Source organism: Delphinapterus leucas, chromosome 1 (genome assembly GCF_059928025.1).
Source record: "Delphinapterus leucas isolate spDelLeu-1000000601 "Yukka" chromosome 1, BTC_Dleu_Yukka2, whole genome shotgun sequence".
Lineage (NCBI taxonomy): Eukaryota > Metazoa > Chordata > Mammalia > Artiodactyla > Monodontidae > Delphinapterus > Delphinapterus leucas.
Genome location: NC_143129.1, coordinates 180,820,255 through 180,890,560, shown reverse-complemented (window position 1 = coordinate 180,890,560; position 70,306 = coordinate 180,820,255). Strand labels below are relative to the sequence as shown.

The following is a 70,306-nucleotide window of genomic DNA, read 5'->3' as shown; positions in this document are numbered from 1 at the left end:
TACCAACAAGAGTTGGTGAGATATCTCACCGTCTAGGACAGGTGAGAGTTATAGATGCTAAAAAGGGCCACCTGATGGAAGCCATGGCCTTTGGTAGAAAAAGTCAGTTATTGGCAAACTACAGCCCAACAGAGAGAGAGCCAGGGGAGTCTCTCACCTCCTGCTGCTGTCTCCCATTGGCTGAACCTAACTGGAAGCCAGTGTTGGGAGTCCTTTGGAATAGTCCATGGAAATTAGCCTCCCAAGGCAGAGAGCAGGGTGAGAAAAGGAACGGTGGATTTAGAGGGCAAATGGGGAATAGCCATCAAACCCTATCTCAGCCCCACATACACACACAGCATGGTCCTTTCTCCACATAGCAGTCAGAGTGATCTGTTCACTATAGCAAACGAGAGGGCAGAGCAGAGCAGCAAGATGGATGGAACCTGGGTCTGTGAAACACTAAATGGAGCACATCTGCCTGTCAACAAGGAAGCCTCATCTTGGTTACATAAGCGAGAAACAAACCTCTACTATGTTTGAGTTAAAAATATTTGGAGTCTATTTGTTACAACAGTTTAGTCCATGTAACTGATACTTCTGTAAAACAAGGGTCACAGAAGTGTCATCTCCATAGGGTAGTTGGGAGAATTAAATAAGATATAATTGCTTAGAGCAATGCTTGGCATATTAAGTTCTCAAGCAATGCTAACAGTTATTATTTAATATTTGAAATGAATACAGAATCATGCTATTAATGATTTTTTTAAATGCCTTGTTATAAGGTTTAGGGGATTTTTCTAGAGAATGGATGAACTGTGGAAGGTCTGTGTATAAATGGGAATGGAGAATTATAGCCTCCCCCCACCAAGAAGCTCCTGGCTCCCTTGACCTCCAGGCAAAGAACCCAGGAGAAAAAAGAGTTTGTCCCACCCCCTCTCCTGAGCAAAGCACCCACACTGGGATCACACTGTGGTAGCCAGTCTCCAAAGATGGCCCTAAGGGACCATGCCTCCCAACATCTACCCCCCTGGGTGTCCCCTCCCACACTGAATCTGGGCTGGCCCATGACTCAACTTAGGGTAAGGTGCGCCCGCTCCAGGTTAATGCCTTAATAAGGACCAGCACCCTCCACTTTGGGGAGCCCTAAGTCGTGATAAGTAGCTTGGTTATCCTGTGGGATAGACCACGTGGAGGGGTCACCTGGAAAGGGAGAGACCCTGAGACTCTGGAGGGACGGAGAGAGAGGCCCAATCGCCCCGGTGACCCAGGTGAGCCCAGCCTTCCCAGTGGCCCCACAAAAATACCGGATTTATGCATGAGCCACGCGGAAGCTCTCCAGCCCAGTGGAGCCCCGGATGGTGGCCACTCCCGCTGACATCACACAAAGCAGAAGATTCACCTCGCTGAGCCCAGTCAACCCTCAGAAGCAAGTGATAATAACATGGTGGTTGTTTTAAGCCATTAAGTTCTGGGCGTTTTGCTACGTGGCAGCAGGTAACCAAACAGCCACCCAAACCATGTGAGCAGCATTTGCTGCCTTGAATTTCCAGCTCCCCCAGCTGCTCTAATTGCAGGGAAAACCAAGGGTGATGTTGCAACCGGAGGCTCGGGCTGGGGTGGAATTCTCCAGGCGCTCTTTGGTGGAGGTGGGGGGAGCCTGGATCCTGCCCCCTCGCCTGCCCGGGAGGCTGAGCTCCTCTGCTTGTCGCCATTCCTCTTCTTGATTGGCACTTTAATGAGGGCAGAAGGGGCTGACCCCCTGCCAGGGGGCCAGTTCATGCCCCGTTTATCTCACAGCTCCGGGCAGACTAGAACAACACTGCAGGCGAGCAGCCGGCCAGGAGCCCCGCCCTCGGTGATGGATTGAGTGACCGCGGCGAGTTGGCAGCTGAAGTGCGTGGTGGCTGCACCGTCCTGTCAGCGTGCCACAAAGGAGCCCGGCCTGGCCCGCCCGCTCTTCCCGGGGCCAGGGAAGAGTGACAGCAGCTCCCAGGGGGCCAGTTCCCTCCGCCCACCTCCCCCAGCGCCAACGCCAAGTTCCAAAGGATAGGCCTGGAGATGGAGCCCAGTCCTGGGGTCCGGGGGAGGGGGGCAGTGCATGGGGGTGGGGTGGGGAATTCTGGGCTTGCAGGATTGTGTAAAACTGGTGGAAAAATCTTCTTCCTCTCCGGCTCCTGGCTTCAGCGTCCAAGACTGGGCTGGGTTCTCAGCAAACACCCCTCCTCCTGGCTGTTTCATGGATGGGCTCCGGAGTCCGGCAACCTGTGGGGGATCCCACCTGGGCCTTTTGTCTAGCTGTGCAACCTTGAATGAGTTTGACAACCTCTCTGAGCCTTAGAGCTCTCATCCGTAAGAGGCTAATACTGCTTCTGTCTCCATCACCACCAGGTTCTTGTGAGGATGACATGAGATCTGCTGGCAGAGCCTCCCTGCTAGAAGGCAGGGTCCTATGAGAAAGGACTCAGTTTACCTGGTTATCTCTGACCACCTTCCTGGTACCCAGGCCGGTGCTGAATGACAGGCTGAGAGCAGCCACTGATGGCAAAGTCCCCCGCCCCCCAGCTGCTGTCAGGAACCGTCACCAGGGGCCATACAATTGGTACCATGCCCTGCGGGTAGGGATGAACCCATTTTACGCATGGAGGAACTGAGGCTCAGTGAGGTAAATCTGCTCAGGGTCCCACAGAGAGTAGAGACAGATCATGGATTCCAACCCAGAGTTGTCTGGCTCCAAAGTCTGTGGAGACGTCCCTAAGGCCCCGAGTTATGGGCTGGAATTCCCCAGCAAGGATGTGTGGGGAGCCAGTGACAGCCCCTGGGCTCTTGCAGAGCGGTTCACAAGACACACTGCAGATGGTGAGGTGTCCAAGGGGGCGGTCATGCTCATCGTCCTGGGACCACAGAATGAACCTGAGGTCTGAGCTGTTCCCTACACCTCAAGGGGAGCAGGGACTACCCAGGGAAATGCAGCCCCTCCAGCTCAGGGGAGTCACAGTGGTCTGGTCTTAGCCAGGGTCCCTGGGTCTGGGGTCCTCCCACCAAGCCCGTGCCCAGGACAGGACAGTCATGGGAGCCCCTGCTGCTTGGTCCTTAGAGCTGGGTAGGGGAGAGGACAGAGCTGGACGGAAGGCTCTTCAGATCCCAGTGAGCCCTGGAAGGGGAGGAAGGGGCCTTCCCGGGCCTCCCTGGAGGGGAAAGAACCGGCCTCCATTTGGAACAAACTTCACCTCCCTGTGAACTCCCAAAGGCGGGAGGCCAAGCCAAGGTCAGAGAAAGTAGCAGGGCGACGGTGGGGCCATATGGCCCTCCCGGCTCTCTGCCTTGCATCCCCCCAAAATGGGTGTCTGCTCCTCGGCTCTCCTGACACCTCTCCCACCCATCAGATAAGAGATGAGCAGCCCAGGTGGGGCAGGAGCAGATGGGGCCCTGAGGGTGGGCTGAACCAAGAGAGGGGTTCCCTAAACACTGACCCAGCAGACTGCGAGGGACCCTGCCTTTCAGCCCAGCTCTGGACCTGGCTGAGTGGGGGCTTGAAACTGCTGTTCTCTTTATCACCCTCCATCTCTGTGGGGTTATTTGGTTAAGGATGATGAGGGGCCATCTCTGCTCACCTGGGTGTCCCCAGTCCCTAGCAGACCGCCTGGCACACAGTAGATGCTCATAAATACTCTTTAACTAGATGCTGTTTGGCCAGTGTGCATCTCCCAATAGACGGTGGGCTCCACTGGGGCAGGGACGTGTCTGTTTCACTCACCATTATATCCCCAAACTCAAGAGTCTTGCACATAGAAGGCTGCAGAGTCAGTAAGTAAATAAATGAATTTGCTGCAAAAGAAGAGAGAAAGCGAAAACAGCAGCCACAACAAAATCAAGAAAACCGACCTAGATTGGGGCAAGAGCCCCTCAGAATGAGGAGATTCTGAGGGCTTTCATTTCAAAGGAATTATGGCACATGCTTCAATGAGTCCAGTCCATGGGGAACCATGACATCAGGAAAGCTGACTGAGCCCAAGACAAAATCAGCTGAATTACTCTGACTGGTAAACCTCCAGACCCACTTTGTTTCTGCCCACTTTGTTTCAGACAGTGCTGGGGGGAAAGGGGGCTCAAATGCCACCCAGAACACCTCTGGGGAAGGAACAGATGTCAAAACCCAGCAACTTTCCAATAGTCTAAATTTTGTGAACAAAGTAAAGTGTCAGGAAACATGAGGTTAAGGAAGAATGGCTGCAATATATAAAGAGTTCATTAACATAAACGAGAAAAACATCGAGTCCAATATATGTGAGCAAAGCACATGGAAATATCATTCACATACAAAGAAACCGGAGTCAAGTAGTTGGCATTCATTACCCTGTGGTAAGCGCTGCCTTAAGAGCTTTACACTGTAAAAGAATACAGCAAGGGGGCTTCCCTGGTGGCGCAGTGGTTGAGAGTCCGCCTGCCGATGCAGGGGACGCGGGTTCGTGCCCCGGTCCGGGAAGATCCCACATGCCGCGGAGCGGCTGGGCCCGTGAGCCATGGCCGCTGAGCCTGCGCATCCGGAGCCTGTGCTCCGCAACGGGAGAGGCCACAACAGTGAGAGGCCTGCGTACCGCAAAAAGAAAAAAAAAAAAAAAAGAATCCAGCAAGAAAATCCAACCAACAAATGTGAAGCTTGGTGACTGTGACATGCTCCCAATTTTTTCTGTATTATCTATGAACTTCGGTAATCCTTTTGTTTGTCCCAAGAAGACTCAAGCATTCCTGTTTTAATTAAATCTCTTCAACCAAGCAGGTTTCTGCAGGATATAATTCTTGCTTTCAGGTGTGAAAGTCTGGAAACAATCTATATATTCACAACCCTGACGTCTGTGTCTGGGATAAAATTAATTTATTCCTGAGTCGCCTGGGCTCTGCAGGTAATGTAATTACAGGCACATCTTGTTTGGTTGAGCTTTGTTTTATTGCCCTTCTGCAGACATTGAGGTTCTTACAAATTGAAGGTTTGTGGCGACCCTGTGTTGCCAGGTGACGGTTAGCATTCTTACCAATAGAATGTTTTTATTTAGTTTCTTGTTCTGTTTTGTTTTTCATTGGAATATAGTTGATGTACAATGTTGTGTTACTTTCTGCTCTACAGCAAAGTGAATCAGTTATGTATATGTATATCACCTCTTTTAGATTCTTTTCCCATATAGGTCATTACAGAGTACTGACTAGAGAATAAAATGTTTTTAAAATTAAGGTGTGTACATTGTTTTTTTAGACATAGTGCTATTACACATGGTATAGACTACAGTATAGTATAAACCTAACTTTTATATCCACTGGGAAACCAAAAAATTCATGTGACTCACTTTATGGTGATATTCACTTTATTTTGGTGGTCTGGAACTGAGCCCAAGATATCTCTGAGGTGTGCCTGTACTATTGTATATTCAAGTTACCTTTAAAAGACTCATTTAGGGAAGTTCTGAGAAATACTGGAAATATGAAAATGGATTGTAAGCTCTTGGGGCAAAGACCATGCTTTGATTTGGGTACTTTGAAAGTGCTGCCTGTGCTCAAGTTCGCATAAATATGTAAATAAAAATAAAGTGAGTGGCTGAATTAGAAAAAAATAAAGATCACAATAATGCCATGAGGAGGTGGTATTATCCCGTTTATATCTGACAGTCTGGGGCTCTGAGGTTAGTCAATTAACTGGCCAAGCTCCCCTGCTCTGAAGCACCGTGTTGGAAAGGTTTATCATCACTGATAATCCAAGAAGAGCAGATTTAAAAAAAAAAAGAAGAGCAGATTAAGGCAGCACCAAGAGGCTATATTTACTAAGTTAGCAAAAAAAGTGTTTTTAAGGCCACACCCAGCCTTGGCAAGCATACAGAGAAGTTCATATCTTTCCTCTGCTGCAGGTGGCATTGCAAACTGGTGTCACCCTTTTGAAAAGCAGTGTGATGACACCCAGAAAAAATGCCACAAGACTATTTATGTTCTTGGTCTATGTAACCTCTATTGGAATTCTTCCCAAGGAAAAGGTTTTGAAGATGCAGAAGCCACAGCTGCTAAAATATTCATGGTTGCATTGTTGACAATGGCGAAAAATTGGACACAACTTATATGTCCATTAGAAAAAGAACTTACCAAAAATATGGGAGAGCCACATGAAGGAATAGTATAAAGCCATTAAAATGAACTTTAAAGTGAGAATTTCGAAGATTATGTGGAAATCCAAAAAACATCTATTAAAGTGCTAAGTAAAAATTGTAAATCGTAAACATAATTTAAAAAACTGTGGCGATATACAAATTTGTCTGTGCTGGGTCCTGAGGACCATTTGTAAGCAAGAAAATAGTACTTGTTAGGCAGTTGGTAAGTGCCCAATACATATACTTTTTCATCTTTTTCTTTCTTGTCACGACACCATCTTTTTAATAATACTAAATAAATATTTAAAACAATGAGCCCATGGATGGACCATCTGCTCTGGGAAGCCCCTGGCCCAGGAACTGTGGGAAAGGCAGGAAGCAGAAAGGTCATCAGGCCCCAGGGAAATCCCACTGTTTGGCGGGCCTGGCCTGAAAGGGAACCTGTTTCTTTGGGGGGCAGGATGCTGATGGCCACAACTGTCCATTTTTAAATAGTCAGCTCTCTTTGAAGGATCACATGAGCGTTTGCCCTCATTCATTCATTCATTCATTCACTGACTCATTTACTCATTCAGCATAGCTGAACGGGGCATGTCCCCTGGGACAGATCCAGCTGTCATGGGGCTGTCAAGGGAAGGCAGCCCTGATGTAGGGAGATGTCTACTGAGACCTAAATGCCTTTTAACATTATTTTAGGACTTCCCTCGTGGTGCAGTGGTTAAGAATCCGCCTGCCAATGCAGGAGACACGGGTTTGAGCCCTGGTCCGGGAAGGTCCCACATGCCGCGGAGCCACTAAGCCCATGCGCCACAACTACTGAGCCCATGTACCACGACTACTGAAGCCTGTGTGCCTACAGCCCGTGCTCCGCAACAAGAGAAGCCACTGCAATGAGTAGCCTGCGCACCGTAATGAAGAGTAGCCCCCGCTTGCCGCAGCAACTAGAGAAAACCTGTGCGCAGCAACAAAGAGCTAACGCAGCCAAAAATAAATAAATAAACTAATTAATTAAAAACCCCATTATTTTAATTTTTAAAAAGAATGAATATGGAAACACAGGAAACATTAGGAGACAAAAGTAGGATTCCCTGAAATGGGTGTGTGTGTGGGGTCTCTTTGTAGGATAGACACATTTTCATCCTTTTCACCCTGGGTCCAGTTATCTGGCCCAAGTCCCGTGGCCCTGGTCTAGGATTATGGGGTGATGTCCATGGGGTCCACCCCCAGCAGTTCCCTGTCCACAAGCTGCCAGGCTCCCAATCCATCCCAGAAGGATCAGGTAGGAAGGAATGACTCTATCCCTGAGCAGAGCCCCTCTCTTAGGACTGCAACTCAAGGGGACCAGCTTCTCTACATGACTGGGACCGAAACTGGATATATCTGCTTAATGGGAAAGATAGTTCTGGGTCCAACAGTGGAGCAGGCAGCGTCTGCGGAGAGATGCCCTTCCTACAGACGTCTCCGGCCTTCAGCCCTGAATGCTTGCCCAGTGGGGAGACGAAGATTACAGGCAGCAGGGACCAAAGCACTCAGGTCTCCATTTCCTCCATGGGGCATGGGCAGCATTCAACCGTCTGTGGCGGCGAGAAGGAGGGCCAAGTGCTTGAGCTTTCCCGCTGAGCCGCAAGTTCACCTCTTCCCCTCCACCCGCTCCCGGAGGATGCTTCCTTCTCAGGCAGCTGTATGCTTAGACTCTTCCTCAGTCTTTGGGAAGGTGAGTGTTGAGTTCCCATTTTACAGTGACCTAAACTGAGGCTTCGGGGACCGGCCCCTCTGCCGTGGGTAGGACCACACAGTGGGCCTGTCGGCAAGACAGGCCCAGGGAGGATAATCCACCAGGAGGGCCAAGGGCAAGTGTAAGGTTATGGCCTTGGCCTGGGCTCTGACGCTGTCCCTCGGCCCTGTGCTGCGGGCGCCCAGCTCTCCACCTCACCCCACGCTGCCCCCTTTACGAGGTGGTCCCCTCCTTATATCATTCTGACCTCAGCTCAGATGTCACCTCTTCCTTCAGGCCGTCCTGACCAGCCCAGTCAGTCTGATATTTGCCCAGTGGTTGGTCTGTGTACCTGCCTGTCTGTCCATCCACCTGCGGCCATCTCTCTGTCTCACCTGCCAGCCCCTCCCACACTAGCTCTGCCCTGCGATGGTGGGCCCCCCGCCTGGCTCACTCTCTCTGTGTCCCCGGCGCCAGGCCCAGTGCCCAGCACTCAGCAGGCATTCAGTCCCGACATGCCACGGACAGAGTGAACAGCAGGCCACTTCCAGAGCCACGTCCCGACTGGGCGGCCTGCCCTTCACCTCCTGGCCCCGCGCCCCCGTGCTGTCGGGCCGTGAATTTCCTCTGGGCACCCACCATCTGTGTGTCCAGGCTGGGCAGCCACTGGTGAATGGGACAGTGGGAGGAGATGGCTGGGTGACTGGGCCTTGGGTGCCCCCCCAGCTCTTCTGAAGACCCCTTTCCTGTGACCTTGCCGGGGGTCCGCCCGACCGCCGTGCCCTCCTCTGCACACGCTTTGCAGCCTGATAGCCCGAGGCCGTTTCTCTCCTCAGGCCTGGCTCCGAAAAGGCTCCGGTGAATTGCTGTTGCTTGGGGGGGACCCCTCAAGCCCACTTTGCCGGAGGGAGGGCCTCTCCCTTTGCTCCCTGAAGATGGAGCTGGTCTCCGGAGGGGCGGCTCATGCTGGAAACAAGCAAAGAGAAGGCGGGCTGGGTAGAGGGTCCCTAAACCTCCAGGTAGGACAGCCGCCCGCTCTCCCAGAACCACATGCCCCCTGCCTTGGTGAGGACGCTGGGCAAGGGGAGGAGAAGGTGGGTGGTCTGTCTTTCCTGCCCAAGTCTGACCTTCAAGCTGGTCGGAGCCCTGGGGTTTCTAAATGGATCTCGGCAGCGCCTCAAAGGGCCTGCGGCCCGGAGCCTGTCCTGGGCTTTCTCCCTCCTCACCCTCTCACCTGGGGTGGCAGTAGTGGTGGCTGGGGAAGAGGCAGGTGACAACCCCCCCCCCCCCCCGAGAGGTGACAGCCTCAGGGCGGGAGCTGCCGCCACCTGAGAGTGGGCGAGGAGCAGGTTAGCTGGGTGAAAAGTTCACCGTGAGGGGAGCTGTCTGTTTCCCTCGCTTAATTTATCCACTATTTGGCTAACCTTGCGCTGAACCCAGGCCCTGAGACCCCTCTCCTCTCTCCCCCGCCTCTCCACTGGGCTTCCGAGCCCCGCCACCAGACCTCCCGCCCCGCGCCCAGAGGCGGGGGCCACGCTGGCCTTGAAGAGGCCTCGGGCCCTCGGGGCGACCCGGGGGAGAGGCTGGCGGCCCGGCCAGGTGGTTATTTATGACCTGAACCTTCCCATCCTTAGTAACCAAAATAAAGTCCGGTTGCTGGCAAGGTCCAGGCCCCCAAACGCCAGACATGGGTTGAGGGAGGGCTCAGAAGACACCCCAGCCCTCCCGCCTCCTCCAAACACACAACTGCTCCGGAGACAGTGACCTTTCCTTGGGGGGCCATCTGTCATCCTGGCCTGGGGCAGAAGCCGGATGCATGGACCAGCCGGTCGCAGAGGGGAGGCCAGCCTCCTTCTCTGGCCTGGGGATGGCCCCTGGTCCCAGCCTTCCGCCTGTCCTGGCCATCCTGTAGACCCTCCCTCATCCCAGCCTCCTTCTTCTGTGGGGTGGGGATGTGAGGGGGAGGAAATAAAGAGGGAGAAAAGTGCAGCGGCGAGGAAAGGCCAGGAAGGGAGTGGGGAGGGGACAGGGCAGCCATCATGACAGTGACAGCCACCCCCGGTGCTGCACAAGAGTGATCTCCTGAAATCCACGTGGCAGCCTCACTCGTGGCTGAGAAGATGGGGCTGGGTTGGGTTCCAAGTGGTTCATGACAGAGCGAGGATTCCAGCATGGGTCGCTCTGACCCCAAGGCCGGGCTCTCAGCCACCGTACTCTCCCGTTCTTACTTTTCATACTTTCATTAAAATCCCTTTTTAGCAACTATAAAAGTAACACGTGTCACAGCAGCGGGTGGAAACACAAAGATGCATAAAGAATGAATTGTCCCATCGTCTCCCACTCCTCTCTCCCCACATCTCAGGGGTCTGTCCTCTGCTTTCTCCGCAGCGTGTACAGGCGCACACAGGTGTTCTAGGCACAGGCGCACGTGGACGCGTGGGATGTGAGCGGACGGGGAGCCTCTGTTCTGTGCGATGACTGCGGCATCCCACGTCCGCACCACTCTGCAGCTATCGTACTAACGGTTCAGCGTGCGGGCAGCCCCCAGCCTGTCCGTCCCGTCTCCAGTGATGCCTCAGATGGCCCACTTCTCTACACCTGCCCCCTCCTGCTCTGGTTCACCTCCAGCTCTCAGCCCAATTACTGAACCGCTCCCCGCTTCTGCCCACGTCCCCCCCACAGTGAGTTTTCTCTGGGTCCAGAATGATCTTTCTAAAATTCAATTCTGCTCACGGCGGTGCCCCGCTTTAACGCCTTCTCCCTCGGGAGAAGTTCCCAGATCTTTACCGTGGCCCATCGTGTCCTCTCTGATTTGGCTTCCCTGACTCTCCGGAGCCCTCGTGGCCCCTCGCCCGTGCACCCCTCACTCCAGCCGCTGCTCATTCCCCTCAGCTCTTCCTCAGCTGCATCTTCCCTCTCCACTCCTCCTGTGGGAGCCTCGCCTGGGTCTCAGCTTACATGTCAGCTCTCTGGACGCCATCCCAACCCTGTCTAACACGTCATGACTCGAGCCAGGCTCCTCTCCCCGATGGGCTGAAAGCTCAGTGAGGACAAGTTGTGTCTGTTAAGTTCACTGCCACCCGCCAGTGGCTGACCCAGGGCGGCCTTTCAGAGCTATTTGTTGGTAGCTGAGTGACAGCAAATGAACAGGGGCAAACCATGCACCCATTCTAACGTTTCCTGAATCCCTTCATTCCAGGACCACCCTACCCCGGCTCCCAGAGAGCACTACTGGCCCCAAATGGCCTCTTGCTGCTGCTGGACAGGGGCTCCTGCCACCACGCGGGGGCAAAACCTTTGTAAGCAGCCTCAGCCTCCCTCTCCCGGGGTGGGGAGTGACGGCGCCAGGCAGAGGCAGGGCGGGACGGCGTCAACCCCAGAGATCTCCCTTCCAGACCTCAGGCGGCCCCACGAAGGACTGCCAGACAGGACTGGTCACCTGCCAAGCAACAAGCCAGCCAAAGGCCCACCGGGCCACCCGCTGATTGCAAGTCAGAGGGGCCAGCAGTCAGGCGCGGGGCCGCCAACGGCCTGTCACCACACGGGCCAACTGTCCGTCAGGAGAGGCCCAAGTCCCACCCTGGGAGCTCAGGACTGCCCATCAGAGCATGGCCAACTGCCACTCCAAAAGGCCCAGGGGCAAGTCAGAGAGTCCACTAATGGTCATTCTGGTGACAGTTGTTTTTGCTACCCAGTATCCTTTCTTGCTTCTCCTGGCCAGGGCGTCCCATTGGACCTTTGGGGAACCACCCGTCTCCAATTCTCAGCCCATGTGTTTCAAAGGGCTAGATTCCCTCACTGGCTGCAAAGATCAATCACATGACTCAGGACTGGCCAATCAGAGCATTGCATTCCTCTTGCCACTGTGATTGGTTCATGTGACTCAAATCAAGCCAAGCAGAACCAATCAGAGCTAACTCTGGATGACTAGAAAGACACAGTCTCTCTTTTTTCCTTCTGCCTTTGAACGTGGGATGGTGTGAGGCTGCCGCTGAGGAGCCAGCTTATCATCACTAGGACAAGATGTCTGAGAATGAAGCCAGCCTAGAGGATGTGGAATTGGAGGACAGAGAAACTGGTTCCTGAACCAGGTCCTGGAAACACTGCTTGCACCCCTGGATCCAGCCATACCTGAAACTGATTATCATTTGGCTTTCCACTTATTTGAACCAGTAAATTCTCTCTTTTACCTAAGCAAGGATCATTGTGGGTGGGACCAATAGTCACGCAGGGATTCTGCCGGTATTCCACGCTGGTCAGGGTACCAGCCCTTGTCTGAAGCTCAGGGCAGTTCTAGGGCAACTCCTGGCTGAAAGCCACAGACAAACGGGCTCCATGTTTGCTTTCCCTGCTCCTGGCTGCTGAGGCGTGCGCATGCCACGTTGACTCCCCCAGACAGATGTTCCTCCAGCCTTTGACCCAAGCAAGTGATGCGGAGAAGTGGGGTGGGGTATTTCTCTTCAGCGGCTGCAGCAGCAGGGACTCTCCAGGGCCATCAGGGTGGCCCAGGGTCCAGACCTTCCTGTGGCAGGATCTGGGGGCTGCGGGCCATTTGTATCCCTTGGCAGCTGCCCAGTTTTCAAGCCCAGTTTTTGGTCTGCCGGGCCACTCTGAGCTCCCAACAGCCTCTCTAGAAATTCTGCAGGTAGAGTCCACGTCCGTTGCTGAAGCCACCGATCCCTTGTGCTCTCGGGGAGGGGCTGGGGACTGGGGGAAACATGGAGGGGAGCGGCTCTGAGCTCGTAGACTCCAGCCCGGTTCACCACTGTTCATGCCCAGAGCTGACACTTCGTGAACAGTTAGCGTCCCTCAAAGCACCTGGCAGAGTGCTGGGAACATTTTACGAGCTCAGAAATTGGTGAAGGGGAGCAGTTTGCTCATGGGCGCCAGTTTTGTGCCTTGGGGGCTAGAGAGCATGTGTCTGAGGAAGGGCTGGGGCACTGAAGTAGTGGACACTCCCTCCCTCCCAGGCCCATGGTCAAAGAGGGCAGGGCTGACCCCAGCGAGCTCTGCAAGGGAACCCACCTTGAACACGTCTGATCACCAGAGGGCCTCAGCTGCCCGCCTAGGCTGGTCCGGCTGGGCCCACCTGCAACCCGGGGGCAAGCAGCTGGGCCAAGAGGTGTTGGAATCTGGCAGCGACATGGATGTGGATCGGCCAGGAAGAGTCCCGGCGGCCTGGCTGCATAGCGATGAATAATGGCAAGTATTGTACTCCACTCTCTTTACACACAGCCATCCCTTGGTATCCACGGGGGGCGGTTCCAGGACCCCCAGTGGATACCAAATTCTTGATGCTCAAGTCCCATGTATGAAATGCTGTAGTATTTGCATAAAACCTACGCACGTCCTCCGTCCTCCTGTATGCTTTAAATCATCTCTAGATTACTTATAATACCTGATACAATGCAAGTGCTATGTAAATAGTTGTAAATATAATGTAAATACTATGTAAATAGTTGCTGGGCCAGCAAATCCAAGTTTTGCTTTTTGGAACTTTCTGGAATTTAAAAAAATATATTTTTGATCCATGGTTGGTTGACTCAGCGGATTTGGAACCCATGGGTATGGAGGGCCAACTGTTCTAGGCTTCTTATTCAAGAAGCTGTGAAACCCAGGGGCTAAGCACAAGGGCTTTGCAGCTAGACTCTGGGGTTCAAATCCCAGCTCTGCCACTTACTAGCAGTGCCATAAGCCTCAGGTGGATGGATGACTGCATCTCTCTCTGCCTCCATTTCCTGTATTGAAAGGTCTTAATTATTAAATATATATGAAGCACTGAGGGTCTATTATGTACCAGGCACAATTAACTTATTACTTTTATTATAAAATATATATAACATAATATAAATGTATTAATTTATAATACGCTTGGTAGTTATTAATTTACTTGGTACTTAATTATAATTTACTTGGTATTTATTAATACCAAGCACACATGCATTAATTATTATGTGTTTTACTCCCTTGATTTTCACAAACAACTCAATAGAGGACAGGGCTATTGGTCCCATCCTACAGACGAGGAAACTGAAGTTCAGGGAGGTTAAGTTACCTGCTCAAGGTCTTGGAATCTCAGCCCGAGGAGCTGAGATCCAAAGTCCAGCCTCTCCCCTTCACTGCATGCTCCATGGCTCTGGCTCCCCCAGGCCGGCAGCTGGCCCTCAGTCAGTGGGGACCCAACAAGGCTGAGAAGGTGAGAGCCAGGCCAAACCCCCAGCGAGAAGCCCACTGCTATGGGGAATACCTCGTGGCATTTGGGGGATGCTCTGCCTTGTCTCACTCTGCACAGGCCAGGGCTGTGGACATTAATGAGGCCAAGGCCAGCCCCGGGCCCTGGCTGTGCTCAAGGTCCCCAGTGTGACCTCCCCAAGCAGGATCCAGTTACATGGAAGCAGCAGCAAGGAACAAACACAGTTTGTGCTTCCTCTGAGTGCTTATTTCCTTTGTCTTGTGAACATTGAGAAATGAAAAGAATGATCGGGATTTGTTTGGGGTGGGGGGGTGACAGGACGGGTAGGCAGGCCAGAAAATTCTGCAGCATTGGCTCGACTCACCAAGAGGGCAGCATGAGGAAGTTTTCAAACTGAGTCCAAAGAAAGAGAAAGTCAAGTGATGGCCTGGCTGGCCCAAGGGGTCTGAGGCCTCCTGGATCACTGGCTTCTGCTTGGGGGTCAAGGGCCCACCCGTGGGGGCAGAGGCTTCACTCCCGGGTCCTGCTACTGGCCTCTCTGTGGTCAGACCACCGAACTCCTCCGCTCCTGTGTCAGTAATTCCGGCTCCCACTGCTCCGGGCTGTGATGCAAAAGAAACGAAGAAAATGTGTGCAGACCAGAGGTTTTCTGCTACGGGTGAACTAGCTCCTTGGGGACATTTGCAGAAATGTTTTTGGTTGTCCCAACTAGGAAGGGAAGGTGCTACTGGCGTCGAGTGTGTAGAGACCAGGGATGCTCCAAACTTCCACGGTGCACAGGACGGCCCCTCACAGAGTGCCACCGGGAGACATGCTGGGGTGGTGCCTGAACATGTGACCATCAACTTTGGCTTTATTATTCAGGGGCCCGTGTGGGTGTATACATACAGGAAGGTGGTTGTGATGCTGACTGTCTCTGACAGAGGTTCCGCCCCTCTTCACTCAGACAGCAAATATTTACCGAGTGTCGCCTGCACCTTGAACTCTCCTAGGTCCTGAGAGAAGGTGGACCTGCCCTCGGGCTCCTGGAGTGGCTGTTGAGAGGGGAAGAGACAGCCAGACAGACCAAGAGAGCAAGCAAATAGTAAAGACCCGATATGCCGGGGAAACGACTGTGGTAGACGCGTACGACGGGAGATTTTTTTAGCCACGCGAAGGAACAAAGTCCTGCCACGTGCTACAGCTTGGAGGATGAACCCTGGAAACATTATGCTAAGTGGAAGAAGCCAGACACAAAAGACCACATCCTGCGTTTATGCTCCAAAATCTGTCCGTGGCGACAGCTGTACAACCCTGTGAGTACACTAAGCGCCATTGAACTGTACGCTTTCAATGGGTGTGTCGTGTGGTGCGCGAATTATACCTTAATAAAGCTGTTATATATAAAAGTAATAATAATGGCAAATGGTGAGACGGGTGATGAAGGAAACAAGTGAAGGCTGAGATGGGGCAGCCCAGGCCATGGTGGGCCCGTGGGGCGTCTCCCAGAGGTGACATCTGAGGCTTGAAGGCGGGGATGGGGGGCCCGTGCAGAGCCCCGGGCGCTCCTGGAGGCCGGCCTGTGTGTCCTGAACTGGACAGGGGCCCTGGGCCTGATCATGCTGGACTGGACCTGGTAACCTTAGCCCCCTGACACGTGGCCTCAAGGCCCTGTAGAAATACTCCGTCACACCTGCTTCAGTCCAGAGGATTCGGTGGCCCCCCAGGTCACACTGCCGAGGACCGGCTGCTTTCCCTCCAGCCAGTCTGGGAGGGCGGCTCTTTGAGGGCTCTGACTCCGAGGGCTGCCATCCGCCCAAGGGGATCCGCCTGCCCAGAGCAGCTTCCCAGCGGGGCAATGGCCATCCTGCCACTCCCAGCCGTGCCCGGGGGGACTTCTGTGTTTATTTTCTTCCCGAGCCACTGAGGGATTTGGGGGCAAAGGCCCTGCCCAGAGCCAGCAATGATGGGAGGTGCCAGAGCAGTGTGCCCACCCCTGCACCCTGTGGACAGCAGCCCCTGTTCCCCATGGAGCACCTCCTCCCCCCCACTCAGGCCCCTTTGCTCTGCCCTCCCCAGGGCCTCCCCAGCCGCTGCCCCCACTGCCCACGTTGAGGTCTTCTGAGCCACAGTCTCCTCCCAGTCTAACCACAAGGGAGCCAGCCAAGCGTTGGAGGGTGCTGCTATCACAGGCCAGGCCAAGATGGCGGCCCCAAGAATCCTGCGGGGGGTCCCGGCGGGGAGCCGTGGGAGCTGCCAGCACCACACCATCCCCTTGAGCTTCCCAGCCCAGGAGGCAGGAGGGCGGGAACGTCTGGTCCATGCTGCAGGTAGGAAAGCTGACATCACACACAGGAGGTCACAGAGCCAGTGGGACTCCAGAGTCTGGATTTCTCCCCCCAGATACCGGTCCTCCCACCTCTTGGGGAGCCCCCTGGCCTCCTGGTGGGCTGGGAGAAGCTGGGACCCAGGGGTCTGCTGCTCTGCTGGAAGCTGAGAGCCTCAGGGGGGCCATGAGGGGTGAGGGGGGCACAGCTGGACCCTACACGGCTGAGGGGCAGGGGCCCCCAGGCCCCGGCTCTGGTCCATAGCAGGTGGCCCTCAGTTTATGAAGACGAGTGCGTTAAGGAATGTTAACCAATGGAATCCCCGTCTAACAGCCCCGGTCTGAGGCGCAGCGTGACTGGGGCGCCCACGAGCTGTTCCAGGCCCTCCCTCTGTGTCCGGGGACATTGTCACCTCCTGGCTTTGCCTGAGGGGAGGGCTGTCTGTGTATAGATATTCTCTTCACATAGACCTCTGGGCTCTTATTAATGACGCCCACCCGCCCCCTCACCCTGCCCCGTTTGAAAGGCCTTTCCGGAAAGTTGGAGAAGATTCCTCAGAAGCAATCCCAGATTTGCGGGTAGGAGGGCCCCACCCACCCTTCAGTGACCCCCATGCCCATCCCCTCCTGCGACTGTTCTCGTCCCCCCGTTGCCGCTCGGCACTTGGGCTGCAGAATTTGTATGTTTGTGACCTAGTTCTTTTTTTGTCCGTCATCAAACTGGGCTGTCCCTAGGGGCATGGGCTGTCTGCCTCATGAGAAGGGCTCTTGGGGAGGCTGGGCTGAGCCCTGCGGTCAGGTCCCTCCCGACCACCCATTTGGCTTGAGGAGAAGGGAGTCCACTTTCCAAGCCTTCTGGCCCTGGGAGCAGGACAGTGGCCACAGGACTCCACTCCGGACCACTTGCCGGCCCAGAGAGCCTGGTCCCCTGGAACCATGCCAGGATGTGCTCGGGTCTGGCGCCTCCCCCTGCCCACTTCCAATCTCGTTCCCTTTGGAGATATGGGGAGGAGCCCCAGGCGGGGCAACTGGGTCACCTCCCAGGGCCCAATTCTTCTTTGTAGGGTTGGCACACGCCATTCTGCACCTCGGGAGATTCAAGGAGCCGGAGTTCATCGCTTGTCACTCTCCTTTGCTTGGCTAAGCTAAGGGATGCCAAGCTAAGGGACAGAATTAGCTCTTTGCTTTAACTCTCAAGGCTCCCCAAGTGGCTGAACCATCGGCGGACGGAGCGGGACGCGGCCTCCTGGGAACCTGCCCAAGGCTTTTTCCCTGGTTCCTCTGGGAAAAGATCCAGAAAAAGACTGAAAGTATCCCAGCGGAGAGGGAGGGGGTAGGGAGGGACCAGGCCCTGCCTGGCTGTCAGGAGAAGCCCTTGGGGCTCTGGGAAGACACGAGGTCCCCCTGAGGCCAAGACAGCAATTCTGTTCTCAGTGTGCCCTGGGGAGGGCCGGCTGGGCCTCATCGCTCCCAGATCCACTCAGACCCCTGGGGTCCTCACTGCATTCCCGGACTGCAGGCCAAGTGCCCAGTTTCACGGAAGCCTCAGAAGTCAAATCGTCTCCAAAAGGCCATGAGCCAGCCCGTGAGCACGGAAATGGGCCGCCTCCCAAGGATGGCCAGAAAAGTCGGGGCTCAGCACCCAGAACCGCCTTCCTGCCTCATCTATCCCTGACCACTGAGATGTGCCACCCCTAACTTATCTCCTGTGACAGCCAGTGACAGGCACCTGGCCTGTGGTGCCGGGACAGCAGCGGGGCAGGCCATGCCCGGTGGACCCGCCCACGTTGTGTCCACACGCCAAAGTGGGGTGATGGTGTGGGTGTGGCCCTTCTGGGCCCGACCTCCACAGGCTGGACCCCTTCAGGAGCTTGCCCCCCACACACACACTTTGGTGACACATACCCTCAAGGACCAAAATGAAAGTGACGAGTCCTGGCTTGGCATCCCCATCACTTGCCACAGTAAGTGAGGGGGTCAGGGAGAGCGGGCTTCAAATTCGGGCTCCGGTGCCCACAAGCCCTACAAACTTGGGCATACAATTTCCCTGCTCTGAGCCTGTTTTCTCACCTCTGAAGTGGTCTTTCTAATACCAATCCCCTGAAAGGTCAATGCCTCTTTGGGGCTCTGCTCAGAACCTGGTGTGTATCACCTGGAGGCCACCCCATCCCAGCGCAGTATCTCTCTGCCTCTTCCATCCTCTGCCTACATTTCCATTTTTCCTTCTATTCCTATCGACAGCTCCTTCCACGGTGTGGCAGATTGCATTATAGTTCAAAATTACTGACCACTCCTCCAGGGGGATTGTATGCCCAGTGACATCCTCGGAGTGCTTGACTACATGACCTGCTCTAGCCAATGGAATGTGAGCAGAAGTGATGCGCGTTGTTTCCAGGGAGAAAATTTCAGAGCAGGCGCACAGGTTCCCAGGTGTGTCTATTTCTGCCCCAAGGTGACATCATTCCAGATGGAGGCTCCTCTGTCAGCCGGGGCCCTAGAGTGAAGGGGACACGGAGCAGAGCTGCAGCCACCCTCCAAGGACAGGTGGCAACTGTAACACAAGCTCCGTTGTTGGAAGCCATGGACACCTGGGGGTCGTATTTTTTTTTGTTTTTTGGGGGATTTTTTTGCGGTACGCGGGCCTCTCACTGTTGTGGCCTCTCCCGTTGCGGAGCACAGGCTCCGGACGCGCAGGCTCAGCGGCCATGGCTCACGGGCCCAGCCGCTCCGTGGCATGTGGGATCTTCCCGGACCGGGGCACGAACCCGTGTCCCCTGCATCGGCAGGCGGACTCTCAACCACTGCGCCACCAGGGAAGCCCTGGGGGTCATATTTTGTCTGATACACGTTGTAGCTCTTGGAAGTCTTTAAAGGAGTTCCCGAGACCTGACTTTTGTCTTCCACTGCTGCTAGGTGCAGTGGATAAATAACAGTTAAGATGTTAAGCTTCAGGGCTTGGCAGCTACTCAGTAGGTGCTCAATAAACAGTGGATGTGGTTGTGACTTGGCATCTCTGCACACAGACCAGACTGACGACCAGCTGAGCTGCAATCCTACTCTTCCTCTCGTGTGAGTTGTGCGAAGGTGCAGGCTTGGTGCCAGGCTCCAGCAAGCTTCTCCACTGAATTCGTGCCTGTGGTCTTCTCCGTCATCTCCTGGAGCCACTGCCTGCTCCCCTCCCCCACCCCGCCACCCACCTGCGAGAGCTGTGTGGACGGAGGCGCCTTAGATGAGATTCCATTGTCCACCTGTCCCCCGGCCCAAGGTCAGGTTTATTAAGCTTGCTGCGGCAGGAGAGGATGCACACCAGAGGAACGCTGGGGCATCTCTCCCCACATCTCCTGTCATTTTTCTCCATTGACTGAGCCCACGTTAATCCCCTCTGCCGTTCCAGACCTCCCTCTCCTTTGCTATTTCACTTCTACCCCCTGCAATCAAATCTGGCCCAGGGGCCCATAGCACCCCCTTAGCACTGGCCTTGCTGTGCTGGTGGTCTTCTGAATTTGGGCTGAATTTTGGGCAACATTCCCCTCTCAGCACCCAGCACGTGGTAGGTAGACAGGAGGGGCTCGATAAAGCCTGGTTCTGCTCTGCTGAGTTGGTGGCCTGGTGGCTAGTGGGGCTGTGGAAGGACAGAGAGCTGCTCTCTGCAGACTAGGTCACTATGGTCCTACCAGGGATGCAGGTAGGAAGGCAAAGTGCCCCCCAACCCATGGCTGTTGGGCAGGACCTGGCAGAGCTGGCAAGGAGCCATGTACCCCCAGGCCTGGGCTCCAGTTTCTCTCCCGATCTCTGCCTCCTTCTTGCCTACTCCACTCCCGGCAGCTGGGGACCCTGAGCAGACCAATTCTCTCTCAAAGGATGGGGTGTTGTGGTTGGGTCTGGTGCCTTCCCCACTGACCACTAAGGACCAGAGGTCAAGGATTTCAACAAAGGAATGCGCGAAAGCCATCTCTCTTTATTTTGTATTCCTGCCGTTCAACCAGTTTGCACAAGCTGAGGATAAGTGGATTTTGGAGGGGAAGGAGGAGTGTGTGGGCACAGACCCTCCCGGAAATAGTCTATGCACATTGCCGAGGCTGGTTAGACTTGAGAAGCGATTTAACAATAAACTCTACAGAATCAGAAATGTACAAAAGTGTCAAGGCAGCTGCTGGCTGGTTTCTTGCCTCCCCACGGGGGTCAGAGTTACACCCGTCAGTCCTGTGCAAAGGTCCTGGGGCTGGCCTGGGGGCACAGCCAGATTCCTCCCCAGGGGAGGAGCAGTCCTGCTCATGCAGCAGAAGTGTGTCAAGGGACAGGCACATGGGCGTATGCCCAGGTGCCCAGACCCCCTCAGGTTCTGTGGCTTTTGAGCCTGTCTCTGCGTCCTGCCTTTATGTTCGCCCTTTGAAAGTGTTCATGCAGGTGTAGGTTCCTGAGAATTTGTGGATCTCCTCGAGGGCAGCCTGTGGGAGTATGCTGGTGGAGTGGGGAGGGAAAAGAGAAGATGGTTAGTGGGGAGACCAGTGGCCGGGTCACTGGTAGCCAGCCACACAAGGGGTGTAGTAAAGTGATGGTTCCCATAAGCTCTCCCCACCCCTCTCTCCAACATACACCAGCTCCCCCGACAAGCCACCACTACCCACCCCTCCATGGAGGAAGGGCTTTCAAGTAAGTAGGTAAATAGTTATTTACAAGGTAAAGGGTGGGTGTTACAAATTTTCAAAGCCACACTCTTAGCATTTTAGGGCCCAAATGTATCTCAGAGATCAATTAACTCCAAATGCCACTTATTCAACAAATATTTACTGTGTGGGGCTGAGGAGTTAGGTACTGGGTGTCACCTCCTCTTTTTTTTTCCATGTATTATTTATTAAACAGCCACACTGTGCACATGATACAGTTGATGCCAAAATCTGTCCTCTCCGCCATCTCAAGATTCTCAGCCAAGTTTGTTCCACTGCATAGTGATGTCTTCCTATAGCTGGGACCTCAGGTGTTACTTCTCATCCTTTATGTCCCTCCAGATAGTAAAACACCTGCATATACCTTCAGGCCTTGTTCTTTAGCATGACACAATTTCTTGCTTCTTGTAGGAAACTTCCCAGACTCACCCCTAGGCCTTTCCTGGGGCTCCGCATAGCTCTATGCTTCCCCAACAACCCCGGAGTTGTGCTTGCTGTTTACTTGTCAAGTCCATGGGTGCCTCTGTGGTAGATATTTCATCTCCGATCCTGGCACTTAGCACAGGGCCCAGTAGAGAGACGCCCTCTGTTCCTCTGTTGAATGAAATTGAAGGGCCCTGGCCCATTCTAGTTGCAACATGGGAAAGTCTCACTTCTGGCTGGAGCAATCTGGAAGGCTTCCTGGGGGTGGTGGCACTAGAGTTGAGCCTGTGAAGATTTCTCTTGGGGAAGGTGAAAGGAGGCGCGGTGCAGGGAATGGGGAGGGGCTGGCCTCTGCTTCTTGTGGGAAAGTAGTGGGGGATAGAACAGAAAATGTAGGCTGGGTGCTTACTGTGGAGAGTGCTGAGGTGTTCTAGACAAACTAGCTTTTTTCTAGAATGTCCCCAAAAGCTTCTAAGAAGCTCCCTGAGGTGGAAGATCAGCTTGGCTTTGGTGAGGATCCAAGTCCCTGCTCTCCAAGGCTCACAGAGGCGGCCAAGTAGCATCTCAAAGCAACAGTCAGGATGGACTGAGGGAGGCTGAGGTGTGGCCTGAATGCCCGGAGTCCCCTACTCTGTGTCACTGAAAGGGACTGATGTGTCCCCGGGTCCTGAGGTTTCTTGCCTGCAGTTAGAGTAGCTCCTCAGATGCCCACTGTGTCCACAGCAGCCAGAGGGGAACCTGGTTTCCTGGGGGTTGACATCTGATAAAGGCACTTGGGTGCTTTACCTCCTGAAAAGGCCTTTCAGGTCAGAGGGGTTCAGTCAGCTGGGGGTTGGGGGCCCAGGGGAGCCAAGAGTCCACGGTCACTCGGGCTCCAGGGTCAAAGCTCTCTGTGCAGCATGAGAGGCCTATGAAAACAGTGTTTAGTGGGGCACCTGCAATGGCCCCTTCAGTGTGGGAGTGGGATGGGAATGGTTTGTTGCTCAGAGTCTGGAAAGTTCTAGGGAATGTGATGCTGGGCAAATTTTGGAGGAAGATGGTCTCCTCTGTAAAGCCTCCCCCGCAAGGTGGTCTGCCCTGGTAAATCCCACCAGGGATGTTTCTGTGAATCCCGAGCCTTTGGCAACGAAATCCCTGTCTTCCCCATTAACCGATGTTCCTTTTAAAATTTTATTCTATTTTATTTTATTTTTGGCCGTGCCACACAGCATGCGGGATCCTAGCTCCCCAACCAGGGATTGAACCCGTGCCCCCTGCAGCTGAAGCGCAGAGCCTTAACCACTGGACCGCTAGTCTTCCCTATTAGATTGAACTTCCTGAAGGCTAGGGCCAAGATTTAGTCTCTAGAATAGCAGTTCTCAGAGTGTGGCCCAGGAACCCTTGGGGGTACCTGAGATCTCTTCAGGGGTCTGTCTGCCAGGTCAAACTATTTTTATTATAATACTGAGACAGGTTTTGACTTTTTAAGTCTCATTCTCTCATGAGTGTACAGTTGAGTTTTCCAGAGGCTACATGACATGTGACGTCAACAGATTAAAATCAGAAGCAGATATGAGCATCCATTTGTCTTCAATTAATTCAGATAATAAAGAGCTTTGCAAAAATATAAAATAATGCCATTCTTCTTACTACATTTCTTTTTTGGAAAATACATTTACTTTTCACAAAAATATCATTTATGTTAACACTGAATGGGTTTTTTCTTGCTATATATAAATGAATAAATGTATAAATCCCATAAAATATTTTCTCAGTTTTAATTTCTAATACAATAGATACAACTCACAGAGATAAAAGCACTTTGGGTTCTTCAATAATTTTTAAGATTGTAAAGGGTTCTTGAGACCAACAAGTTTGAGAACCGCCACTCCTTAGTAAGGATAGTATATCCATGGCACACGTGCCACTGCTCTCACTTTCACGCCCACAACAGGCAGGCATGACTAATCAATCACCGGGGTACTTTCTCTTGCCTGAGGCCTCTTCCCCACCAGGGTCCACGGGGAGAAGGGGAAGTGGCCAGCATGAGCCTGACCCAGAGCTTCCTCCCCCCGCCCCATACCTTTTCAAGATAATGAGGGCGTGCATCGTCCACGGGAGGAGGAGGAGGGCCTGATTGAGCTGCACGGCTTCCACCGTCCTCCGGGCCACGGTCTCCGGCTTTAGGGGCGGGAAGAGGTTGGGGAACCTGCAGGCAGGAAGAGACAGTGTGGGCTTCCCCTGAGAAGCGAGCGCTTCTGCTGAAAACCCCTGTGGCTAACATGTCAGGGTCATCCCTTTGGCTTCTCCTGTGTGGGAGACTTGAGACCTGTTTGGAACACTCTCCCTGCCGCCCGGGATGTGTCAGGAGTTCCTCTTCCTCTCACTCCTCCCAGCGAGTCTCCCCTTGAGAATTGAGGGCTTCTAGCCCACCCACCCACCTGGGACCCATTCTTAGAGCACTGCAGAGGGCTCTCCCAAACCACACTCGCATCCCGTCCGGCCCTGCTAAAGCCCTCCTGGGGCCCCTCGCTCTGCTTTCAGTCCTACCCACTCTGGGCCTCACCTTTCCTCCTTCTCACTCTGCCCCAGCGATCCTGGCCAACCCTGTCACTTAAGATCTTTCCCATCTCAGCTGTCCCATCAGCCTGGCTCCTTCCTCGCATCCACTCAGAGTGGCCTCTAATCTCGGCCCCCTGATAATTGCCTTGACTGAATAGAGAACGGCCTTGCCTGTCTGCTTGTTTCCTGTGAATGGCCTGTCTCCCCCATCAGCCTGTGAGTTCCCCAAGGGCAGAAGTCTGGTGGGTCTTGCTCCCTGCTGTATGCCCTGTGTGCAGTGTCTGGGATATAGTAGGTGCTCAATAAATGTTTGCTGAGTGGGCAGACACTGAACGATGTGGCATTCCCCTACCCCTTGCTTGTTTACTCACTCATTCCCTAATTCATGGATACACTCACCGATTCATTCAAACATCTACAGGGCGTTTCCATGGGGTTGATAAATGAATGGATGAGTAAGCAAACCTCAGGGGGTTCTCATGCCTGTTCAGAGACATCTGACCTGAGACCCGTACAGGGATGATGCTCCCTTAGCACCAGGCCTGTGCTGAGTGATCAACAGGCATCATTTGCTCCAACTGCCAGAGAAGGAAGCCAAGGCTCTGGGGATGGTGGGGACTGGGGATTCAAACCAGGCCCACAGGAGCCCCAGACCCGTGCTCTGTCTCCCCTGTCCCTCGCTTGCTGCTTGTCCCACTGCTCCTGGGCCTATAGGTGCAGGACTGATGCTGCTGGCTCTGACTTCAGTCCCACAAAGGGCTGGTGAGCTGCTCCAGCACCAGGAGGACTGAGGGTGATAAGTCGCCTGGGGATGATGTCACCCTGAGCAAAACGCAACTCCTGGGCCCCCAGCACGGGCTTGGCTGCCTTCAGAGAGTCCACGGAGCTCGCCCCCAACCCTTGGCTTCCTTTGCCATCATGACGGGCTGCCAGGATGCCCACGACCCTGCAGTCTGGAAGGGCTGGCCTCAGGGTCCTGCGGAGATGGACGCGTGAGATGGCTCGTCACGCTGGAGCCCCACAGACACGGTGGACAGTGTGGGTTTCCAGCCCCCACTTGGGCCAGTGCTGCTTCTGGGGGGACAGGAAGACAGGATGGACAGACCAAGCTCCGTGGGCTCAGGGGGCTCTTCCTGGTAAGATCCGTGCAGGAGAACCTGACAGAGGGGATGCCTCACACATGCCCGCTGGTGGGGCTTTCTCTTTTCCCTCCGTGGTGTGTGGGATGGGTACCCGGGGAACCGGCAGAGCTACGAACTCCCACGGAGGCTGCACAAACCCCTTGAAAGAGCATGCTCAGCCAATTTCTATCTGTGTCGTCTTGGGCAAGTAACTTTGCTTCTCAGAGCCTCACTTTCCTCATCTGAGAAATGGGGATAAGAGCTCTCGCAGGGTTGTGGAGGGTCAAACGCAGAAGCGTTTGTAAAGTGTCTGGTGTGGCTGGAACATAAAGATCAGTAAAGAGCAATTTACAAACAACAGCACCCACCTGTATGGCCACTCTTGCCAGAAAACCCATCAGTTTTGCCCTAAACATGTCTCCCACCCTCAATCCCGGGAAGCTGCTAAGCATGGAAGCTGCTAAGCATGGTTGGAGAGGAAGCCAATTCTTTCTTTCTTTCTTTCCTTCTTTCTCTCTTTCCTTCTTTCTCTTTCTTTCTTTCTTTCTTTCTTTCTTTCTTTCTTTCTTTCTTTCTTTTTCTTTCTTTTTTCCTTCCTTCCTTCCTTCCTTCCTTTCTTCTTTCTTTCTTTCTTTCTTCCTTCCTTCCTTCCTTCCTTTCTTCCTTCCTCTTTCTTTCTTTCTTCTTCTTTCAAGAAATGGCAGTTGGTTAGGTACCAATCAACATTTTACTGCCCTTCTCCCAAGCCCTCGGGGCTCACCTGCAATCCACAGGTAACTAACCTTCACCTAGTGCTTACTACTTGCCAGCTGGCTAGTTGATTCACGCACAGGAGCTCATCTAGCCTGTGAGGCCAGGGTACCATTATCAATCCCTTCTTACAGACAAGGAAACCGAGGCACAGGAAAGCGAAGTAATTTGCCCAAGGTCACAGGGAGCTGGGATTAGGCCCCCGCAGCCTGGGCCCGCATTCTGAGCCACTGTGGGAAAATGATCTGGGGGAGGCCTTGGGTTTCCTTCTTAAAGTGATGGAGAGGAAACTATGCCAGAAGGTGAAACAGGCACAGGGATGCAAGGTCTGTGAATGTCCTGCCCACTTCAGGGCACCCGATTAGAACCATGGGTCGCCACTGTGGCACTTCCATCCAATATGCATTGTTTGAGCACTTCCTGTATACCCAGATGAAAAGAAACCAAACCAAGACATCATGGGGGGAGAAAACCAACATGGAACATTAATAGTCATTAATCCAGCCTCCTCTAAATTCAGCATCTATGATAATTTGCATATAAGTCAGGTGTGAAATATATACATCTGTGACGACTGAAGTCTGCTAGGAAGATTTGTAACTTATGCACTTATGAAGATGTTTATTGTTAGGAAAAATAATGAGAGCAGCAGTTCGTTACTGAGCATCTCACATGCCCGGGGCTTCACACTAGATGCGTTACATGTGTTATTTCTAATTCTCTCAATGATCCTATGAGGTTAGTGTTATTTTCACTGTTTGACAGATGAGCAAAGTAAAGCTCAGAGTGGTAACAAAACGGGTTCAAGGTTTCGCCACCATTCAGTAGCTGAGGTGTGATTCCAAACAGGGACTTTTGCTTTTTCCTTAATTTTATTGAAGTGTAGTTGATTTACAATATTGTGTGAATTTCTGCTGTACAGCTAAGTGACTCAATTACACACACACACACACACACACACACACACACACATTCTTTTCCTTTACGGTTTATCCCAGGATATTGAAGAGAGTTCCCTGTGCTCTACAGTAGGACCTTGTTGTTGATCCATCCTATATATAATAGTTTGCATCTGCTAATCCCAAACTACCATTCCTTCCCTCCCCTGCCCCGCCTCCCCCTTGGCAACCACAAGTCTGTTCTCCATATCTATGTCTGCAAAACCAGGTGTTTTCATTCTTGATAGCAAAACCAGACTCAGTGATAATCACTAAGGTGTTCTGAGTGATTCCCACCCGGATGCACTACGCCACATGCCTTCCACTCTCTCAGGAAACTCTCACAATGACCCTTCCACGCTATCCTCATGTTTGGAAGAAGCTGATCCATATCATTTAGAAAGCAAAATATCATTATACGTTGCATTGCAAAAAACAAGGAAAATAGTTTTTGGATGATTCCACATTTTCACTTATCTATAATCTTATGCCCCTTCACAAGCGCACATTGTTATAGCACCATTTACTGGGCACTTACTATGTAGCACATACGGTGTTGCATGCTAGACCCCATTTTATCCCTATCACAGAGCCCTAAGGGTAGACATTCCCATCATCCCATTCTACAGATTAGCATCAGACGCAGGAGCGGGAACTAATCGGGCTCAAGGTCACGCACACCCCAGGGGCCTGGCTCCAAAGCACAAGCTCTAAACCAGTGGTTCCCATTCCCGTTGATTTAAGTGGCCTGGAGGAGGGGTGGGTGGGCTTCGGTATTTCTTTAAACTGAGCTATAATTTGCATACAATAAAAGGCATAAATCTTGTGTCCAGCATGATCAATTTTTACCTATGTAACCCCCGCTCAAATCAAGAAGAGAGAACATTTCTAAAAGCCTAGAAGGTTCCCTGGTGCTCTCTGCCAGGCTATGTCCCCACTCCTCTTGGGGTGGCCACTGTTCTGATTTCTATCACCTCGGTCCAGTTTTGCCTGTTGTAGAACTTCAGATAAATGGAATCATGCAGAATGCACTTTTATGTCTCTGGTTTCTTTCTCTCAACATTTGAGATTCATCCATATTGTTCACTTACCAATACTTGGTTCCCTTTATATAGTTGGGTAGTATTCCATTGCATGCATTTAGCATGGGAACTCTGTACAAGCCCCCTGACCTGAGAAGCAGGACCCTAAACCACTATAGAACCCCACTGCCCTGCAGATGGAGAATCAGGTATGAGACCAAAAAGCCAGAGATAAAGGGTTCTGGGTTATTTTAAGATTTTGGGTCTCTGTGTGTAACGAGTCTTTCCCCTGATCCGATCTGCTGGAGGGACTTGGCTCGGAGAGGGGGTCCCCTGCCACTGACCTGACCCTCATGCCCTGGAACATCTCGGTACTGGTGTGGAAGGGCAGCACGGTGGTGGCACTGACACCTGGACAGTCCAGCAGCCCCAGGGTCAGGCTCTCCATGAAGGCGAAGGCTGAGGCTTTGGACGTGCAGTAGTCGATGGCGCCGGGGATGGCAGAGAGCGCCAGCACGGAGTTGAGACACACGATATGGCCGTTCTGCAGCTCCAGCATCCGTGGCAAGAAGGCCTTGGTGGTCTAAAGGTGGGTGGGGAGGTCAGTGTGCAGCAGCCACAGCTTCCAACAGCCCCTCTACCACCCCCTCAGGGAGAACAGACCAGCCTGTACACAACACACTACACCAGCGAGCAGGCTTTCCTGGGATGGGAGGCGTGCGGGCCGAGGGCACTGAGCCCCACATTTCAGAAAGTCCAGATGCCTCCTGGGGCAGCCGGTCATTCGTCTTGTCCGGTCACCCTATCCTAGGACATCCCCCCTGGCCTGAGCCCAAACCCTGGCGAGCCTCTCCCCACTCCCCTACAGCTCCCAGGATCCCTGGAGGGAAGAAGCATGTCACTGACATGCCCAGGGCTGGCTCAGGCTCAGGATAAACTTACCCAGAACTGGCCCAGGGTGTTGATGTGCTGGGACTTGAGAAGGGCATCATCGTCACTGTCCATCAGGCTCTTCCCATGGACCACGGCGGCGTTGTTCACCAGGATGGTGATGTCGCCCACCTGTGGGCAACAGGGGGTCGAGGGGCCGTTAGGGCGGGCAGCTCCAGTGGCTTGCACTTGGAGAGGAGGGACCTGGTCTTGGGAAGTCACATCACCTCTCTGAGCATCAATCTTGATTTGTAAGATGGGGCTAATAACCATACCAGGGTCGTTCTGGGGATCAGAAAGAATTTATGGCTGGGAATTCCCTGGCAGTCCAGTGGTTAGGACTTTGCACTTTCACTGCCGAGGGCCTGGGTTCGATCCCCGATCAGGGAACTAAGATCCTGCAAGCCGTGCAGTGTGGCAAAAAAAAAAAAAAAAAAAAAGCAGAAAATAGAAATAATTTATGGCACATAATGTACCTGGCACAGAGCACATCTATAATAAATGAGGTTATTGTTACATAAAAATAGTTAACATTTACCATGTGTCAGATATCTAATGGCGGTTTCTGCTCTCTTGGAGCTCAGTGATGCATTCAGTCTAAATAGATGGCTGGAGTCGGGGATTTTCCCAGAGGGCAATGGGACATCTGTCCCCCAGGGTCTAGGATAGAAACTCACAAGATCTAAACTTCCAAAGGGGACAACAGGTGATCAGTCCGCTTACATAATCAACCTATGTCCTAGCCCCTGCCCCCTGCAACACACACACGCACACGCATGCACAACTTGGGCCAGCTTCGTAGGAAAGTCCTCCAAGATGCCCTGAAAGTAGCCATTCTGCCATAGGCAAAGCTCTCTCCCAGGCCACGTGAGAATGTTCTCTTTGGCCAGCATTCCCCCCCAGTGTCTGGCAGAGCTGAGGCCGGCCCCTCGCAGGCTGCCCACCTTCTCCCGGACAGCTTTGGCCGTCTGGTACACCTCCTCCCGGTTGCCCACATCGCAGATGAAGTAGTGGCACTCGGTGCCCATCTGCCGAATCTCCTCCGTCGTCTCCTTCAGGCATTTCTCAGTCCGGCCCCACAGAACGATCTGGAAGGAGAGGATAGCAGTACTGAACACGTGGTCATTAAGGAAGCCATCGTGATTCAATGATTGCCACCAGAAATTCAGTATGTAATCTGCCCCAGGACTGGCCTCCCTGATTCCATTCAAAGAGAGTATGAAAAGTCACGATATGATTTGTTAAAGGGATATATATAGCCTACTCTGAAGGGAACCAAGCGTTTCTGAGCCTGTTCATGACCCATTGGTGGATGCGTGATTCACAAGTCTTTCTTACGTATTGCTTCCAGGAGGAGGTCTCCTGTAGGCCCAATTCCAATGATCCTACCTAGTTAAAAGTAGTAGCAGAGCTCTTTCTGTACGATGTTCCAGAATGCTCTGAACTAGAAACAAGCTGGCCTTCTCACCACTGAGGTCTAGAGCCCCACTGATGAACGGACTGCGAGGTTCTGACCGTGAGGTGCCTGGAGGCTGAGCAAAGCCTTGCCTTCCACCCAGCTGTGGTCTGGCAGAAGGAGGGCCGGGAAGACAGGCAGCTGGGCTCCTCTGGGGAAGGAAACACGACCTCACCCCACAGGTAATAAACGCGGGACTCATTACGCCAGGAAGTGACCCTGGCAGGACCAAGACATGAATCCTTAAAGGGGGTTGGACAAATTTATGAATGGCTGGCCATAAAAGGCCGGGCTAATTCTCAACCTTGACCCACAGGAGAATGACACTCCTTCCCATGGTACGTCATGTGGTCCAGAGAGGCCCCTGTTGGTAAAAGAACCAGGGTCGGGTGACGGGGAACGAAGAATCCTGAGACCCAGCTGAATCAGCACAGAGGGAGAAAGGCTGGGGGCTGGAGAGAATCAGAGAAAGGAAGAGATAAAAGGCTCCTGGGGGATTAATCTAATGGGTTTCTATTTTTGTTTCCTCTCTTCCTTTTAAAAAGTATCAATGAAATTTCTCCTTAAAAAATAAAACCTAACACGGAACCCCATGTGTGAAACCAGTAAAAGGAACAAATTACACGTCCAACTCCATATTTTCTTACACTAAAAGCAACGAATGAGAGTAGAAGGGCTGAGCTGGGAAGACAAACATTTTCAAGTGGGAGTGATGGATTAACTCCAGTCACGCCAGACCAGAATCTAACTGATTTCTGTACTTTGCTCTGGACTTGGTATGGAGAAAATTCACGCAGATAAGTAGTTGTTGGTGATAACCGTTTATCAATTGTTTACCTTGAAATCTCAGAACTTTCACATAACCAAAAAAGGCACAAAATGGCTTAGCTGGTGGGACACACAAATGTGTTGGTGGCTCCCATGGATTTGACTTTTTTATTAGAGTTTTTAAAACTTTCAAAATATTTCTTAAAGGAAAATAAAAGTGTTCTTTCAACTCTTGAAACATCTCTGGGAAAGCCCAGTTTGAAAACCCCACCTTGTCCAACCAGTTTATTTATTTTAATTGAAGTCTTGAAATACAGGAAAGGCTTTACGAGGGAGAATTCCATCAGCCACCATCCACGACCACAAAAGTCCTTCAAGAGCAAAAGGTCTGCAATTAGGCAGGCTCCAAGGGACACTTTCTTGTCTGTTGAACTAAAAACAGACTTAGAATGTGTTCCTCCAGGAGAGGCTGGAGAGGTTCCCTTCACGGAGAAGAGATAAACATCTGTTCAGGCATCTTCCACCATATCAGACCTCACTCTTGCCTGGTAGTCACTGACAGCCTAGTTTCCTTCCATCCTCCCTTGTCACCCCATCTGTCTGTCCATCCATCCATCCACTCGTCCATCCATCCATCCACCCCACTCCATCATCCATCCATCTAATTTCTGAGTATGTCAGTCTGAGGTGAAGGAAATCCTTGGCCTCCTTTCTCATACCCTGGTCCCTGCCTAACCCCATCCCACCTCCATCTCATATAGGGAACAGGACCCTGGGCCTTGCAGGGTTTCCTAGGGCCTGGCTGAGGATGAGAGAGGTGCCTCCGGGACTCTGAGAACTTCTGGACAAGAGAAGGCAAGCTTAAAGTGGGGGTAGGGGCTTGTTGGAAGGCGCAGCGGTCCAGGTGCCTGGGAGCACAAGAAAACCAGCAGACAGGGAACAGGGAAGGCCAGCTCGGTCTGCATGGCTGGAAGGACAACCTGGAGAGGGAAACGGGGGCTAGAGTGAGGGAGGCGAAACGAAGGCTGTGCCCCACTGTCTTCCATGTATATACACCCAGGTGGGACGCTGAGGTCTGGCCATGTCCTTTTGGGGGTCTGTTGAGGATGCCCCTGGTGGGCTGGGGGACTGGCCTCACGCTCTGTGCTCAGAGGCCCCACCTCTCCCCAGACACTGTGACGGGTTTGCTTTCTGTCCTCCTCACCCCACCCCTCTGAGCAGGGAGCTCCCAGGTCCTTGATCCTGCCTTGTTCATTTCATATCTCAGGGCCCAGCAATGCAAGTGCTATTTGTTGAGCGAATGAATGAAAGTTATGGCCGTAGGTGGGACAGGATGGGAGGTGGTTAAATAGCCTCTCTGAGGCTGAGACGAGCCCAGTTTCCTCGACTGAGCCATTTAGGGTCCCAGAACCTTCAACACAGAGGCTGCTTAGCCTAAGAGTCAGGGAGGCCCGGACTTTCACCCAGAGCCTCAAAACCACCCAGGACTGAGCTGTGAGGTGAGGCCCAGGCCGGTGTGTGTGCGCCTCAGTGTGTCTCTCTCTGTGCGTGTCTGAGTGAATGTGCCTCTCTCTGCACGCATGCATGTGTGTGTGTGCAGCCTCTGCACTGCTGTGCGTTTCCTCAGGCGAGTCCCTGGGGAGCCAGGCTGGGCATCTTCCCGTCTTAGGACCCAGGTGCGTCTCCATGGTGACAGGGAGGCCAGGGCTGGTCACCTTGATGGAGCCTTCCAGTAACTGAGCCACTGGGGGTGGGAGGTGAGGGAGAGCTCTGCGTGGAGGGATGGGGGCCCTTCCTGGCTAGGAGCCGCCCAGTTGGAGCTGCTACAGCCACTGTCCCTCCTCTTCCAGTGCCCTGCCCGGACCCCTCTGGTGACCCAGAGTCAACGACCAGGAACCTGGCAGGTACAGCTCAGAGGCTGGTCCGGGTGGCTTCTCACCAGAGTCACCTGGGGGTGACCCCGGACAGCTGACAGGACAGGAGTCCCACCCAGTGCTCAAATGAGGGTAAGGATGGGGTGGGCGGGAGGCAAGGGGCTGAGAGGAGCGTGGGGTAAGCAGCCTGGGGAGAGGGCAGATTTATGAGCCCTTGGAACCCAACATGGCCTCCTCTTAATCAACTCCCAGGACAGGGCGCAGCTGGGGAGGGTCAGCGGCCCCGGGATTTACGCTTAAGCCGAGTTTATAAAATAAGAGCTCAGGGGCACTCGACACCCCCTGGCCTCCCCTCCCCTCGGGGGGCAAATGGCGAGCTTCCGTCCCGGGGAGGAGGAGGGAAGGGGGGGTGAAGACCTCTGGCGTCCCAGGCCTCCCAGCAGAGGCACGGGGCCCCGCCCTCCTCTCCCTCGGAGCTGCCCTCGCAGCGAGCCTGAACCCCCGAGCAGCCCCCAAAGCTGAAGGCTATCACGATCCACTTTTTTTTTTTTTGCGGTACGCGGGCCTCTCACTGTTGTGGCCTCTCCCATTGCGGAGCACAGGCTCCGGACGCGCAGGCTCAGCGGCCATGGCTCACGGGCCCAGCCGCTCCGCGGCATGTGGGATCTTCCCAGACCGGGGCACGAACCCGCATCCCCTGCATCGGCAGGCGGACTCTCAACCACTGCGCCACCAGAGAAGCCCACGATCCACGTTTTATGGCTGAGGACACTGGCTCAAAGGCGCTGAGTTAACTCGTTCAAAGTCGCACTCAGTGGGTGGCGGGGGCAGAATTTGAACCCGGAGCCTTTGTCCTCCGCAGATGCACCCCTGAAACCCAAGGGACGGTGGGATTTTTCTGAGCATTGAGAATTCTGCTCCCAAATCCCCTGAGTCCTCACCCCAGTGTTTATTCCCACCCAGACCTCAGCTTCATGTCCCTCAACATCCACAACCCCTCGACAGGACCGCACAGACGGCCTGCAGCGGGCTGGGTGCTGTGTTGCGGGATTTAACGGAGAGCAAAACAGACATGGTCTCTGCCTCAGGGAGACAGCGAAGGAATGAGAAAACAGCCAGACACAAACCGCTGTGAGAGGGATAAAGAATAAAAAGGGGAACGCTGTTGAAACTGGGGCATTTCTGTGGTCGCTGTATTATGCCCGTTGTATATCTAAGGAAACTGCAACTCAGAGAGGCTAAGCAACTTGTCTGAGGTCACACAGCAACCAAGGGGCAGAGGTGGGATTTGAACTGAGGTTTTTCACCATGATTCCCTCTCCCAGTAGGAGAAAAGCCATCTCCTCTCTTCATGGAGTCTTGTGAGGATGAAACATGCAAAAGCTGGCACCCACCTAGTGTTCAGCATCAGCTCTCTGTTATTATTTCCCACAGAGAGGAAGAGCTGAGAAAATCACAGCACAGCCCCTTGATACACCCTCTTCTGCAGCCACTAGAATGATGAGAGTTCACACCATGGAAAAATGGTCAGGAGAAAAGGGTGCAGCATTATCCATATAGGATAATCTCAGCTCTAAAAACGTAGTAAGTTGGTGGATGTCACCAGGCTACACAAGAACAGGGCTTGTCTTGGGTGGGATCATAGGTTTGCTTCTTTGTGCTTGTCTATATGGGAAAAATGCCTCTGAAAGACAAGTTCCATCATTTATGATCTTAAAAAAGGAGGACAGAATAAAAGCTTTCCCACAGATCATTTCCAAAACAGGCCATTTTTCACACAAGTAACTCAGCACAGCCGGTCCAACCCTGGCTTGCTCCCCAGGTCCCTGGCATTGCCTCTTCAGGGCTCCCATCCACTGTGAGGTGACTATCTACATGTCTCTCCCCACTGCTGAGTGAATGCATGAGGGAGCTCACTGGGGCTCCAGAGTTCCCAGCTTACACTCACTCATTACGCACTGTACTTGGCCCTGTGTGTGCTGTCTCACCATTTCACATCTACATACTGTCTCCTGGAGGGCAGGAACTAAATCTCACCCATCCTGGGTTCACTGTGACCCTACCTAGTGCCCAGCACAGACTGTTTTTCTCTGTTTTAAATGCCAAGGCTACTTGTGGACTCTTATTCATCCTGCAGAACCCTGCTTGAATGGCCCCGCAATTCTGAAGCTTCCCTGGCTCCTCCTTCCATCATCCCTACAACAATAACAACACCACTATATACTGGCTAACATTTATTGAACACTTTACATCCAAGTGTTTTCTCCTTTCATACTCACAATCCCACCAGTAGGTATGACTTCTCTCTCCATTCCACAGGTGAGGTGCAGACAGATGAAATGACTTACCCAAGGTTACACCACTTATAAGCAGCCGCATAGTGTGACTCAGAACCCATGTTCCTGAGTGCCAACACTAGCCCTTGTTTGTCCCGCCACTAGTGCACAGATGTGAGTGTGCTGGGCCTATTTGTGAACAAGCTCCTCCACAGGCTCGGGAGGTCCTCCAGGGAGTCAGTCATCTCCTAACCTCAGCATCCAGCATGGGCCAGGTACAGAGTAAAAGCCAGTGAGCATTGTTTCATGGCACTGGCCCCAGGGGGCCTCGAGAAAAATCTGCTGATCAAAGAACAGTGAGCGCCTCTCTTCCACCCGGCCTTGCCTCCCTCACCCAGAGGGACTCACACAAATGCTTGGCCTTGGCGTTCATTGCTGGAGTTCAGCTGAGGCGCATGGTCCCACCAGGGACATGAGCTGGGTGGCCTCCGGGTGGGTCCCAGGAGGAGCATCTGTTTATAATTGGCAGCCCTGGAAAGATCTAAGTCCCTGGGCAGGTCTTTGGCAGGCATGTCCCATGGGCTCCATGTTTTGGAGCAGAGCGGTGTTCAGCTGGCTTCTCAGAAGGAAGGAAAATACCCACCAGACCCCAAAGCACGGCAGGGTGGGGAGGGGCGGGAAAGTCACAATTTGGAGGGCACATAGCTCTCCACGCCCAGCACCTCCAGCAGGAGGGTATGAATAAAAATCTATCCTCTGGCCAGAAGAGAACAAGCAAACAGCAAAACCGAGCGTGTGATACACAGCAGGTCGCCAGCAAGGAGGGGCTGAGCGGACACACCTGTGGGCGGGCAGGTCATATTTGAAACACTGATATACACATTCTCAGTAGGTATGCCTATAGGATGTTACATTTTGAGCTTTCTCCTCTTTCACATCCCTGTCCATTTCCAAAAAGAGGCCTCTCTCTCTCTTGAGTAGAGTAGCCTAGAACATGGGCTCCGGAGCCAGATAGCCTTGGTTCAGTTCTCTGATCTACCACTTACACAAGCTTGGAAAACTCACATAACCTCTCTATAAATTAAGGTTATGAAGCATCCACTTGGAAGGGTGGTTGGGAGGATGAGGAAAGGACATGACAAATGCTAGCTATTATTTTTATTATTACTACTACTTCTACTATTATTGTTAACCCAGGAACAGAAATAGATCGCCCCTTGCTCGCAGAAGATCCCGCCATCCTCCACAAAACTGGAGTCACGGGGGTGATGGATGCCTCGAAGACCCCAGCTGGGGCTTCTTTGCCTCACCTGTGGACACAGCCTTGACCGGGGTTGAACCCCAGAATCTTAGAGAGCTCCCCATTCCCATCCTTCCACCAGATTTAGAGGACCCTCCTTTGTTCACACCCCCAACCCAGGAAGGAGGAGACCAGCGTCAAAAGTGTCCAGCTGCAAAGCAGGCTGCGGGTCACCCATTAGGAGGATTTCTTAGGAGGAGAGGTTTTCACGCTGAGCTCTGGGGACCCTGGGGGCTCTAGTGAGGAGCTTCAGGGGCTGCCGAGGGGTGGGGGGCTTGGTAGACAGGGTCCCAAGCCGGCTCTCCATCCTCCATCATCCAGAGAAGTGGCACTTTCATTGGGCTTCTATAGTAGTCATTTCTACAAAGATTCTGCTGCTAAAAAAAAAAAAAAAAGAATAAAGTTTGAATGCTAACACTCTTGATCACAGCCCTTTGCTCTTTAGGACGGAAGTTTTTTTCTTTTTTTTTCCTACGAATGAACCCGGGTTGGATGCCTCTAGCTCTCACCCATTGGGAGTGCTGGCCTATCACTCCCACATCCCCAACAAGCCATCAGCCTTTCTTCTTCCAAAAGGCAACTGATGACAGAGATCGGGTACCGTCTCCAGCTGTCTCCTTCCTGGACTTCCTTTCTGCCTTTTCTCCTGGGAGCCCTATTTCCAGACCCCTGTCTGCACCCTGCCCTTTGAGCAGCCTCAGGCTCATTACCTGTGTCCCGCTGTTGAGCCGTGACCTCAGCGGGTCACCACAGGGCCTCTCTCTTAGGGACGTAGGCCAGAGCCAGCCTTCCTCTCCGGCTCCTGCACCGCTGAGCGGCAGGCAGGGCCTCCCACGGAGCCGCGTGGTCGGATTGCACAGGCTCGTCCCCTGCCCGGGCCTGCAGAGAATGTTCTGGCTACTGCTGGCTCAGCTGTTGGAGAGGATTGTTTTGAAGCTCCTCAAATTAGATCGCCCAGCGGTGTCCTCTTCCCACAAGTCGCTGACCACAGCCTGGGGCCGGCAGAGACTTCCGGCCCCCGTCCAGCTGGTCCCTTAGGAGGCGCGGGGGTGACCACGAGTGCTCGCTACCTGCCTGCACTGAGCTCAGCAGCTGCTGTGGTCTCTCACCTCGTCCTCTGGCAGCTCTGGAGGGGGTACTGTACCCATTTCATACTCGAGAAGACCGAGGCACAGGGGCTATTCGATATGCCCAAAGTTACTCAGCTGGTAGGTGGCAGAGCTGGAACTCCAACCTGCGTGGTCTGATGCCCCATCCTGTGCCCTCCGCCTCTGTCCTTCACCTGCAGGAGCAAAGGGACCCTGTAAAAGGATGGATCCATTCATTGCACGGGTGTCCCACATGCCATGGGACGAGGACTGCACAGCGAGGCGTCCACATCCTGCGGAAAGAAGGAAAGACGCCACCCTGTCCTGGTACAGTGCCTGGTCTTGCTGACTGAGTATTTGCTGAATGGGTGACAGTGATGACCCTCGCCCCACTGCCAGGATGGCCTTTAGAGCGCAGGTTGGCATGGCGCCCAGGGCTGGTGGTTGGGCGTATGCCAGGAGCATCCTTGGTTCCGTCACCTCCTTCACTGCTACCCCTCTGGGCCCAGCCCCCATCATCCCTCACCTGGACCACAGCCATGGCCCAAAGTGGTCTCCCAGCTTTGACCTTTGCCCCAGTGCCCCTGCCTTGGTCTATTCTCAACAAAGTAGCCAGAGAGATCCTTCTAGAACGTAAGTCAGACCTTGTCACTCTGCTTACAACTCCCAGTGGCTCCCATCTCACCCAGAGCGAAATTTACAGTGTTTACTATGACCACAAGCCTGTCCTGCTCCAACGTGCTCCTGTCTCGCTGCCCCCCTCAGCTCTTCCCCTCCCAGGGCTGACTGGTCTCCACCACATTGGTCTCCTTGCCTGCATAACCACCCAGCCGACTTCTACCTCAGGGCCTTCACACCAGCTGTTCTCTGTCCTCTTTGCCCAAGTGGCCCCCTCCCCACACCCTCTCTTCTTACAGGTTCTGCTCAAATGTCTCTTTACCTGAGAGGCCTTCATGTAAAGTCCTCCCGACCCCCACAGATATTCTCTCCCCAACACTACCCCTGCTTTTTAAAAATAATTTTTTATTAATAGTCTTTGTTTTTTAGAGCAGTTTTAAATTATAGCAATTGTGAGCAGAAGGTACAGAGTTTCCACTGAACTCCTGCCGCTGCCACATGCACAGCCTGCCCGCTATCGACAACCCTCTCCAGAATGGTACATGTGTTACACTGATGAACCTACGCTGACACATCATGATCACCCAAAGTCCATGGTTTACATTAGGGTTCACTTTTGCTGTTGTCCCTTCTATGGGTTTTGGCAAATGTATCCACCACTGTAGTATCAGAGAGAGTAGTTTCATTGCCCTAAAGATCCTCTGGGGTCTCCCTCCTTTCCTCCGACCCCTGGCAACAACTGATCTTTTTACTGTTTCCGTAGTTTGGCCTTTTCCAGAATGGCATATGGTTGGAATCATCCAGGATGTAGCCTTTTCAGACTGGCTTCTTTCACTTGGTAATATGCATTTAAGGTTCTTCTGTGTCTTTTCACGGCTTGATGGTTCATTTCTTTTCAGCGCTGAATAATATCCCATTGTCTGAATGTTCCACAGTTTATTTATCCATTCCCCTACTGAAGGACTTTTTTTTTTTTTTTTTTTTGTGGTACGCGGGCCTCTCACTGTTGTGGCTTCTCCCGTTGCGGAGCACAGGCTCCGGACGCGCAGGCTCAGCGGCCACGGCTCACGGGGCCCAGCTGCTCCGTGGCATGTGGGATCTTCCCGGACCGGGGCACGAACCCGCATCCCCTGCATCGGCAGGCGGACTCTCAACCACTGCGCCACCAGGGAAGTCTCTGAAGGACTTTTTGGTTGCAAGTTTTGGCAATTAGGAATAAAGCTGCTATAAACATCCGTGTGCATGTCCCTGCTTTTTTAACTTCCCAGATCTCTTCTTTTTCAGTCGCTGAGACGTGTCTCCCTCCGTGATGAATGCCTCATGTCCCCGAGGACAGAGGGCACCCCCCTCAAAACCTAATACCACTACCTGCCAAGAGCTACAGCTCACAAAACCAAGTGTGACAACTCATCTAAGTCCCATCTCATCTTTGAGTGTGATTCTTGGGACCATTTCTGGTTCTAAGACCGCTGGAAAAACCCTCCAAGGAAACCGTCTCGAAGCCTGACTCTATGGGAAGGCAGAACAACTTCTCACTTCCAACCAGAAACTCAAGGGCTGTGCCTCTCCCTGTCTGTCCTCACACCGCCCTTGGCAAAACACAGGGGTGGGGAAATTCGGGCCAGAGTCATTAGCTGAAGCCCCATGACCATTGCCCCAGTTCCTCCCTCTTGACCTCTGATGGAGAACTCCAGGTGACCTTGAGGTGGGGGTACCGAGGAGGGGAGAGGAGAGGCAGCATTTGCAGACCACTCTCCAGCCTGGTGCAGGCCTTCAGTATTACCATCCTGAGAAATGGGACCGTAAGTCCAGTGCTCAGACAGGCTGAGTAGCTGGGCGTATGCCAGGAGCATCCTTGGTTCCGTCACCTCCTCCACTGCTACCACTCTGGGCCCAGCCCCCATCATCCCTCACCTGGACCACAGCCATGGCCCAAAGTGGTCTTGAACCCAGACTCCAAAGCAACACTTGAACCTGGACTCCAAAGCCAAGCTCTCTCACTACTCCCTGTCCTGCCTCATTCACTCATTTGTTCATTCACTCACTCATTCAAGGAGTAATTTATTGGGTGGTGAGTGGATTGCCAGACACTGTTGGAGGCCCCGGGATACAACAGGAAATAAATTCATCCCACTCTCCTGGAGTTTGCTTTCATGTGTGTATGGGGAAGATGGGGGCCAACGGACAATAGACGATTGACCATATAATATATAAAGGTGGCCAAAAGTGCATGGAAGGAACAGGAAGCTTTGTAGGGTGGCTGGATAAAGTGATTGTGTGGTGGGAGTGATATTTAGATGGGGATGGGGGACAGGGAAGGCCTCTCTGATTTGGGTAGAGACTTAAGGGAAGTGAAGGAGGAAGCCATGCAGACATCTGGGGAAGGAGCATTCCAGGCAGAGGGAACAGCCAGTGCAAAGGCCCGGGGGTAGGAATGAGTTTGGTGTGTTCAGGGGACAGCAAGGAGGCCAAGTGGAAGAGCTGAGTAGGAGATGTGAGGTTAGGGGCTGTAGCCATGGGGGTGGTGGTGGTGGTGGTGCGCTTTGAATTCTCTTCCCAGTGAGGTGGAAGTCCTTCAGAGGGCTGTGAACAGACGAAGGACAGCTCTACTTGGATTCTGGAACGAGTTCTGATCGCAGCACTGGGGGTTTGGAACGGGGGCGGGAACCAGGGAGGTGGATGAGGGCCCTTGAGGAGCTGCTGCACCCACAGGTGGCCGATGTGATAGGTGGAGGTGAATGGGGCTGGGGCACTTGGGGGGAGGTGATGGAGGAGGATGGATTCAGAGGACGAAGGGTGCCAAGAGGGCCCTAAAGGGTTTGGCCTGAGAAAATGGAAGAACAGGGTTGCCATAACTGAGGCCCTGAGCCTCCTCTCCTGGGAAGGCGGGCTTTGGCAAGTTCTAGGTATGGACGAAGAGAAAGATCCTGACTTAGGTCCCTTCAGCTTCCAGAAAACTCAGCCTAAGCGGAGGGAGGGGCGGGGCGGTGAGGGAGGAAGGAGTTCCAGGTGGAGGGTGCCTGGATGCGGGCCAAGCAGGCCAGCTACCCACCTAGCGTGCCCGGGTAAACACACCAGTTGCCAGTAACAAAGTGGCCGGCCATCGCAGCCCGCTCCGTGCAGGGAGGCGGGTCCCCGCTCACATGATGGGGTGAGGGGGTGGCAGGAGTCGTCGCCGGGGTAAACCTCAACGGATCTGGCAGGAGGCTCCAGGAAGTCCTTCTGAAAATGGGCCCAGGGACGGGCGGGCGGTGGGTGGGGTCCTGCGGTGGTCCCGAGAGGGGCTGGGGTGGGACTGGGCTGGAGTCCCGTGTGGGGATTGGGCCGGGTTCCCATTGGGCGGACGGGAAAGGGGTGGAAGGGGTAGGGGAAGGGTGGGGGTGGTGGGTGTAGATGGGGAGGGTGTGGGCGGGGCTGTGGCCGGAGGTGCCGGGATGAGCAGGGGCTTCACAGGTGGGGTCTCTGGAGGGTGAGGAGGGCGTCGTGTTGGAGGTGGGGCTGGGGATGAAGAAGGGGAAGGGGCAGCGGGGAGGAGAGTGGGGCTGGGGGCGGGGCGAGGATGGGGAGGCCGCAGGGGCGGCGGGGCGGGGCCAAGTTGGGGTCGGGCGTGAGGGGGGGCGGAGGGGGGAAAGGGTCCCCTCCCTCTGCGGGGACCGCCCGCGCTTCCTCCCTCCGGCCGAGCGGTAAACAAACGCCGTGATGTCACCCGCGCCGCTGACCTGCGGCTGAACCCGGAGCTGTAAATGAGATGCAAGGTGCCAGCAGCCTCCAGGCCGCGCGGCCTGAGAGCCACACACGCTCCTCCGCGCCGGCCCGAGGTTACCCCAGCTGCACACACGGACAGGATGCTGCAAACGCCACCAGACATTGCAACACGCAGCCAGTCTGCTGGCCGCAGCGTGAACCTTCCCGCCGCCGCCTCCGCCGCCCCCCCGGGCAGGCACCGGCCCAGCTGGAGCGCGGCCTCCCTCCTCCGGAGCATCCCTGGAGCCTGGCAGCTTCCACTCATCCGGGGTCAGCCTCTCCACTAGGCACCCCATCCCCTGCCTCCCCAGGGGGCCCCCAAACCCGAGAGTTGGGCCTCTGGGGTCAGCTTTGGGCTTTCTGCCCAACAGACTGGGGAAGTGCCTGCCTTTGCACTCGGCTTTCTGGGAAACTCATTCGTCTAAAGCGAAGCCAGGGGCGCTGAAGGCCCTTTTTTCAGGTGGAAGCGAATGCCAAAGTGTCCCGGTGGCTGCCCACCAGCCACTCCCCCACTCCACAGGGCAGGGGGCTACTATTTCTTCCAGAGAGCTCCCAGAGCGGCCCTGGACTGCCTACCCTTGGCAGCCCCAGGCTCTGAACCGCCCCTTGGGAATGGAAGTCCGCCTGACCGGGGCCAGGCCGACCAGCACTCTGCTCTGGAGTTGATTTGCTGTGTGACTTTTGCATGAGTCACTTGGCATCTCTGGGCTTCACCATCTCCCACCGGGGAAGTGGGGAGGTTTGAAACTGTCTTCCCTCTGCTGGTGTGGGGAAGGTCAAAAGTACAAGAAACCCTCACCGGGCTGCCAGGGCTGGTTAGAAGCCTCAGGTGCAGGGGCCTGGCCTGTGACAACTTGGAGGCACTCAGAGAAGTCGGGGCCAGCCCTCTCCTTCCCCGCCCAGCCCCCCAAACTCAGCCTTCTGTGTTTACTGTGAGAAGCTGGGGCTATGGGAACATACGGGTAAATTAGTCCCCGGGGCCCCAGGAGCCCCTACATTGGCTCCCCTACTTGGACCCCACTAACTCAAGTCCTTTTAGGAGTTGGGGAACCTAGAATGACCCCAGATCTTTAAAAAGCACCCCAAGAACCCAGTTTATAACACCAGAGCCCATGCCAGCTTCTCTTTCACTGAAGTTAATATTTAAGTCCCTCTCCCACACATCACCCTGTTTTCTTGTCTTTCCAACATTGTGTTACTATCTGAAATTTTAAGTTATTTGTTTGCTTGTTTATTGTCTGTCCCCTTCCCCCAGTACACACACACTCTAGAATGTAGGCTCACCATGTGTTCCCAGCGCTTGGCTCGGTCAGCAGGTGCCTGGGGAATATGTGAGTGAATGAATGAAATCATTTTGCCTCCCCCGTGAAACGGATGATAATATCCCTGGAGAGGATCTTGGGAGGGATAAAGTTGACAACCCAGGCAGTATGGCTGTCACGAGGACCAGCCACATCCCTCGCTGGGCCCATGACAAAGGAAAATGTGTGGCCGCTAGTTGAAAAATTATTGAGAATTTCACAATGGTGACAGCAGGGCATTGACACATACAGGGCGCTTCTGAGCGAGGGGTTGTGTGTGACAGCTTGGGTCGCACACCCAGGAAGCTGGGCAGGGCGATCATACAGAGGGAGTGCTTAGTAGCAGTACCCAGGGGTGGGGGACAAAACGTAGGCTCTCGGGCCTTCCACGCCTTCCCTGGGCCGCAGGAAACTCACGCCAACCAAGTCACTCCCTGCTGTAGAATGGACAACACATCCCAAACAGACAGCTGACAACAGCTAGCTAGTTAAGGGCTGTCTGTGCACCCAATGGACACATGCAAAAAGCAATACGGAGGCATACTAGATTTAAGGGCAACAGTGGCCATGTGACGGTCATTGCCACGGTCAGCATTTATTCAGGGGCTTCTCAAAGGTGCTATAGTGAGGCCCGCAGCCCCTTAGCCTCACTTCCAACATTCAGAAAGCTCTAAAATCCTTTTTCCCCCCCTTAATTCGACCCATATACATTTAGGCAAGTCCTCAAGGGGCTGTGGACCTGAGCTGTGGCCCACTTTAGAGATGAGGCACTGAGATCCTGGAAATGTCAAGGGCACAGCCAGGAAGCCGCCGAGCTGGGACCCTGGCACCACTTCTGGGAGCTGCTGGCGAAGGTGAGAATATAGCTGTTGTTTTGGGTAAAGAAAGACAGCTGTTTTTATGGGGGTAACTCTTTCAGCATCCCCTTCCCACCCCAACCTGAAGTTCAGAGGCCCTTGAGCTGGTGTGTCCCAGGGAAACCTTCAGCTAATTAAGCATTATTTATGGACCGGCCTCCTGAAGATAAGCTTCAAATTACTTGCAGGCTGTACCAAGGTAACTGTCTATCCTACAGGCTATTAATTAGGAATCAGTTTAATCTCTTCTGGACGAAGGTCAAACGGTACGGGGTTGACCCTTCCGGCTGGCTGGCGTCGTACTATCAGGCTGGGGATCTGGGCCTGGAGGGCTGGGGGATTCAGGGGAAGTGACAGGACATTGCAACGGGAAATGACCTGGTCAGCACATCCTGCAAAGGCCAGGATGCTGAGAGCAAAGCCACATGGGCCTCGGCCCAGGAAGCCAGGCGAGGCGGGGTTTCCCTTTAGCACCAGCCCTGCAGAATAATGGATTTCAGCGGTCCGTAGAGAGTGCCTCAGCCCTCCAACATGAGAGGATTCTGCTGGAAATTCTGGCTTCCCTCACCTGCCGTTAACCCAGTCTGGTCATGCACCCTGTAGAAACCCTTCTGTGGCTCCCTAGCGCTCTTATATTTTTTTTTTTTTTTTTTTTTTTTTTTTTGCGGTACGCGGGCCTCTCACCGCTGTGGCCTCTCCCGCCACGGAGCACAGGCTCCGGACGCGCAGGCTCAGCGGCCATGGATCACGGGCCCAGCCGCTCCACTGCATGTGGTATCTTCCCGGACCGGGGCACGAACCCGCATCCCCTGCATCGGCAGGCGGACTCTCAACCACTGCGCCACCAGGGAAGCCTCTCCCTAGCGCTCTTCTAATCAAGTCCCAATTCCACCCGACGGCCACCAAGCTCTATGAGCTCTGCCCTGCCCTGCCCATCTCCCACCATTCTCCGCTCACACTTCTGTTCTGGCCAGGCCAGGATCTCTCATCTCCCATTTTCCAGATGTGCTCTTCCCCTCTGCCTGGAATGTTCTCCTTTTGTGGCCTCCACCTCATTGTTGATGCCTCACCTTAGACCCTGGTCCTAGCCATTGCCAGCCTTCCTTCCGCAGAAGCCGGACTGCCCGGATTCAGATCCCACGACTGTGTGTGCTGTTAGGCAAGTATTTAACCTCTGTGAGCCTTAGTTTTCTCATTTTTAAAATGGGGACAGTTATAGTTCCTCCCTCACTGGTTTGCTCCAAGGAGCACATCAGATTGTCCCTGTAAATCACTTAGTGTGTAGGAAGAGCTTTATTAACAATGGCACAGACTGACTGGAAACCCTGCCCTGTGCTCAGAACTGCATCCCGCTCCATTACAGTACCCACCACACTGCAGTGTCACTGAGAGCCATGGGTCCTTTTTCCCAGCTAGACCGAAGATGGGACCCGGAACGCTGTATGTTTTTCTCCTGCAATGCCTACCTTGGCCCTATGACCTAGGAGAGGCCCCTGCACACCTTTCTGTACTGTCAAATCTACCCCCATAAGAAGCCTTCCGGGATGACCCAGAGTTTTCTTTTCTGTGGAGCAGCTGCCAACCCAGTGTGGGGTTCATTCAAGTCCCCTGTTCTGTTTTGCTCTCCAAGGACAAACCCTACAGAAGACACTCTACTGCCTTAGCCACAATGCCAGCCGCTCTGTGGCAGGGACTGTGACATCTTCCATGCCTGGTGACTCTGGGTGGCACCTGGAACACAGTTTTGCATTCAGCAGGTGTTCAGGGCAGATCCAACCAGCATTCTGAGCCCCTGGCTGGCACGTTCGACAGTCTTCTGGAATCCTCCCAATGGCCTTGGGAGGTCGGGACTGGCATCGTCACATTACAGATGAGAGAATTGAGGCTGAGAGTGTGGTTAGCAGAATAATGGCCTCCCCCGGGACACTCATGTCCTAATCCCCAGAACCTGCGACTATGTTAACTTACATGGGAAAGAGGATTTAAGGCTGCAGATGGAATTAAATTTGCTAATCAACTGACTTTAAAATAGAAAGACTGTACTGGATTATCTAGGTGAGCCCAGTATAATAACAAGGGGCCTGAGAAGTGGCAGAAGGAGACAGAAGAGAGAGGGAGATGTGACCGTGGAAGCCAGGTCAGGGTGATGCAATGCTCCTGGCTTTGAGGATGGAGGAAGGGGCCACAAGCCAAGGAATGTAGGCACCTCCAGAAGCTGGGAAGGGCCAGGAAATGGGTTCTCCCCTAGAGCCTCCAGAGGGAACATAACCCTGACACCTTGATTTTAGCCCAGTGAGACCGTGTTGGACATCTGACCTCCAGAACTGTGAGAGAATAAACGTGTGCTGTTTTAAGCCATTGAGAGTGTGGTGTGTATTAAGGCAGCCACGGAAAGCTTGGGCAGAGAGGTGGAGGGCTGGGACTCAAACCTGAGTCTGTCTCTTCAAAGTCTGGGTTCTCAGTGGCACAGCGCCCCTCCCCACACTAACCTATCGGCATCACTTAAAACAAGCTCTCTGTCATAAAGATGTGCCCCAGAGGCTTTTGCAGAAAGTGCACGAGAGGGGTTGCAGTGGACCGTCAAACACGATCCATAGCCTCACCAGCATGGCCAGGACTTTCCATACAGTATCTCACTGAGATCTCATTTTACAGATGAGGAATCTGAGGCTCAGAGAGGTCTAGTAACTTGCCTAGGGCCACTCAGCAAGTGAGTGGAAGAGCCAGCATATGAATTTTGGTTTGTTGATTCCTGAGCTCAAAATCGGAATCACAATTGTATACTGGCTCCTTAAGAAAGAAATAAAACTAAACATGGGTGCACACACACACACACGCACACATACATACACACACACCTGCTAACATGAAGGCTCAAGAGGTGGCCCCCAAACCAGGACAACTGGTCAGCCAGCCAAAGAGGCGTGAGCCCTGAGGGCACACAGTGTTCCCAGCCAACACTTCCCCATGCTCCTGGTGGGCCTGGAGGGCCCCCACCACTTCTGCTGCGGGTTCACAGGGAAGTGGCCTGGAGAGATGAGGCGAGACTGCCCCCTTTGCCACGTGAGACATGAGGACATGGCATGTGGGAGCCAAGGGTGGCCTGACTGCATGGGGGTGTGTCTGGCAGGACTGCCTGCCTGCAGGAAGGTCACACTACCCTTTGTGGTCACGCTGGTCCCAGCTCCCCATGATGACCTGCTACAGGGCCTGTGAGAGGTCAGAGCATGCTGGGCTGGCCAGCTGGGCTTGACTGTGTCCCCCAGGCCCTCGGAGCTCTAGAGGCACCCAGAGACTCTTCCTCCCACCTTGGAAGGACCCTGCATCAGAGAGCTGGCTTCTCACCCCCAGGGAAGCATCAGTATTAACAGTGACCTAGCAGAGGGGCTTCCTTTACTCTCCTAACCAGTGGCCTTAAATCTTCTGGAAAAAGTTACAAAGAAAGTCTGTTGACAACCTGCTGGACCACCTTAAGTGGCTGCTCAAGTTGCCTCTTTGAAGTACAAACTCCCTAAGGGCAAACAGCTTTCAGCTCAAGCCGGAAAAGTCTATTCTGTCTTTTTAGTTGGTGTCAGTAAATGACCTGATAAGGTCTGCAGGACTAGACCTGGGAGGACCGGCTAAGAGAGGACTGGAGCTCCTGGAAATTTGTGCCTGAGATGACAAACTGGATTGGTCCCTCTACAAGAAGGAGTACTATACGTCTGCTCCTGACCCCCTTGCTCCTTGGTAATAGCAGCCCAATTTCCCCCACAGAAGCCCACCTTGCCATTTTCACACACTGTGGCTTGGCTGGAGCCGGTTCACTCCTGGCTCAGAGTCAGGCCTGAGACCCACAGCCAGCCAGCCGGTGACTGCACCACTGCCAGTGACTGCTTCAGCGCAACCCCGTCACAGCCAGGGAGACTCAATTCCTGGAGCCTCCGGAAATGCTGGGGGGAGGACATGGGTCTGCCTGCTCCCCACTTGACTGGGAGCTGCTTGGGGTTTAAGGCATCATGGGGCAGACGTGAGCAGCCCCACCACAGGGAGTGCCTGCCTAAGGGGACACTGAGTCCTGACCACACCGGGAGCCAGGCCTGGAGTTAGACCTACCCAGGGACCTTCTGGTCACCCGAGTCAATAAACCAAGCTGAAGGACACCTCCGGACTCACCCCTGGGAGTGAGTGCTGTGCTTAATGTTGTCTGACCCATTTAGACCGCCGGCAGCTAGAAGCAGGCACTGCACTGACGCTGCTCGGGGCTGTCAACATGATCTGTTGTGTCCTGTAGGATGATTAACTGAGAGGCAACGAAACTCACTGGTTCAAGAGCAGTCGCCCTGGGTTCAAATCCCACTTGGTCATTCACAAGCTGTGTGACCTTGTTATTGACCCTCAGAACCTTGACCAGTAAAAAGAGGACGATAACAGTACTCACGCTGGAGCTCACCGTGGGAAATAAGTGACTTTATTACACGTCAAGCGCTGGCACATGGCATCAATAGGTGCTCAGTAGGTACGGGCTCTAACCAGCTACGGTGCATCAGTCATGCCTTCACTCAGGCAACAGACATTTATTAAGCACCTACTGTGTGCCAGCTACTGTGCCAGGTGCCTAGGACACTTGGTGAGTGAGAGGACACGCCCCTGCCTCCCAAGGATCTCACAGTCTTTTGGAGAGGACACATGGCAACAAGCAGCCACAAGCACGGGGAGTTGCCATGGTAACCCATGACTCTGGCCTCACCACAGCCCAACCCTGACCAACTGAGCTACTTGGACACAGAGATGAAAATGACTAATGGGGAAGCTGGGTGGTTGTCTGGGGAGTGGGCAGCCGGGACCACAGCAGAGGCCCTGATCTTGACCAGCCTCCGTGCCTGGGCTGGAGAAAGGCCTGCATTGGACCAGCCCCTGTCCATGAGGAAAGGGGCCATGGGCCTCCAGTGGGAGGGAAGATGCCAGGCTCTGAGCCCTCCCTGTGTGGAGAGTGATTCCTTCTTACTGATTTCGAGAAAGGGTCAAGAGCTAAAGTTCCCAAGGACTTCTGTGGCAGGGGCAGAATCCTCCTTTTCCTGCAGAATCCCAGAACCAGGGCGACTCTGGCCAGCGGGTTCTTTGCCTTTTGCCCCTGTGTACAGCAGAGCACCTGGCCCAAGAGCAAAAGGTGCGGAGCCAGGGCTGGAGGGTGTCCACTATACTCCCCGCCCTGACCCTGACAGGAAGGAGCCATCATTTCTTGCAGATGCTCTGGTGCTGAGCTAAGAGGTTTACGGAAGTTATTTCACTGAATCCTCATACTTTCGTTTTTCAGACGGGGGAAGCCCAGAGAGATGGTTATTTGTCTAAGGTCACACAGCAGCTTGCTGGGAGGCCTCTTAGGATTTAAGGGATTAGGAACTGGCTCCCAGCAGCCCTGGCTGGCATTATGAATTGCAAGAGTGCTCTAGCCAGTGGGCTGGTCTCTACTACTTGAAAGACTTCAGTGGCTGTGACACTGCCCACGGGCCAGCCCTGGCTTTGGGGCTGGGATGGCCAAGTCACCTTCTCCCAGGACTGGGAGCTGAATTTGGGCCGGGTGCCCTTTGGGAGGCTGTCTCAGTCCTGCTTGAGTAATCAGGGCTTCTACCTCAGGGGTTGCCTAGTGGTGGCGGAGGGGGCCTGGCTGAGGGCTGAGCAGCGCCTGGGCTTCCACAAGCCTGAGGTAGAAGTGGGGAACCCTCTCCTGAGGGGCGAAGGCACAGGCTAGGAGGAGGATGCTTCTGTCCACGAGCTTCTTCACCTTGGAGTAAAGAGCCCAAAGTTGAAGACCCAACGAGTCCCGTGAAGAGCAGCTGAGGAGAGGAGTGTGTCCTAAGTAATTTCCTAGGACATTTCACTTTCAAGCCTTATTGTTTTTCTTCTCCTTGAAGTAATGGCATTCTTTCAAAGTGCACACAAAAATCTTACACAGAATTCTAAGCTACAAGACCTAAGTGAAGCTGATCTAGTTAAATGGAGGTAAGGGCCCCTCGGAACCCTATCGGCTCCACCTCCTATGGGGTCCCACCTTCTTGGAACCCCTTGGGTGCTCTGGAACCCAGTTTGAGTACTTGGCCCTAGAACCTCAGCTGGTGTTGAGGTCTGCCTTGGGGCTGCTGGGGCTCAGACGGGCCAGAGGTCTGTAGAAGAATGACAGGCAGACGGGAGACAGTTATCTGCAAACACTTTCTAGGAGTATGCTTTGGTGTGGACAGAATAATCACATGGTTCATTGCTCAAAGTGTTTTTCTAGCCACTTCCCTGAAAGGCCACTGAAAAGGGAATTCAAGATCGAATTCCCCAAAGCAGGGTGCGGCCAACAGAATCAGGAAGGCTTGGGCCCCGTGGCCTTTGCCAGGCTGACGCTCGTTGGCCACAAATCTGTACTGTCCACTCTGGCTTGACCCTGGCTTTGGGTCGCAGGACCCCAGAGTCTCCTGCCTCTTATGTAAGCTCCAGTCCTGGGCCCTGAATCTGAGTCTAAAGGAGTTGGATGGGTTTTGGTTGGATCTAGTCCAAAGCTTCTTAACCTGACGTCTGGGGGGCGGGTCCAAGGACCCCTTAAAAGTATAAAAATCTGCCTCTTTGTGCATTCTTCTTGAGACATCCTCAAATGGCTCCACAACCAGTAAAAGATGAAGACTTACTGCAAACCCTTCAGTTGCCACCTCCTTCAAGAAGCCTTCTAAGATTTCCTTAATTTACAGTCATCTCCCCCTTCTCTGAATTATCAAAGCTGTCGGTCACTTGGGAGGATCCGGCTTGGTGACCTCAGGTTTAGCTGGAAGGAGCGGGAACCCACTCACTCCTCAAAGCTGGCTTCCAGCTAGAGGTGCCACCCTGGTTGTAAATGAATGAAATACAACTGTGCTGTTTTCCCGCTTATCAGTTAGTTGTTCAAAGCAAACCCTGATAACCAATGACTGCCTTAATCCTTTGGCAAGTATCCCATTCATTGTATGCAAATACTGCTGCTCAGCGCTTAAAAAAATGTTTTGGTGAAGGCAAACGTAACTACATCCTGTTGACGCTTGGACCGCTCACCCGTCCCCTTTCCAGAACCCTCTGTGTACGAGGTAGTTTCCATTATTAAACAGCTTGTCTCTTGACCTCTCCATAACCCTGAGTGGGGTAGGCCAGGCCAGGCTGTTATTATTTGACCCAGGGGGAAAGGGCCTAGTTTTGAAGCTAAAATCCTTGGTTCAAAATCGGCCTTAGGCCAAGCATCCTGGGCAACTCACTTCACTTGCATCTTAGAGATGGGCTGCTGATCACCATTGTGGAAAACAGGACGGAGGTTTCTCAAAAAACTACAAATAGAACTACCGTGTCACTCAGCAATTCCACTCCTGGGTATGTATCGGAAAAAACCCACAAACACTAATTTGAAAAGGTACGTGCACCCCAATGATCATAGCAGCATTATTTACAATTGCCAAGATATGGAAGCAACCTAAGTGTCCATCAACAGATGAGTGGATAAAGAAGATGGTGGTGTATACACAGTGGAATACTACTCAGCCATAAAAAAGAATGAAAATTTTGCCATTTGCAGCAACATGGACGGACTTGGAGGGCATTATGCTAAGTGAAATAAGTCAGAGAAAGACAAATACTGTATGATATCACTTATGTGTGGAATCTAAAAAAATACAACAAACTAGCGAATATAACAAAAAAGAAGCAGATTCACAGATATAGAGAACAAACTAGTGGTTACCAGTGGGGAGGGAGGGGCAATATAGGGGTAGGGGATATGGGAGGTACAAGCCAGTGGGCAGAAGATAGGCTCAAGGATGTACTGTACAACATGGGGAAGGTAGCCAACATTTTGTAATAACTGTAAATGGAAAGTAACCTATAAAAATTGTACACAAATTAAAAAAATTTTTTTTTAATTGGAAAAAAAAAAAAGCAACGGGGCTGCTGATCACATCTGCCTCTGGGCCTGGGCAAGACAATGAATGTGAAAAAGTACTGTGCAGTCCTGTAGGCTACCACAGTCATGTAGGGTATGGACCAATGTCACGTGTTGTAGGAGGAGCCCAAGGACGCTGTCAGCATCCAGTTCGGGTCTAAGTCATGAGTGACGGTCAAAATGAAGGATGTGAACATGGGCCTGGCCTGCACCCTCCCTCTTCCTCTTCCTCATCTCCTCTCTCCAGCACCCCGAAAAACCCGGACAAAGGAATGACCCAGTCACTGAAGGACCCCGCTGAGGTCAGGCTGAGCAGAGATGTCTTCTTTTAGCTTTTAAGCATTGGTTGATTGATGCCGGTGGCCTCTCTTCCTCCTGGCCCCTGACTCTGTCTGGGTAGCTGTCCTCATTGCTATCACGCTGGTAACGATGATTCACAAAATCTAAGGGGTGGAAGGGACCCGGTGGTCGTCCAGAACCCAATCTCTTCTGATGCAAGAATCCACAGCCCCCTCACTGCAGCCTGCTGACTGCAGAAAAGCTCCAGAGAGTGGGAAGCTGCTCCTGGTGCAGGGACCCAGCCTCACGTGGCCCTCCATCCACCTGGAAGGTGGCCAATACCGTCTCCAGGACCTGAAGTGGTCAAGCAAACGCTCATGGATTTGCCGTCCCACATAAGTCGTGGCTTCTTGTCCTTGTCATCCGGAGCCTGCTCCCTGGGCGCCCTCCAGTTGCTCAAGGACCCTCTCAAAATGTTGACCAACACTGACCACAATGCACTCAAGCTCCTTTGACAAAGTGGAACCAAAAAGTGTCTCCTTTGCTCTGGGCACCAATACATTTGCTATTATTTGCTTTTTAGAGGAAGTTCATCTCTGTTACCACTAAAGTCATCTTGTTGGAGCTCACTCCTCTTCCCAAAGTGTCAGGGGCTTTATCTGGAGACAGTCATCGCACCAGGATGTAAGTGCCATCAGAGAGACCCTTGTTTATGTGGTTCCCTGCGGCAGCTTCAAGCCTAGCTGGCTGAATCGATGAATGAATCTGACATAGTCACAATTCCCCCAGAGCCATGTCACCCTCAAGTTGGTCGACATTTTTCACCCGGGGACCAGATCACAACACCACAACTGTCAGCAAGAACAGATCACAACTTTCTGAGCGTGGGTCTCCCCAGCAGACTCCGAGGCCTGGGTCCCGGATGCCTCGCACCCACCTCTCTAGGGGTACACCAGCCTACCCAGACCCCCCTTCAGCCCACACACTTCCATTTGACTCAAGATGTCAGAGGAGACGGGCAGTGTCTTCTAGAATCCAAGTGCAGGGGAATTCCCTGGCGGTCCAGTGGTTAGGATTGCGCTTCCATTGCAGGGGGCACGGGTTCGATCCCTGGTCGGGCATCAAAGATCCCGTATGCCACGCCACGGCCAAAAGAAACCCAAAAAACAAAAATCCAAGTGCAAAGCTGAGGGCAGGCCCCGAGCTTTGGAACGGTCTCAGAAGGACGCCCAGCGAGTCTGGTACCATGATCTCAGGGGAGCTGCCCCTAATCCCTCTCCTGCCTCTGGCCTGACCCCCCTGCGTTCCTCCCCACCCCCACCAGGGTGATCTTGCCAAGACTTAGGTTAGATCATGTCACTTCCCTTCTCAGAACCTTCCAACAGCTCCCAGCTTCACTTGGAGCCAAAGCCACAGCCGGTTCTAGAGATTGCTGGGCCCCATCTGCCCTGCTTTGCTCCCCGCTGCCACCCTCTGCCCTGCTCCCCACACTGCCGCCCTCTTCCTCTCGCCCCCTCTGCTCCAGCCACATTGGCCTCCTTGACGTTCCCCAGGGACATCCTTCCCTCTGAGACCCTCACTCTTCCCTCTGCCTGGCACACTGCTCCCTCCATTCCTGCCAGCTCTTCTTTTGTCTACTTTTTTTTTTTGCGGTTCGCGGGCCTCTCACTGCTGTGGCCTCTCCCGTTGCGGAGCACAGGCTCCGGACGCGCAGGCTCAGCGGCCATGGCTCACGGGCCCAGCCGCTCCGCGGCATGTGGGATCCTCCCGGACCGGGTCATGAACCCGTGTCCCCTGCATCGGCCGGCGGACTCTCAACCACTGCGCCACCAGGGAAGCCCCTTTTGTCTACTTTGCCTCATTTGTTTTCTGCTTAGCACTTAGATCCTTACTGCGATCTAACGGGCTATTTTCTGTATCCTGTTTATTATCTGTCCCCCTCACCAAACTGTCAGGCTCCCCGTGAGTGCGGACTGTCGTCTGCTTTGCTCGCTGCTGCATCTCTGCGCCTAGAATACAGAGGGTGTGCCATAGATTTGTTGTATAAATGAATGAGTTCCCACCAACCACTCATTTGCTAAACTGTTCTGATATGTGGCACTCTCTTTTTGAGAATCCAGAACTCTGAAGACAGCACTCATTTTAAGGGAGCTCACTCACCCCACAGCGGACGAGCGTGCATTTGGGGATGCTAGCCTCTAAACAGATTTGCCTGTCTCTTTTTCATTTGACTTCAACTCTTTCCTGACCTTCGTGGTTCATATGAATAATACGTTTCAAATGTTTCCCTTTCAGATATCTTATGTACTTGGTGTATTTTTTAAATTGTGTCTTCTGAAGGCAGCTAGGAGAAAGTCTTACAACATTCTAGGTGTGGTCGTGCTTCCGCCTGAGGATACAGAACAACAGGTTGGGTCTGGAATTCTTCCTGCACTCGAACCCAGAACTAAGTGGGATTTTGAGGGTGGCAGGTTGGGATAAGGCCTACAGGGAGAAGTTGTAATGACTGCAACAACTAGATCTCTCTCCTTGTGGCGGTGGGGGTGGGGGGAAGGATGGCTAACTGCTCCCTTCTCCTCAATACGACAGAGGTCATTTTCTCAAGGTGATGAGAATCATTTTCTCAACAAATCACCAGATGGAGATGGGACGGAGAAAGTAACTATCTTGATAAAGAAATCGGAAGGGCTCTGTGCAGGGATAAACCCACGGCCCAGGCTCTGAAAAGCAGAAAGTTCAGAAGAGCTTGGGAGTCTACACAAGAAAGAACAGATGGGCAGGTGGATGGACAATGGACTTCCTGACTCAGGGTCAGTATTTCTAGATCTAGGGAGCATTCTCTGATTTTAGGATAAACACTGGAAGTTCCGCTTGACATGCTAATTGGGAAACTTGGGCCCTTTGTTCCCTTGAAAGCTACAAGTTGAAAACACTAACATCTTCTGCAAGAGTTGAAGTAAATCCCGGCAGCCGGTTACCTGGTGCCTGTTAAGGGAGTTTAGTAATGGGTGTGGGGCCTCCTACAGACTGAGGGCATATTTTCCAACTCTGAGTTGCTTCTTTGCCATTCAGTGGGATCTGATATGTAGCAAGAAAGGCTGAGATCTGCAGTGATGAGGACAAATATCTTTTGCAGAGACCTTGGCACTCGGTTGCTTTCCTGGGATGGCTGAGCCATAACATGAGAATTTTAGAGCATGCCAGGATCTTAGGGATCATTGCATCCCCTCTCATCTTATGGGTGTGCTTCTTAGCTGCAGCCTAGAGAAGGGAGACACTTTTCCAGGGTTTTAGCAAAGTCAGGTCTAGAACCCAGGTGAGCCAGGCCACAGGGGGCGTGGCCCAAGATGTGGGCACCTTTGTTCCCCAGGGGAAGTAGGTGGGGCAGTAAAAGGGAGGTGTTTGTCTATTCAGGTGACGGGTCCAAATTGTAAAGCCCATTGTTTGAAATCCAAGGACCAGATGCTGCAAGCTGAAAGAATTTTCCTAGATGCCTCGGGTAGGACAGGTAGCCTACTTTCCTGCTCCCAGGCTGCATCAGATGAGAGCCTGGGGCTTCCCTGGTGGCGCAGTGGTTAAGAATCCGCCTGCCAATGCAGGGGACATGGGTTTGAGCCCTGGACCGGGAAGATCCCACATGCTGTGGAGCAACTAAGCCCGTGTGCCACAACTAATGAGCCTGCACTCTACAGCCCGCGAGCCACAACTACTGAGCCCGCGCCCTATAGAGCCCATGCTCTGCAACAAGAGAAGCCACCGCAAAGAGAAGTCCGCGCATCGCAACGAAGAGTAGCCCTCGCTCACCGCAACTAGAGAAAGCCCGCGCACAGCAACAAAGAACCAAAGTAGCCAAAAATAAATAAGTAAATAAATAAATAAAAAGAGAACCTGGTACTTTTCCTAAACGGTCCCAGCAAAGGCTGCATTCAGGGTGAGGACGGGGGAGGCGAGCCACCGCGGTCTCCCACGTCATCCCGGCTTTGTGACTCTCATGACACACCAATTGTTTAATGCAGCTATTTTGGCCTGATGACTCTGGGGCCCAAGATTACCTGTCTGGACCCTTCTCCCTTCTTTCTCCTTTTTCCTCTTCTCATCAGTACTGGCCTAACTCAGAGTCTGAGATACAAGCTGCTTACTTCTCCTAGTACCTAATCCGCTCTACACCCTTTCCTTTCATTGCCTTCTACCTCCCTTCCCCAGTTTCAGCCAGGTATACAGTCTTTGATCAGTGGTTTCTTGAACCTGGGTTACCCTTCCCCCATCCCTTCTGGTTGAAACTCTTGACCTTCTTTAAGCCTCACTCAAATGCCACCTCCTTCATGAAGCCTTCCATGCACCCTTGTTATAGATTAATAGCTCTGGGCTTCTTCTGCTTAGCATTCCCCCACCCCAAATTCATGTCTACCTGGGACCTCAGAATGTGACCTTATTTGGAAATAGGATCTTTGGAGATGTAATTAGTTAAGGATCTCAAGATGAGGTCATACTGGATTTAGCGTGGGCTCTAAATCCAATGACTGGTGTCCTTATGAGAAGATGAGAGGATGCACAGACACACAGAGAGACAGAGAAGACAGCCACATGAAGGTGGAGGCAGAGATAGGAGTGACACTGCCACAAGCCAAGGGACGCCAGCCAGGAGCCACCAGGAGTTGGAAGGGGCAAGCAAGCATTCTCCCATAGAGTCTTCGGAGGGAGTGGGGCCCTGCCAACACCTTGATTTCAGATTTCTGGCCTCCAGAACTGTGAGAGAATACATTTCTATTGCTGCAAGCCACCAAGTTAGTGGTCATTTGTTATGGCGGCCACAGGAAGCTAATACACACTATAATTTGTGCCTTGACTGTAAGCACCTGGCCACGTCTCTGCCCCTCTCCAGGCCCAGAGGTGCATCGAACACCTGATAGGCATCTCAGGTAGGTTTGCTGGACTAGGTTTCTCAGAGATGGTTGTCAAGGGATAGTTGTGCCTCAGCCTGCCCCAGTGCCAGGGTGGGAAGGGTATGGGATTTGCTGAATGGATGTGATGGAGAATAGGGTTCACAAATTTACGTGAAGGGCTAATTCCTGGCAAGCTGCTTTAGGAACAGGGCTACAGACCCATGGACTGTAAATTCAATAATAGCAAAGCAGGTGCAACTCAGAGCCCGTTCTTATACTGGCTCCCTGAAATGGGTCCCCGAGTCCTGGCTCTACCCCTTCTCCATGGAGGGATTGGGCCCTAGTGTGTTGCCCCTGCCTCTATGGTCCTACAGTCATGGCTCAGGGCTCTAGTCCAGCCACTTGCCTCCTACTGGACCAGAGGCTGGAACAGCCCCTGGAAATACTTCCAAACAAACAGTACACTCTCTCCTCCAGGGGACTCCTGCTAAAAACACGTCAAGGTCAAAGACTGGAGGCGAGGCCTGCCACTAGCCTGCCGGGAGCCTTGTTGGGGATGGGGTGAGCCCAAGCTCTATGAATGCTTTCGTGGAAGGAAATCCAGGAGGACATAGAAAATCTAAAAGGATTGTAGTGGGCAATGAGCATGACTGGCCTTTCCCGGGTTAACCTTGTACATGGTGGCTAAGCAGAGTTATCTCCAGGTAGGGAACTTACAACTCCTGGCACCTTTGTGTTCCTTTAAGAAAAACCCTCATTGGGGTCACCTTTGCAGCCTAAGGTGCACTACTGCTCACAAATATTGCCAAATCCTGTTTGACTCAAGGTCGTTATGGGAAACTGGGTTGTCACTCCCCCCAAGAGTAAACTCTCTTGGACATGCCTGCTATTTGCAAAGACTCCTCCCTTCTTTCTCTTTAGGGGGCCTTTCCCCTCAGGTCCAGCCTGCACTTCCAGCAAGGGGAGGAGAGTCAGCCCCGTCCACCAAGGTCACCTGTCTAACACTGCTCCCCAGCTCTCTCCAGCTGCTCCAGGACCACCCTGAGCCCACCATCCACACAACTCTCTCAGCCATCTCCTCCAAAGTCCCCACTCCACAACACACGGCCGGCCCTTTGTCCCCAAGCCCACCAGCCCCCAAACGCTCCCAGCTCTGAGAGTTGTCCCAAGGTCCTCTCACTGGGCCCCAGATGGACTCAGGCAAGAAACCTTGATTGCAAATTCCCCACTGTGACAGCAAGCGCAAAGCTCATTAAAAAGTAGCCCCAGTAATTGGTCAGATGATTGTGAGTTATAGGGAGGGCTCTTGGGCATCCTGACTGGTCCGAGCACTGAACCTAGGGTGAATGGCACTGGAAGTTCCATAGGCCCCATGGTTCCTGTTTCTGGTGACCAGATACCAATTTAAGACATATTTCTCATTGGCCCTGGATTTATTCTTTGGAAGAAGATATCTATTCCAAGTTAGGTGGGGCATGGTTCCCAGTGAAGGGACTTACAGGGTGCCGCTCTACCCCCTCCACCCCCCAATGCCATATACTTCTTTCAATTTAGGCTTGTTTATAGTCAGTCAAGTTTTTCCAGATTGACTGAAAGAGTTCTTCATATGCCTACTGCAGCCAGTTACAAGAGCAGTGAAAGAGACCCAGGACTTGGGCCAGCTGGAAGAGTCAGAAGAAAGTTTCTGTGGGATGCAGACCGCTAAGGAATGACAATCACATGCGATTGTCCCAAACCCTGCATCCTTCTGCAAGGGCACCCTCACCTGCCACGCCTCCACAAAGGGGGCATCACCTCAAGGAAACGAAACTGCTGAGAAGAACTTTTGCTTCTCCTTTTTCCGTGTGTCCAAGGGTTAAAAACACTTCCAAACTCCCCTTCCAACTGCAAGGTCAAGCAGCTGTCCAAACCACCCAAGGAGAAGCAGGAGCCCAGGACAGCCGACCCCAGCTAGCTCAGCCTTGATAGCCGCCAACCTACAGCTGCTCCCCCCGCACCCCCCACCCCCAGACACCGCCTGGGGAAGGAAGAGTTAATCGGCAACCGGCTTTGGCTGATGGTTCACGCTCCAAAGTTCAGTCCCAGTCAGAGCCACCCCGGAGGGATTGTAAATCTCAGGGCAGTATTTAACAAAACAAAAGCAACCTGGAATTACATGCAGGTTTGGTTTTCTACAGTACATATTTACTTAATCCCCTAGGTATGTGGCTCCATGTCAGATCAGCTGGCTTTGCTGGCCCTTTCACCCCCTCGCTCACAACAGTTTAAATTTCAATCTAATTCCCTGTTTTTGCTCTTCCTCTTCACAGGGCTGGCTGGAGACAGCCAGCCTCAAATCTCTCTCTCTATTGCTCTAGTCACTGGGTGAGTCAGCCCGGCTTGGGTCGGAGCTGGGTGACAGCTGGCTCACCCTCCACACTCTTGGGCACCAGGTCTGGGATAAGTGGGGGAAGAGGTGCTGGGTCTACCAAAAAGTTAAAGGCAGAGCTTGGGTGCTGGGGAGGTGGGGTTGCACCACCTCGCCCCTTAGTGGGGAGGGATCCCCTCTGGGGCTGTATTGGGGGGGTCGGGCGGAGGCAGCATTGAAGTGAGAACAAGGGCTCTTTATCAGCTGCTGGTTACCCTTGTCCCCTCTTTCCAGATTTCCAAACACCTGGGCCTCCGAGCGCCTATCAGGCTAGGCTAGACATCCACCACCGTTTTTTCCTTTTCAAACCCAAACCAAGTATCCCCTCTTTTCTTGCCTCCAGAGCTGCAGCCGCCCAGGTTGGGGCTGGGAAGCGGGTTGCCAAGGAAAATATGAAGCGCCAGCTAACAGGCGGCTCCCAGCTCTACCCAGGAGCGCACACACCCTTCACTCCCCAGGGTGGCGGCAAAAGAGGGAAAGACGAGAGGGAAAACACGACACCTTCCTCTGGGAGGGAGGAATGTCGGAAAGCCGGGGGGGGGGTCTGCTAAGTTTCGGGCTGGGGGTGAACAGCCAGCCACAGATCCCAGAGGAGCGGGCCAGTTCCGTACCTGCCAAAAAAGACAGTCGGGTGCCCGGGAAATGTACAAGGTGAAACTGACTAGCTCAGCACTCACGGGTGGCGCAGAGAAGTAGGGTGGCCGGCGACTTTCAGACCCTGGGCGCGGGTTCCGGCAGCGGCAGCAGGTGGGCGCACCCCCTGTCCCCGCGGTCCCCCTAGCCTTTGGCCCCCATCCCCTGGAGTCGCGGTGTCCCGGTACCTTTCTGGCGCCGCGTTCCGCGAACTCGCGAGCGAGCTGGCGCCCGATGCCTCTCCCGCCGCCGGTGATAAGGACGTTCTCCCGAGACAGGTCCCGCAGCTTGGCGGGCAGCACCAGTCCGACGGCAGCCTTCACCACCAGATAGATCATCTGCAGAGGGAACACCACCAGCGCGCCCAGCCATTTCCACACCATCCTCCGCGCCGCGGAGCCGGGCAGGGGTGGGGGGGCGAAACTCCCCGGACCGCACAAAACAGGACTTAAAAAAGAAAACACCCCCAAACAATAATAAATACACCGAATAAGGGGCAGAGAGGCGTCCCACCTGGCCACTCTTGAAATCACCTCTTCCCAAATGCAAAGCAAGCACCGGGTGAGAAAAAGGGCGGGGGGGGGGGAGGTGTGGGTGGGTGGGTGAGATAAATCCTCGGGAGGAGAAAAAGCGTCTCAGAAGGTTGGGACAGTAAGAGGGGTGGAGGGGAAGCCGGAGGTGGAAAGTTCTAACAAGAACTTTCGTGCCCCAGCAGCCGTTTCGGCTGGGGAATTCTCAGGTAATGTTTACAGGCTGACAGAGGAGTTTAGGCAGGGGAAGAAAAAAAAAAAAAAAAAAGGCACCAACCACACGCGCGCACCCTGCTACAGTCCCGCGGTTTCAAAGTGCAAGATTTAAAAAAAAAAAAAAAAAAAAGCTGTTTCCAAATTGGAGCGCCTCCCCCCTTCTCCAGGAAAAAAAAAAAAAGTAGGGGGGAAAAGTGCTTGGAGCTCCCAATTTCAGCCCGCGAAAGTCTCCCGACTCATTGCTATTCTTGGGCTCAGGAAATTGCTTAAACGCGATCTGATTGCCAGCAACGTGCAGGAGAAGTGGGGGGTCCGGGTGTCAGTTTCTTTACGTGCATGGCTCGCCCTCGCGCGCGCCCGCTCTCTTCGGCTCCCTCCCTCCCTCTCTCTTCCAGCAGAGGCTGGGAGTTGCCGCTCGATCCGGCTCCCTCTCTCTCCCTTGTTAGCATTTATTGCCTTCTTTTTGTCCTTTCCAACTTGGAGAGGGCCCGGGTGCGGAGCGCGCGTGGATCGGACGCCCTGGTCTGCGCCGCCCTATCCATTCGCTCCCGGGGCAGCCGCGGCTGGCTGGGAGCGAAAGGGCGGCCCTTTCTTCCCCCCATTTTTTTTTAATACCCCATTAAGTCTGATTGACAGTTAAAGTTGTTCCGAGGCTTCACTACCGTTCCTCTGAGTGGCTGCCGCGAGCTCCCCTCCCCCTGCGCAGTGGCGGGGTGCGCGCGCGGGCGCGCACACGGGCTCGCTGCGACTCCGCTCTCCCGGGGCCGGCTTCCCTCGCTGCAAGCCGGGGCTTGCCGGCGGTATCCCTGAGGGCTCGCCGCCGTAACTCGCACACGCTGGAACCGACTCCTGCGAACCGGCTCACTCCTCGAGACATTCCTCCTGGTTCGGGACGCGGTCTCCCCGAGCAGGGGAGCCTGCGGGCCAGGTGACCGGCCCTGCATGCGGTGCAGGCCCGGGAGAGCTCGCGCTTGTCTTGATCCATCAGGTCGCCCAGGGTTTATTTCAGGTCATTTTATCATTCCCTGCCTCCATAGGACCAGGGAGCCACTTCTGACCCTTGCCCAGACTCCTCCAGTTTTCACTTAGAGCGCACTTTCTAAGTCTGCCCCGAGTCCCTCACGTTGCTGGGGGGAAACAGCTGGGAGCAGGGTTTTGCTTTGAGGGGTGGGGGTGTGGGGACAGGGTAAAGGAACCTCTGCCCCCAGAGTGCCAATAAAATCCCCGAACGATTAGCTGGGAGCATATTTATTGCTCATCTGGGCTAGAATTACCTTGACTGACAGCAATTTCCTTAATAACAAACGCCTGTAAACAAAACGTGCTAAACCCACGCGCCCCCCTCCCCCCCTTGCTGTATAGGCAGCAGCTCCTCTCTTTGGGTCTCCCTGGGCTGCTCTAGTGGGGCACCCACCTTGTAACCTCCTGCTTTCCCCCAACAAGAATGTCTCCCTTGCTGGAGGGTGGGACCCAGCTATTTAGAGTTGTCTGTTGCAGGAAGTCTGGGAGGTGAGTCACTGCAAAGCAGGCCCAGTTAAAAGTGCTGATGGGACTTGCCTCCTGCTGCCCCTGATGGTCCCAGGCCTGGAGGAGAGAGGGTGAGCCAGGGAGCTGCCCTGTAATCTGGCGCAGCAGTTCTCCAGCGAGAGGCTTGTTCAGACGGGAGTGCTGGGCCTCGCCCCCAGACCTTCTGATTCAGCAGGGCTGGGTGTGCTGGAATCAGTACATTTAATGCTCTGCTGAGCATCAGGCGAGAAAGTCACTTTGAGAAAGGCTGGTTTGGGGATGGGGTGGCTGGAGTTTAAACTCCTCCCTGGGCTGCAAAGACCCTCTAGTTCTGGAGGGAAGTTCTGCAGGCGAGGATCTTCCTTCCAGATGAATTTGGAAAATCGTTATCTGGACCGCTGGAAGAGCAAGAAGGGTTTGGTAGAGTGGGGCTGGATGAGAGACTGTCCTACACTGAGGGCTTAGATTCTGAAATTTAATCCTCCCACTGACCTTGCAGGGGGGTTATTATTATCCCCATCTGCCAGGTAGTACAGAAGGGAGGAATCCAAATCCAGACGTGATTCCTCTTCCCACCCCACCCCACTCTGGCAGGAGGGGAGGAGAGAGGTGGAGACCAGGCTCCCTCCAAAAGTAGGATGGAAAGGCAGGCCATTGCTTTCATAGGCTCCCAGGCCACGGCTAAAGGCAGGACTTCGTCAACGTGACGGCCTCCTCCCACCTAGGAGGTCTGTAAAAAATGGAAAAGAAATCCCAACCCTGGAGAGACAGGCCCTTCCCACCAGCTGTGGCCGGTGTCTGCCGGGCCAGCCAAGAAGACAACTGGGAAGGTCTGGAACTGGAACCCCTGTGCTCAGCCTGTTCTCATCTGTTATCCTCGACGCCGCCTAGTGGTCTGGATGCAACACTGCGCCTCCAAGCTGCCGGAGCCTCCAGCGTCCCGTGTTCCTGCTACCCTACCAGCTAATCCTTTTTCTTCCAGGCTTTTCTCCCCACCTAAGGTTAACACTCCAAGCCTAAAAGGCCTCACAAGGATCATAGCTCCACTTCCCCACACACCTGCTACCGTGTGGAGTAGGAAATTGAAGCTCAGGGATGTGAAGTAACTCATAAACCCAGCACCATGTTCACCTACGTCCCCTGATCCTCACCAGCTACCCAGCCCTGTTCAGATGCCAGACCAGCTAGGTTCCACTTACATTTGCCATGGATGTGAGTTTGAGTGGGAAGGGGGTTGAGAACCCAATGAACCTTCAGCGTATCAGGCCCTTTACACATACTCTCCCTTCATCTCCATAGCAGCCTTTGCGGGTGGGCGTCGCTGTGCCCATGTAACACTGGGCTCAGCAATCTAAATGACTCACTCAAGGGCCACACAGGGGGCTCCCCTTACCTCTTCCAAACATCAGGTTTAGAGAGAAATCACAGTAAAAAGGAACATGTCAGGCAGCCCTAAAAGGTTTGGGGTTGGACTGTGGTTGGGAAGCGGACAGCTTTTTTCTGCTTGTTCCACTTTCAGGATGTGGGTTTTGTGGGCCTGGCACACCGTGAGCCTCTGGCCTCTTCCGTTATCAGCTGCCCAGAGAGGCTCTGTCTGTTACCTGCTCTAGGTCCCCCAGGTTCCCCAGGAAGGTGAGGGCGAGGGCGTGCTGGGCTAGGGGATGCACAGTCTAGCAGGCTGGCCCAGAGGGTGCCTGTGACCTGGCTTCAGTGAGAACTGCGTGGGACACGACCCCTCCCCCTTCTCCGCCACTTCCCCTTACCCGTGTTTTTGGCTGTTGGTACCCCCTCCTCCCTTAGCTGGGAGCAGCGGGTGTGGAATTTAACTCCAGGGTGAAGTTTGAAATTTCACATCCCAGCCTGGGAGAGGGCCCCACGGTTTTCTCCTCACTCCTGGAAACGTGAAAGGAGCCTTTGTGGGCTTGATGGAGGAGGGAGGTGAGCTGCAGCCTGAAAACTAACTTTTTCCATGACTCAGCTCTCCTGGTACCGGGTGGGCACAGGAGGTGCGACGACCCAGAAGGGCAGGCTGGAGCCACCTTCCAGCCCAGAGCCGCAGCTCATGCTTAGAGGTGGGCCCCCAAGAGAGCCAGCCCTGTGACCCGCAAGGGAACTTGCTGGCCCGTGATGGGCCACCATGCTGTAACCGCCCCTTTCCCCCAGGGCTGAGTCCCATCTTTTTTTTTTTTTTTTTTTTTTTTTTTACCAGGTTACACGTATTTGTTTTTTTTTTTTAAAGTATTGTTGATTTACAGGGTTTCAGGTGTACAGCAAAGTGATTCAGTTACTATATATGTATATTCTTTTTCAGATTCTTTTCCATTATAGGTTATTACAAGATATTGACTATAGTTCCCCGTGCTCTATAGTAGGTCCTTGTTTTTTTTATCTGTTTTATATATAGTCGTGTGTATCTGTTAATCCCAAATTCCCAATTTATCCCTCCCCCCACTCCCACTGCATCCCCAGTGCCAAGCACACGGATGCCCTTTCCTAGTCCTTTTACCAGGAACTTTCCTTATCACCATCTCAACTGAGAGCTGGAGAGACAAACAGGTCTCAAGCCTTGCCTTCTACTTATCTGAGGCTTACAGAGTTAAGAAAGTCACTTAAGATCACGTAGCCCAGAGATGGAGGTGGGATTTGAACCCCGGTCAAATGCTCGGCTCTGTCTGCTTTATCCATGGATATCTTCCAGAACGTACAGGACGGCCTGGGGACCTTGTCAAAATGCAGATTCTTGGGTTCCCACCAGCATCCTAGGGTGGGAGTCCAGGAATGTGCATGTGGGCCAGTGTTCGAGAGCCCGCCAGCGCTGCCTCTTCTTGGCCCCTGGTTACTCACAGCCCCTGCACGAAGCCTCCCTCGCCTCTTCCACCAGCAGGCAAGCTCTTCCCTCCTTTATACTTAGGATGTGTCACGACACTGAGCCCTCCCCCTCGGGTTGCTCTGGGCTGGTGGCTGCACAGATACCTAAGAGGGAAGAAAACGGAAGCTAGAGGAGCAGGGTGTACCTTCAGGTGGCCAGTCCGTCAACCAACGGCCATGGCGTCTCTCCCTGGGCCACCACCACGGGGTTGGGGGGTAAGGCAGGATGGGTCAGAGAGGAGCCGTAGGGTGATGATTCTGGCTTTGGAATTGGGAAGCTCCGGTTCAGATCCCAGCTTTGCCCCTCCCCCCTCCCATCTCCAGCTTCCTCATTTGCAAGGGGAAGATATTAATGAGGATGGGATTAGCTACTCATCAAACCCCATACCGAGAGCTCAGTAAATGCCAGCTATCGTTTTTACGGTGCCGTGATGCCTGCTTGCTGAGGACCCAGTTCAGCCACCGGCAGAGATGCAGGGCTTAAGTTAGCGGTGTTCCTGGATGGCCTCAGAGCAGGGCTTCTGGCCTCAGCTGGGTACCTCCTCATTTCACCCGGTTACCTGCCATCCTCTCACCTGCCAACACACTTTCTCCAGGACCTTTTCTCTGTGGCCGAAGAAACCCCTATTCATTTTGCAAGGTTTCCTTTAGCTCATGTGTTATTTTTTCCAGGAAGCTCTTTCCAGCTGCCCCTCAGTCCCCAATGTCCCCTTCCCCCAGCCAAGGCTGGCCCAGGGGGTTCTGTTCTCGGCCCCTGTATTGCCCTGCCCCTCAGCACAATGACACCGCACCGTAACTGCTGGTTTTCCCCGAATCTCACGGCACACTGAGAGCTTCTCAAGGGTAGGGACTGGGCCGGCTTGGTGGGCACGTGGCCTGTGCAGGGGAGCATGGGTTGGTGCTCTGCTGTCCCCATCTTGAAATTGGTCATTTCATCTTTACCCTGTGTTTTGTAACAAAACACAAGGTGACCTGCTGTCCCCCAGTGAGGAAATTGAGTGGCTGACACAGAACTTTGGGGGCAAAGGCAGTGAAACATTTCAGATGTGTGCCTTCATCCATTCATTCATCCACTTATTCATTCACTGGATATTTATTGAGCAGTGACTGTGTGCCTGGCTCTGCGACACTGCCAGGAGGCGAAGGGTGCCAGGAGGAATACAGGCAGGGTGTGGGAGAGAGGTGGGGACAGAGATGACAGTGGGTTGGGGACGGAGAGATGGGGCTGGTCGGGCAGTGGTTTATGTAGGGTGGCTGGGGAAGGCATCTCCGGAGCGACCCTGGGGCAGAGGCCCGATTGGAGTGAGGCGTGAACCTGAAGAAGTCGGGCTGAAGAGATGGGCAGAGGGACAGGAAGTCCTGCGGTGGGAGGGTGCCTGGTGCGCTGGAGCAGCCAGGTGGGAGGAGGAGGTGGGGGGGAGGGTAGCTCACCTGCGGTCTCCACGCTCAGTGCGGTCCTGGACCAGCAGCTCAGCGTTGCCTGCGAGCTCGTGGGAAATACAGAGTCCCAGGCCGCACCCCAGACCTCCTGAATCAGACTCCACATTTTATTTAAGGCAATTCCCAGGTCTGTTTTATGCACACTGTTGTTGGAGGAGTGCTGAGGTAACAGGGTCCTGTAGCACAAGAACAACTGCGGCTTCTGTTTCCCGTGTGACAGGAGCAGCGGGAGACGCGATGGGCTCTGTGCTTTAGAAGCAGCGTCCAGAGCCAAGGGTGGGCGCAGGGCAAGCGGGGAGGAGGCTCTGGGATGCTCGGCTGTGCGGGGCTCCCGCTGCCAGGTAAAGACAGGTGGACAGTGACACCTGGAGGTGCTGCTGCAGGGAACACCCGGCGCGGGGGCCTTCGGCGAGGTCCCCGCCCTGCAAGGGACACTCCTCTGAGCAGGGTTGTTTTTTTTGTTTTTATTTTTGCGGTACGCGGGCCTCTCACTGTTGTGGCCTCTCCCGTTGCGGAGCACAGGCTCCGGACGCGCAGGCTCAGCGGCCATGGCTCACGGGCCCAGCCGCTCAGTGGCATGTGGGATCTTCCCGGACCGGGGCATGAACCCGTGTCCCCTGCATCGGCAGGCGGACTCTCAACCACTGCGCCACCAGGGAAGCCTCTGAGCTTTTAAAACCAGTCACTTGGTGCACGGACACACAGACATGCATGTACGGAGACACACATACATAGGAACACACACAGACAAACACACGGAGACACACACACACAGACACACACAGATAAACACAGACACACAGAGACACACACACTCACACAGAGACATACACAGAAACACACAGACACACACACAGACACACACAGACACACAAAGATAAACACAGACACACAGAGACACACATGCCCACACAGAGACATACACAGAAACACACAGACACAGACATACAGACACACACACAGACACACACAGACACACAGACACACACACTCACACAGAGACATACACAGAAACACACAGACACACACACAGACACACAGGCACACACAAAGATAAACACAGACACACAGAGACACAGAGACTCACACAGAGACATACACAGAAACACACAGAGATATACATAGAAACACACAAACACATACATACACACACAGACACACACACAGACACACAGACACACACAGGCACACACAGACACACACACACAGACACGCACACACAGACACGCACACAGGGCTCTATCTGATGATTGGTGACTCTGCCCCACGCAGAACAGCTGGCAGTGTTGACTGAGGGGGCTGGATCTGGAGAACTGTCTGGTCAAACGGAAACCAGTGTTCCATGAAGTTAAGATTGGCTGCCTTGGGGGGTCTTCGTGGAGACAGAAGCCCCGGAGGACAGGAACTGGGTGATGTGGCGCGCCGTCTACCAGGCCAGAGGAAACCAAGAGGGGAAAGCAGGCTTCAGGCGGTGGAGCATCTCTGTGGGGAGGGGACACACGGTCTCAAAGGCTGGAGGCGTTGAAAAACCTCATAAATACCTCCCCTTTCTAATACAGAGCAGTCGCCAAGAGGGCCCCTTTTCTCCCTGGTGAGGCCTGGCTAATAGGACAGGATACATTAAAAAAACAAAAAACAACCAGGTAGAGTGGCTCCTTTCAGTCCAGGAACACCTCCCCGACACAGGTGAGTTTTTGTGTGGACTCCCATCTCCCGTCCTGCCCAGGGCCGCCGTCTGCACACCCACAGGTTTTCCTTCCCATCACTGTCCTGAATCCCAGGCTGTGGTGCAGGGAGGCAGGTTCTGGGGCTCTGTGTGAGTGGATGCTGGGGCAGGCCGTGTGTATTCTGGCCGCTGGGGCTGGGTGGAAATGCTCGCCAGAGCCAAGGCTGGGAACGTGGCAGGAACACAGGCGAGGTGGGGGGGGGGGTGGTGGTGTAACCTGAGAAAGCTTGGGCCGAGGCCAGGGGGGCGCCCAGCGGTTATCACCTGCCTCCTGCCTCCTGGTTGGTCGGTCAAATAATTCTAAATCAGGGTGTGGGGTATTGATGTGAGGATGGCTCTGGGGTTGGCAAGGCTGTGTTCAAACATAAGCTTTGCCACTTATTAGCTATGCAGCTATGGGCAGGTTATTCCCCTTTCTGAGCCTCAGTTTTGTCATCCCTAAAAAGGGAATTTTGACACCCACTGAGATGATGTCTTTGAATGGGCTGGCATCTGGCAGGGAAAAGATGCTCAGTGGGTGTCTTCTTCCTCCTGTCTTCACGTTCCCAAGGAACACACTATCTGGTGTGGGGTGGGGGCAGGTAAGGAGCCTGAGTGACAGGGGCACTGTCTGAGGGGGAGGTAAAAACGGTGAGGGAAACCTGAGTGGCCTGGGTGTAAAAAGTCTTCCCTGGAACCAGAGCTAGGGCCTTAGGAATGCTAAATCCTTACCCTGGGCCAGGAGTTCTGTAAATGGCTTTGCAGAACATATAGTATCTATTGTAACAACTCAAACCTGCTGTTGTAGCAATAGACAGTATGTAGATATAAACAATATGTATGCAGATAACATGTAAATAGCCAACATGTAAGGAGCTATAACACACCTCCTCTACTGAGCATGGCTGTGTTCCAATAAAACTTTATTTATGGACACTGAAACTTGAATTTCATATAATTTTGACCTGTCACAAAATATCATTCTTGTTTCGATTATTTCCCAAACCATTAAAAAACGTAAAAACCATACTTAGACTTGTAGACTACACACAAAAAGGCAGTGGGCCAGACCCTGTCTGTGGACTATAGTTTGCCAATTTCAGCCCTAGACCACCACCATCAAGCAAACATCAGTCTCTCAAGACCTCAGAAATAAATGAAGCATGAGCCTCAGAAAAGCAGAAGCTGTTTCTTGCCCTCTTTCTGGAAATGTATTCATAGGGACTGACCCAAGTTTAAATCCACTGTAAAGAAGTAGAGGGTCATTGGAGAGACCGAGTTCACTGAAAAATTTTTTTAAAAAGCAATAAGACTTGAGGGCTTCCCTGGTAGCACAGTGGTTAAGAATCCGCCTGCCAATGCAGGAGACACAGGTTCGAGCCCTGGCCCGGGAAGATCCCACATGCCACGGAGCAATTAAGCCCGTGTGGCACAACTACTGAGCCTGCACTCTAGAACCCACGAGCCACAACTACTGAGCCTGCGTGCCGCAACTACTGAAGCCCGTGTGCCTAGAGCCTGTGCTCTGCAACAGGAGAAGCCACCGCAATGAGAAGCCCGCACGCCGCCATGAAGAGTAGCCCCCGCTCGCTGCAACTAGAGAAAGCCCGCGTGCAGCAACGAAGACCCAACACAGCCAAAAATAGATTAAAAAATAAATTTATTTTTTAAAAAAAGCAATAAGACTTGAGAGTCTAATGATAGATTGAAGTCATCCCAACTAACTGACATTTACTGAGTGCCCACCACACCCTGGTGCTGCTTCCAGCTCATTTAGTCCTATCCGATGGGGCACTGAGATCCCAAGTGTTAAGTCACCTGTCTGAGCCCACAGGCTGGTAAACACTCCAGCAGAAGGCAGAACCTACAGGGTCTAAATCAGGATCCTGGTGCACACCCTTCATTGCCTCTCAACAATGAAC

General features: G+C 53.4%; 1 protein-coding gene and 1 long non-coding RNA gene across 7 annotated transcripts; both read right to left on the bottom strand.

Annotated features, from left to right (window-relative positions):
- Positions 1-20,150: 20,150 nt before the first annotated feature.
- DHRS3 (dehydrogenase/reductase 3) lies at positions 20,151-61,936 on the bottom strand. 6 transcript variants are annotated; one of them, XM_089900998.1, is made up of 7 exons: positions 61,198-61,936; positions 60,308-60,457; positions 29,659-29,802; positions 28,727-28,846; positions 28,129-28,367; positions 23,475-23,600; positions 20,151-20,783 (listed from the first exon to the last, which is right to left on the bottom strand). In XM_089900998.1, exons 1-7 carry the CDS (start codon positions 61,312-61,314, stop codon positions 20,699-20,701), a joined length of 981 nt encoding a protein of 326 aa, XP_089757124.1. In that variant the 5' UTR covers positions 61,315-61,936; the 3' UTR covers positions 20,151-20,698. The 6 variants fall into 6 exon arrangements, 5 of the variants coding, with proteins under 5 accessions (XP_089757124.1, XP_089757112.1, XP_089757115.1 ...); XM_089900986.1 differs by lacking the exon at positions 61,198-61,936 and adding an exon at positions 60,633-61,128 and having other exon boundaries at positions 20,162-20,783; XM_089900989.1 differs by lacking the exon at positions 61,198-61,936 and adding an exon at positions 60,927-61,128 and having other exon boundaries at positions 20,162-20,783.
- LOC115803875 (uncharacterized) lies at positions 36,232-37,486 on the bottom strand. Its single transcript, XR_004024674.2, has 2 exons — positions 37,099-37,486; positions 36,232-36,765 (listed from the first exon to the last, which is right to left on the bottom strand). It is a non-coding gene; the product is annotated as an uncharacterized LOC115803875 (long non-coding RNA).
- Positions 61,937-70,306: the final 8,370 nt, after the last annotated feature.

Excerpts from the sequence above, each read along its gene's own strand:
- DHRS3 (XM_089900976.1), bottom strand. The coding sequence starts at position 42,134 with ATGGGGTGCCTAGTGGAGAGGCTGACCCCGGATGAGTGGAAGCTGCCA.